The 72,089-nt window shown below is 33.7% G+C and overlaps 2 protein-coding genes and 1 non-coding gene across 3 annotated transcripts; all 3 read right to left on the bottom strand.

Annotated features, from left to right (window-relative positions):
• Positions 1–12,812: 12,812 nt before the first annotated feature.
• LOC139895069 (small nucleolar RNA R71) lies at positions 12,813–12,919 on the bottom strand. Its single transcript, XR_011775538.1, has one exon. It is a non-coding gene; the product is annotated as a small nucleolar RNA R71 (small nucleolar RNA).
• A 19,485-nt stretch (positions 12,920–32,404) lies between these two features.
• Positions 32,405–32,820, bottom strand: LOC139890354 (uncharacterized). The gene is made up of 2 exons (XM_071873241.1): positions 32,788–32,820; positions 32,405–32,713 (listed from the first exon to the last, which is right to left on the bottom strand). The coding sequence occupies exons 1-2, from the start codon at positions 32,818–32,820 to the stop codon at positions 32,405–32,407; spliced, it is 342 nt and encodes a 113-aa protein (XP_071729342.1).
• Positions 32,821–47,579: 14,759 nt separating this feature from the next.
• On the bottom strand, positions 47,580–47,996 carry LOC139890352 (uncharacterized). Its single transcript, XM_071873240.1, has 2 exons — positions 47,964–47,996; positions 47,580–47,888 (listed from the first exon to the last, which is right to left on the bottom strand). Exons 1-2 carry the CDS (start codon positions 47,994–47,996, stop codon positions 47,580–47,582), a joined length of 342 nt encoding a protein of 113 aa, XP_071729341.1.
• Positions 47,997–72,089: the final 24,093 nt, after the last annotated feature.

Here is a 72,089-nt window from a genome sequence, read left to right as displayed (position 1 = left end):
ACTTGGTCTCCGATTGATATCACGAACCTATCCATATATAATATATCAATACCTTTTCTTTTTAAACAATCGTCACATATATATACTTATAATACTTTTAATAATTCCTTAGTCCGTAGTTAGCAGTCCGATGTTAGTAATTCAATTTTAATGGTTCATATTTAGTTGTTTAATAAACCCCCAATGAAATAAATAAAACCCCCATCGTATATGTATTGGTCGAGATTAATCTTGACCCATGGTACCGGTGTTGTCAAATGACGTGTTGCGTACATAAAGTACCGGTGTTGTCAAATGACGTGTTGCGTACAATCATGGGATCTTATGATTAATCTTCTCGTATTGTTTACGGGTGATCCTGAACCATATAAAATTAAATTATGAGTACATATGTATAAAATATCATGTTACTTTAGGAAGATGTGATTTATTTAATTTTCTCCAATTATTTTCGTGGCTAAACTAGTCTTGGATATCCGATTTTGTTTTGGTCATAATTTCTTCGTTACAACTCCGTTTTCGTTGATTCAACTTTCCACTTCCTTGGATCGAGTCCCTCTTTAAGAATATGAACTGTAAATACCTTAGTTTGTATTCGAAATCATAGGTCATAGGTCAAATTTTGGTGAAACTTATGAAGTTAATCATTTTTGTTACAAAAACATCATTTAATGACCATTTTTCTAAAAATACTTATACTATGAATTAAATCACGAAATTTTTATGTGTTAACATATTCATAAGAAATATCATTTTTCCAGAATATAAACCTCCAATTCAAAGTTCAAGATGGTTTTTAATTATCCAACCCAAAACAGCCCCCGGTTGCACTCCGACGTCATAAAAACAGTTTTTTAAGGTATTCTTTGAAAAACCAAGTTATACCTTGTTAAATTAGCATATATTTAAGTTATATTACAGGTCTTGAAGTATTTTAAAAGTTAAGTTAGAAGGATCTATTTAGTTTGCAAACAAGTTTGAAATCATTCAAACTATGTTTTTGTTGTTAAAATTGTATACCATACAATAAGATAGCTATATATATATATGAATCGAATAAGGTTATGAACAAAGTTACTACCTCAAGTTACTTGGACAAGATTGCTGTAAAAGAGGAGTAAAAACCTAGAATCAAAAGAGTGATGAAATTGGATGAAAGATTGGAAGCAACTTAAGACATAAACTTGAATTGAAAGTTGTATTTTTGTAGTGTTTTTGTTGATCTTTTTATGGTGGTGTTTAAGGTGATTCTTGAGAGGATTTTTGCTGGAGTTCTTAGAGAGACATGAGGCTAGTAAGTGTGTGTGTTTAGCTAGAGAAATGATGTTCCAAAAATTGAAAATGGATGCATGTATTTATGGTGGTGTAAAAGGTGTATAAATTTGTAATTTTGTGAAAAGATCTTTTAATCATGTGAAATTGTCATACTAAATAACAAAAGTAGTTACCTTATACATAAGGCATGAACAAGGGCTGGTTGGTGGTGATTTGATGTGTATATACCAATAGTAAATATGTATAGAAGCTAGGTATGATACGAGTACATATACTCTAGATATACGTATAGAAATCTTGTGAAAAATGGAATGAGGATTCAAATATAGCTATCTTTTGTGAATATACTTATATTGTTTTATGTATTTAAGTCTTTAAAAGTGATTAAATACATTATATATACGATATATGTATAAACATTATAGGTCGTAAGTATTTATGTCAAATAACGTTACGTATAGTTATCGTTTTGAAAGCTTAAGTTAGTAGTTTCAAAATATACTTATAACTTATTGTTATTAATACAAAATGAGATATTTAAACATCCTTAAATCATGTTAAATATGTATATATACATATATATACACAAACGTATAATTAACATATATTGTATAGTTCGTGATATCATCGGTCAAACTAGACGGTTAAACGTTATGTAAAACTCTTTTCAAAATCATAAATCTCAACAATTTAGATTGCTTATCATGTTGGTAAGTTTTAATTTATGTAAATATTAATCTTATAAGTGTAAAACGATCGGAAAAATCCGGGTCGTTACAACTGTCCTTGGAACGATTTCGGAATTACCAATTTTATACTATTACACGATCGGGTACACTGCCCGTTATTGTGTAGTAATCTTTAAACCGGCATTTTCTAGAGATAAATTATATACTAGATTTCACACATCAGTACTTTCCTACAATATTGAATCACAATATTGATACGTGAGCATTCATATCTTATCTTTTATATATTAATAGTGTATCCTTGACTAGTGTTCGAGTATATATGTTTATGCATGCTTGTATGCTTAATTTCGTCGTTAAATAGTTTATGATAAATCACGAATTTGATACGTATGCTATTGAGATAAGGTATATGATATACATGTCGTTGGAAAGCTGACGAAAAATTAATAACTTTTCATTTAGAAAGTGTATGGTTTCGATGAACGGATTAAAAGATATAGTCAACTGAATTATCATTAATTTTAGTATTATTATTAAAATGATTATTATTTTTACTATCGTCGTTATTATCGTCGTTATTATTATTATTATTATTGTTATTATTATTATTATTATTATTATTATTATTATTATTATTATTATTATTATCATTATTAATATATGTATTATTATTTAAAATTGCTATTGTTATTATTAATACTATCGTTAATATCACTAAGGTTATTATTATTATTATTATTATTATTATTATTATTATTATTATTATTATTAGTATTATCATTATATTAATTATTAGTATTATAATTAGTATTATTATAATTATTATTATTAGTATCATTACCATTAAAATTAATATTAGTATCATCTAATTATTATGATTACTATTATTATCATTATTATGAATGCGATATAAAAGAGGACTAAAAGCTATTAAACAAATCGATTAGGAAATAATGAGTATGAGTATCATGATGAAATTAAAATATTGTAAGATATTGATTTAAGAGAAAAATATTGTTTTTGTTATTTTTATCATTATTAATATTATTATTAAAAGCATCATTTACATTAAAACTATCATTTTTGTTAAAATTATTATTTTTAATAGAAATATCATTGTTATTATAAAATATCATTTTTATTATCATTTTAGTATTATTATTATTAAAAATTATCATTTTGAATAGAATTATTATTATTATATAAGATATTATTATTATTATTACAGTTAATATTAAAAAGTATCGCTATTATTAGAATTATCATGATTAGAATTATTATTTTATTATAATTAATATCATCATTAGTAAACATAAATATTGTTATTACTATTATTAGTAGAATAGTAATAATTATTATTATTATCAATATTATTTTACCAAATAAATATGTGATACAAGGATATTTTTTCACAAGTAATATAATTACATTAATAATACATACCACTATATTTTTATGATATTAACTGAACTTTATAAATTTTATTAATTGAGATATATAAAAGTATATTTTTATCATATATAAATTTTAATATAAATTTTTATTTATTAATAAATGACTTGTATTATTTACTCTAAAAAAATCTGATAAATATATTTAAATATATAAAACGACTATATTTAAGTTATATAATAAACATGTATAGATATTGGAAGTCATTTTGGATCAAGTTGACTTTTGTTGACTTTTGCATATCGGTCTCGAGCATTAGGATTGTGATACACTACGATTTGACCAAAATTGTTAGACAGATATTGACCAACGTATATATATATATATATATATATATATATATATATATATACTTAATATAGGTTCGTGAATCCGAGGCCAACCCTACACTTGTTCAATGCCGTCATATGTATTTTTACTACAAAATACAGTATCGTGAGTTTCATTTGCTCCCTTTTTAAATGCTTTTGCAATATATATTTTTGAGACTGAGAATACATGCGCTGCTTTTATAAATGTTTTACGAGATAGACACAAGTAATCGAAACTACATTCTATGGTTGGATTATCGAAATCGAATATCTCCCCTTTTAGCTTGGTAGCCTAAGAATTAGGGAACAGTACCCCTAATTGACGCGAATCCTAAAGATAGATCTATGGGCCTAACAAACCCCATTATGGAATTTGGAATGCTTTAGTACATCGAGTTATTATCATATCTGATGAGAGTCCCGGAATGATGGGGATATTCTATATGCATCCTTGTTAGTCGGTTACCAGGTGTTCACCATATGAATGATTGTATCTCTATGCAGTTTAAGAAATGCCTGATATGAGATGTATATTTATGGAAAAATGAAATCTTGTGGTCTATTAAAACTATGGAAATGAATGATTATGATAAACTAATGAACTCACCAACCTTTTGGTTGACACTTTAAAGCATGTTTCTTCTCAGGTATAAACGAAATCTTCCGCTGTGCATTTGCTCATTTTAAAGATATTACTTGGAGTCATTCATGGTATATTTCAAAAGACGTTGCATTCGAGTCGTTGAAGTCAATAACATTATTATTAAGTCATTTATAATTTGGATATATTATGAAATGGTATGCATGCCTGTCAACTTTCGATGAAATGAAAGTTGTCTTTTAAAAGCGAATGCAATGTTTGTAAAACTTATCATATAGAGGTCAAATACCTCGCAATGTAACCATATGTTATTGTATTCGTCCTTATGGATTAGGACGGGTCGTCTCATGTGGTATCAGAGCGGTGGTCTTAGCGAACCAGGTCTTGCATTAGTGTGTCTAACTGATAGATATTAAGATGCATTAGTGAGCCGGGACTTCGTCCGTGTCTGCATGTCAAAAAGTTTTGCTTATCATTTCTTGTCAAAAATTACCTGCTTATCATCCAGAAAATTACCTGCTTATCATTCTTAGTCTAGACACATCTTACTGCATTGATTGCATGAATAGTGTATAGACAAAATTCATATCTAAGCGTATCTGCTAATTCATATCTTAGCGTATCTGTTACTGTAAACTTTGCCTGACATATTCCGTAAATTCCTCCGTAATCTACGAAATCTTTTGTTCTAGATATATAGATATTCTATGTAATTAGAATACCATCCGATAGCCGGAAATCATTTCATATCAAAAAATTCTTTATTCAATCGTACGAAATGGAACTCGCCACTAGTTCAAGTCCCTCGGATTCCGATATGGAGTTTCACTCGAACTCAGAAAGCAGTGTGACCGGAATGGATCAACCGATTAGCCATCATCTATTCTGGATGAATTGGGTATGGGTTCGTAGCCTACTTAATCATTGGAGACAAGAAGAAGGTGATTCCTTCCATCCACCACATTTCCCTCTTGGCGAAGAACCTGAAGCACTTACCGGCGAACCTGTTCGAAACACCATTTTCTCTCTCATTTCCAGAGTATCTCGTCACGATTATATACTATCTCAAATTCTAGATCTTATTCGTCCGCTCGTTCGACCCGACTATCATCCCGGTGTAATAGAAGAAGTCAACGAGCTTCGCGCTCGAGTAGTGGATTTGGAGAATATGGTGCAAAGGTTACAAGCACCAGCAGCATCACCGGCATCAATGGTACCACCATCATCAACACCAACAGTACCATTACCACCACCAACAACAATATCCGCATCCCACACCTCGACATTACAAACTGTCCCACGAGCATCAACGGTATACGCACCATAGATACCAAGGAGTACCAACTACAATAACCAATTAACTATTAATTTATAACTTCATTGGAGAAATATTCTGTGGCGATTATGTAATCTCTAAAGTCTTAGAGATTATCTATTCTAGCCTTAACCATAAATCAGATGAGTTGACCAAAATGATAGAAGGAATAGTAGAAACCCTGACAAGGATGGTGCGTGATTTACAAGCTAGACTTGTTATACGAGCGCCACTGGTAGTACCACCAGCATCACCATCAGTATCACCAACACCGGCAAAACTTGTAGCACTACAAACTCCGCCAATTCCATAGTCACCAACATCATCACAAATCAACAACACGTATATTGTATCAACGAGTTATGAAGTATTAACTCATTCCCTCTGAAGAAATTTTATGTATATTTTATATATATATATAAATTTTGAGATCAAAATAAATCTTTTTGTACTAAGCTATTATGTATGAATTGAAAAAGGGTAGATACTACTCGGTTAAATTCAAATTACTAATATGCTATAATGTACATTCTTCGTTAACAACTTAACCATCGTTAACTACAATCTCTGTTTCAATTCAATGAATTCCGTTTCATAATAAACCAAGTGTATTATTCAATTATATGTTTGATTTTACACTTTCATCTTCGATATACTCGAAACTTTATGAGAAAACATCATTCGTACCTGGCGAAGTTCACAAGAATTCCACGAACACCAATATCATTCACCGAGGAATATCATTAAGAATAAATAATGAAGTATTGATCACATTAGTGTAATACTCCGCGAAGATTATGTAATCTCTAATGTTTTAGTGATTATTCATTTCTAGTTCTAACCAAAAATCAAATGAGTTTAATTTAATATTAACTCATTAAATTTGTATTACATCTGAAGAAATATACATATATTTTCATAAAGACTGTAATAAAATTCTCTGGTACAAAATATTACATGTGAAACTTTTAACGGGTAGGTAATACCCGAGAGATATATAAATTCACAATTAATATGTTACATTTTTCGATTCTGATTCAACAAATCATCAACTATACTCACTACTTTCAAAACAAGATACATTCTTTCATAAGAATCAAAACAACCATACTCATTCAAATTCAATTACATATTCTGATTTTAACCTATCAGAATATAAGTCGAGATATAATCGATATCACCACTCTTAGATCTCTACAGTTTTCAAAGCTATACTTTGACTTCAAAACTGTGCTAGAACATCATTTCTATTCATAAAACCTAGAAAAATATTCATGTCGTTCAAAATTCTAGAACATCATATGTATATTAAAGATTACAATTTGCATTCAAACTCTTCATGACTCTTGAAAACACCTCAATTAAGAAACAATCAAGAGGATGATCCAACCACATGTTATCTACAGTCATGCACCTGAAAAACTCCCGGAACCTAAGTAGAAGTTTAACACAAACCCGTGATCCATTGGCGTTGTTATTACCGAAAATAACTTTACAATCCCTTTCCAAAATAGCCAATTTTGTCACACCTCCAGCAAAATCAATTTCGAATTTTCATTCGGATTAGCCTCATTATAACCTTGATATATACGTTTGCCTCTTTTCGTCGTCGTTACCGGGGAACCGTTTATATCTCACCACATTAGCAGTAAACTTACCAACAATTTTGTTAATCTTTGACCTTCAGAAATATCATTATATTCATTGAAACCCTATCATATACTCATCCGCACCTTGTAACGAGAATTGCTATACCAATTACTGAGAATCAGCAATCAGTATTTTGAAATCTCACAGCATGTCTACATCAACAGTTATATGTATACATATAACATTTATCTCTTAGAATTATGATCTTCCATTCTGAAATTCGAAAAAGCACCCAGTCTATGAACCGATACTCTGAATGTTGAAAAAGTTGAATGAAGCAGCAAAAACTGTAATCGACCTTAACAGTCGAAAGTTTGATGATAAATAATAGTGGCTGAAGAAGCTCAGAAAAAGAGAACGTTTGGAACTGGAAAACGGATTGAGCAAACCATGAAGGAGGCTATAGAAAAATAACAAAGACTAAACCTGCCTTCAAAGAATCCAAATGATTCAGTGTCTGCTGAAGTCATTAACGAATACCTTGCTCCTGACTCTAAACCCTTACGGATAAATCTTCTTCATCATCCTTTGATATTATAAATTCTAAGATATCATCATATCTTTCATTATAAATATCCTCAATATTTCTGAAAATACCTCCATAATTATTCTTGTATGAAATCACTTATCTCCTCGTGCTATCTATATTACATCATAAAGGAAACTGTTTAGTTTCTATATTCTGTAAACCCTCGAGTTTAAATTATGAATGTTTTTGAAGTAGTGTTGGGAACTGAAGCATGAGTTAGTATAGTATAATGACACTTGATCAACGTGATTATATTACAGTAAGTCATGCTGAGTTTCTAATGGAACGTGATGATTCACAGACCATAATATCATCATGTGCCATGTTACACGACTCTTACATTCTACCTAATCTCCAAACATATCAAGAATATATCTTCCTAATAGTTCTATCTTTTTCTCGTAACTTCTGGTAATTTGACAAGTCAGATCGAGCTATCACAATTTCTTTCTTAGAATATTAGCTATGTTCATTTCAAATTTCATATCTATGAATTCTGGACCATTATTCGCTTGACTCGAAGTCGAGAAGAGGAGACAAAAGCATGGAGCTCTTAAAAGGAAAATATAAATCCGACAACAACACATAAATTACAAACCGTACATATCAATACGTATTGCAACGTAAAGGCACAGGAGAATTAAGAACACTATAACCCTAAGGTAATAATAGAAGAAAATAAATTCTTTCGGTGGTAGATAAAAAAGAAGAATGACAAATATGAAAGTTAGGAGTATATCAAGAATCAGAACTGGATGGAGCATATTGACAAATGCTTTAATGTAGGAATTGAAGGAGGAAGAATAGAAGGTATGAGCTGTGGAAATAAGAGAGTGGATTTATAGTGAAATATTTGACAGAACAATCGAAATAGATTATTACATTTAACCAAAGAAGATCCTAATTTCCTTAATTACCGAAGAACCAAATCTTATTACGAAGATTTTCTCTAAGACGAACCTTCATTTACTCATTTCACTCTTTTGTGATAGCTTCACTCGTACTCTTCACATAAACGAATTGTTTTATCCATATTACTCACTGATGATAAAAATTCTAATATCTAGCTCGTATGCATCATGAAAACATACTTATTGTCAACCATGACGATTCAAATAAAATTTCGGGATGAAATTTCTTTAACGGGTAGGTACTGTGACGACCCGGAAATTTCTGACTAAATTTAAACTTAATCTTTATATGTTTCCAACACGATAAGCAAAGTTTGTAAAGTTGAATCTCCAAAATTTTGGAACTACATTCATGTAATCAGTTACTCTTTGACCGTGCTCGGCGATTCACGAACATTTATGTGTATAAATATGTATATATAATATATAGTTATATTAATTGAAAACGTTAACAAAGTATTAGGTGTATAATACTTTACATGAACGTATTTGTTTCAATATAACTTTATTATATTTATCGACGAGATTAAAAGATAATATCAAATGATTAAATTATCAGATACACTGTGATATGATTACGAGTATCTGTTGTGAGGTCCACTGTGATTTGAGAAATCTATTCTTTTTATCAATATTCAGGAAATTGTAAAGTGATTTACAAGTAAGAACAAATGTGTCAATTAACAAGAGTTAGACAAATATTAGTGGAGATTCCTATTTGATTTCCAATTCATGCTTTACAATAATTTTCTCGTGATTCTTGATAAGTAAATTATTTAACTCTCATAATATTTAATGAGAAAGTGAAAACATGTAGTATAAATAACTTAGATAATGAATGTGGATCAGATAGACAAATTATTGTGTTACATTAATATGATGTCATACGACTTTACCCTTAAATTCACGAACAACCATTTATTAATGGACATGTGTACAAATATATATATACAATAAATGGGAATATTAATTTTTAGAATTAAATATATAAATAACTTGCGTCGTATATTTAAAACGTGTCTATGAATATTGAATAAATATATATGATTTCAAATTAATTAAGTAAACGATAGTAACACTAGTTTATTGATTCAATTGATATTTACTTATGTTAATTAGAACGTTTAAGAAGTTAAAATAAACGCTAGTACATAAATGAACTATATCTATTCAAGTTTTAAAATGAAAACGTTATATGATATAATATTTTCCGTTATGTAAATGATTTTAAATTATACTTTGAAATATAATTAGTTTTGAAAAACTAAATATTATATTATTAAATGAGTATTTTAATTATATATAATATGTACAAATTTATATATTTAAATGAAGATATATATGTGTGTGTGTGTGTGTGTGTGTATATATATATATATATATTACAAGGTGATTAAATATAATATTAACTAGATACAAAACGTTTTGATTTAAATTAATATTATCATATATATAAATAACGAGAAGTTGAATTAAAGAAGCAAATGACCAAAACACTCGAACGTTAAAGTTACATTTCGAGTGATATAGTTTATTGATAATTTAAGTCTATATTTTGACAGGGGTACGAGTCACTGATATTGCTCAATTACATTATATATCTCTCTCACAATATCGTGTGAAATACTCTAGAATCAAGGATAATGAAGGCGTTTCTACAAGTAATAGACAAAGATATGCAAATTTGTATCGGAAAGTGATTTGTGAAGAGTTTTGATGAATTATGACCATTCGATAAGTTGTGATATCATCATAGTTGATCCCGATACAAGTTATGGTCAAATTAGCGCTCTAAAATGGTAAAACAAGGCTTCAGATATGTTGGACGTCGTCCAAAATGATTGGGACTCCGTCCAAATGAAGGGAGATTACGAAAAAACAGGACAGTGAAATTCAGCACATCTGGACGCCGTCCAGAATTCTGGACGCCGTCCAACCCTTTACAACTGGACGCCGTCCAGTATTCTGGACGCCATCCAGTCCTTCTTTACTGGACGCCGTCCAGTTCCTTGGACGCCGTCCAAAAGAAGGTTTCAGCCTACTTTTGACTTTTGGGCCACTTTAACTACTTTAAAACCAGATGATTGAGAGAGATACGATCAGATACGAACCAGAGGCTTTAGAAGACGATTTTAGGAGCATTTTTGTAGAACTATAAGCTCTTTCAAGTGGTCTAACATCCAAGAATCAAGAAACCAATCCTTCTCCATCCAAGATTCATTCTCCTAATAGGTTGTTTTCTTGTTCTCAAACAATGAATTCTACTTATCATTTGATTGTTATTTTGCTTGTTATCATGATTGTTGGCTAAACTCTATAATGTTTGTCTAGATTAATAACCAAAGTATTGGATGTAAACTTATTGATTGAATGTATTATGTGTGATAGATTAAATCTTGAATTAAAGAACCATGCTTATTGATGTTAAATCATTTGTATCTAGTTAATTGATATGTTGTTGATAAAGAGAACTCTTGTTGATGTATCATATTGATTTACAATCAACTTGTCTTAGATTGATTGTTTACTAAACCGGACCAAGGGGTAAATTAGATCAAAACGATTAGACGATATAGTGATGAATTGTGTAGAGCGAACGTAAAAGACAATTGGTATTCAAGTCTTTGATCTAGCTAATCAATTAGTCACAAACGAAAAGGTCTAGGTGATAGGGAACCCTCCACTTAGTAATTCTAGTTTGAGTACTTGCTAAAGAGAACTCTTGGCAAGTCGATTTGGGTGATTAGCATATATATCATAGTCATTTGGTTACAAACACGAGAACTATAGAGAAAATGGAACCCTTGATCTTGTAATCGAGTTTGCGTGTTACTAAAGAGAACTCTTGGTAAATCTATTTGGTAACTTACACACATATTCATTCAATCGGGTCTTAACAATATAACTTACATCCAATACCGAGGGTAAAATATCTAGACGAACATTTCGTCTCTTTGATCTAAATCGAACTATCTTATTTGGTTTCTTTGCACTTGTTTTCATTATATAAACTTAAAAGACCAAAAATATTGTTTTTACTTTTAATCTTCTCTGATTTGGCTAAATCGTTAAATAGCCACAAAAACATAATATCTTGTACCTTTAAGTTTCATTTACTTAGTTAATCATAATATAGTTTCTAATTCTAGTTTGACTAATACAACTGTCCTTGGAACGATACACGGAACTAACCCATTATTTATACTATTACACGATCAGATACACTGCCCGTTAGTGTGTAACAATCTTTAATCGGTATTTTTCCATACTATTTCATACAACAATTCATATACCACGTTTCGCACATCAAGTTTTTGGCGCCGCTGTCGGGGACATTTTTGTGTCAAAATAGAATTGTTAACTAATTTGTGATTAAGTAGTTTCTTAATTATTTTAAATTATTAATAGTCTTTGATTTTAATTTTGTAGAATCGGTGCGTTTAATAGTTTTGTTAGTAGTGTGATTGACAGATTTTAGGTTGCATATGCCACATACCCGAAGTTCAGATTTTCCATTACTTACACCACTTACAGAACCTGATAGAAAGCTTGGTAGGATCCCAAAAGAAGTACTTGAACTTTTTGAATCTTCATCAAAGCAAGAAACCTTTGATTCAGAATCAAGTACAACCAAGCCAGGATATTCTGAATTTGAAACAGTTCATCCTCCAAATTTTGAATTGGAAGGAGAGGCAAGGCAGGTGGTACCAAGACAATCAATGGCGGCCATGATGAAAGCAACCCGAACCGGAAAAGGTAGTGCCATTACTCCACCCACATGTAAAGAAAAATTTGAAATAAAAGGACCTATTCTCCAAATGATTAACAACAGATGTCAATTTGGTGGTGGTCCGAATGAAAATGCAAACGAACATATTCGTCTTTTTCAAGAGATATGTCTTCTATTCAAACTTAAACCAGACACTGATCAGGCCATATTTTTAAGACTTTTTCCATGGACACTCCACAGGGAAGCACGAAGTTGGTTAGATTCATTGGCCGAGGCTACGATAGAAACTTGGGATGGTATGATGGAAAAATTTCTTAAGAAATATTTTCCAGCTTCTAAGTCCGCGAGACTCCAACAAGAAATTACCCAATTCTGTCAAAAGCCGATGGAAACCTTATATGAAGCATGGAATCGGTTTTCCAAAATGCTAAGAGGTTGTCCAAACCATGGTTTGGATACCTTCCAACAACTTCAAATTTTTTACAAGGGTTGTGATGTTGCAACCGGAATTTTCATTGATCAAGCGGCTGGAGGTTCACTCATGGACAAAACCAAGCAAGAGGCTTATGAGATAATCGAGAAGCAAGCCGATTATTCTCATGAGTAGCATCAAGAACGACCAATTACTCGTAATGCTCAAGTCCAAAGCGCCGATGCTTATGATGACCTTAGTTCCCTAAGTGTAAAAATAGACGGTGTTGCTCGAAACATGGACAAAATCACCAAGGAAATTCATAGTATGAAGGTAGGTTATGAATACTGTGGTGGTCTCCATTTAGGAAAAGATTGTGATGCCGGTTTAACAATGGCTCAAAAAGAAGAAGTGGCTTTCATAAGCCAAAGAAAAAATAATCAATTTCAAGAAAGAGCCCAATTTAACCGAAATTTCAACAACCCCTACAACCCTCAAGGTCAAAATTCCAATTACCAACAAGGGTCAAGTAGTGGGTTCCAACAACAAACTTCGAGTTTTTATCAAAAACCCTAACAAGAAGAGAAAAAGTCAAATATGGAGAGTTTGTTGGAGAAGTTAATTGCATCTCAGACCCAGCTTGTCACCAATATAAGCCAAACAAACGAGAAGAACGAACACCAATTTAAAAACCAACAAGCTGCAATTCAGAATCTGGAGAAGCAAATGAGTGGTTTAGCTAGTTTACTTAGTGAAAGAAAACCAAGGAGTTTACCAGGCGATACTAATAAGAACCCTCGAAATGAACACGCCAATGTTATCACCACACGGAGTGGTCTAGCATACGAAGCTCCAAAAATGCCCGAAGATTCTAATTTCAGTGTTCTGTTGAACAAAAATGACGAACCGGTTAAGGAGCCAGAACAGGTAAGGCTCGAAGCCGAAAGGTTAAAATTTCTAGATATGTTTAAACAAATTAACATAAATATGTCTTTTATTGATGTGATTTCAGGTATGCCCAAGTATGCTAAGTTCTTAAAAGACTTACTTACTAACCGCAAGAAGATGGAAAGCGTTTCATCAGTCACTTTAAATGCTAGATGTTCAGCGCTGGTGTCCAACACACTTCCTGAAAAGCTTCGGGATCCAGGTTGTTTTACTATTTCATGTCTAATGGGTGACCTCGACTGTATGAGGGCATTGGGCGATTTGGGGGCTAGTATCAATTTAATGCCCTATTCGATTTACCTTAAATTAGCCCACGAGGAACTCAAGATCACACGAATGGCTATTCAACTAGCTAATCGCTCTATAAAATTCCCTCGAGGAATAATAGAGAATTTGTTAGTTAAGACCGAGAATCTGATTTTTCCGGCAGACTTTGTGGTTTTAGACATGGAAGTTGATGAAAGAATACCAATTATTTTGGGTCGACCATTTTTGAATACTGCTAGATGTGTCATTGATGTTTATGACCAGCAGTTGACCCTTAGAATTGGTGAAGCTAGTGCGACTTTTGCAATTGACAAGTCATTAAAATATCCTAAATCTTCAGATGATACTTGTTATTTTATGCAAAGCATAGATTCGCATTATGAGTTCTTGCAGGAATTTCCCGAATCGGATGAAACAGGTGTATACGATTTGGCGAGTGGAGATGAAGAATTTTCCGTTGAAGAAATGGATGTGATGGCCACTTTGATGGCAAATGGGTATGAACCAACTGAGAAGGAGATAGAACAACTGAACAAGGATAGCGAGTACTGGAGTAAACCCTCAATTGAGGAACCTCCAATTTTGGAGCTTAAGCACCTCCCTGATCATCTTGAGTACGCTTTCCTTCAGGAAGATTCGAAGCTTCCGATAATTATTTCCTCACTTCTTTCTAAACATGAAAAAGAACGCCTTGTTTCCTTGTTACAGGCCCACAAACCGGCCATTGCATGGAAAATCCATGATATAAAAGGAATTAGTCCTTCTTATTGCACGCACAAGATCTTGATGGAAGAAAATTCCAAACCAGTGGTGCAACTTCAAAGGAAACTAAATCCTCATATGCAAGATGGTGTCAAGTAGGAAATCATTAAATTGCTAGATGCAGGTCTAATCTACCCAATCTCAGACAGTCCGTGGATAAGCCCGGTCCAGTGTTCCTAAAAAGGGTGGTATAACTGTTATCACCAATAATAAAGACGAGCTTATCACAACACGAACTGTCACGGGGTGGCGAGTTTGTATAGATTATCGTAAGCTAAACGATGCCACGAGAAAAGACCATTTTCTGCTACCATTTATTGATCAAATGTTAGAGAGACTAGCAGGAAATAGCTTTTATTGATTCCTAGATGGTTTTTCGGGGTACTTTCAAATTCCCATCTCCCCCGAGGATCAAGAAAAGACTACCTTCATGTGTCTCTATGGCATCTTTTCATACCGCCGAATGTCCTTTGGTCTATGTAATGCTCCCACAACATTCCAAAGGTGCATGATGGCCATTTTCCACGATATGATTGAAGAATGCATGGAAGTGTTCATGGATGACTTTTCAGTCTTCGGTGACACGTTCGATTCATGCCTTCTAAATTTGGAAAAAATGCTAATTAGGTGTGAGAAATTAAACTTAGTGCTAAATTGAGAGAAATGCTACTTTGTGGTTAAAGAAGGCATTTTCTTGGGGCACAAAATTTCAAGTGTTGGTATTCAGGCGGATCCAGCAAAGGTCGACGTCATTGCCAACCTTCCACCTCCTTCAAATGTGAAGGGTGTGAGAAGTTTTCTTGGGCTTGGAGGGTTTTACCGGCGATTTATTAAAGATTTTTCAAAAATTGCAACACCATTGAATAAACTTCTCGAAAAAGATGCACCCTTTGTTTTCACAAGTGAATGCACTAAGGCATTCAATGTTTTAAAACAAAAACTTATCAACGCACCAATAATCATAGCTCCAAATTGGTCACTACCATTCGAGCTAATGTGCGATGCATTGGATTTTGCAGTTGGTTCAGTTTTGGGCCACGGGTTGAGAAACGTTTTCAACCCATTTATTATGCAAGTAAGACTTTACAAGGAGCTCAATTGAACTACACAACCACGGAAAAAGAGCTCCTTGCTATCGTCTTTTCTTTTGACAAATTCCGATCATATCTTGTCCTATCGAAGACAATTGTCTTCACCGATCATTCGGCATTGAAATACCTTTTCTCTAAGCCGGATGCAAAACCTCGATTGCTAAGATGGGTCTTGCTTTTGCAAGAATTTGATATCGAGATTAAGGACAAGAAAGGTGTCAAAAATCTTGCGGCTGACCATCTTTCTAGACTTGAAAATCCCAATCTTGAAGTACTCTATGAATCGAGTATTAAAGATGATTTTCCCGGTGAATACCTCATGCGAGTAGAGAAGGTGGAAGACCCGTGGTATGTTGAATTCGCCAATTACATTGTTGGGGGATACCTAGAAACTGGTTGGTCACATCAGAAAAGAAAGAAATTTTTTAGTGACCAAAAATACTATTTTTGGGAAGATCCTTATCTATTTAGGCGATGTGCGAATGGAGTTATTCGCAGGTGTGTTTTGGGGAAGGAATGCACCGAAATTCTGCTTGATTGTCACCTTGGTTCAACAGGTGGGCAATTTGGTCCCCAAATCATGGGGATGAAAGTTTACGAGGCCGGTTTCTATTGGCCTACAATATTCAAAGATGCCTACACTATTTGTAAGGCTTGTGACGCGTGTCAACGGGCCGGTCAAATCACTAAACGGGATGAAATGCCTCAACAAAGCATCTAAGTATGCGAGGTGTTCGATGTTTGGGGAATTGACTTTATGGGGCCCTTTCCAAAGTCTCATTCTTACCTCTACATACTTGTTGCCATAGACTATGTTTCCAAATGGGCGGAGGCAAAACCTCTACCAACAAATGATGGCCGAGTTGTAGTAACCTTTTTTATGGAACTTTTCTCAAGGTTTGGCACACCAAAAGCCCTTATCAGTGACCTGGGCACCCACTTTTGCAATAAGCAATTAGAAAAGGTGTTGAAAAGATATGGAGTGATCCATAAAATTTCAACATCCTATCATCCCCAAACAAGTGGGCAAGTGGAGAATACCAATCGGTCGTTAAAACGCATACTTGAAAAGACCATTGGTATGAATCCAAAAGAGTGGTCAGTTAAGTTAAACGATGCATTTTGGGCCTTTCGCACGACCTACAAAACACCTATTGGAACCACTCCTTTCCGTATGGTATACGGAAAAGCATGCCATCTCCCTTTGGAGATTGAACACAAAGCGTATTGGGCGCTAAGGGCATGTAATTTGGATTGCCAAGAGGCGGGTCAGTTACGTTTGACCAAGTTAAATGAATTAGACGAGTTGAGGCTTGAAGCCTATGACAACTCTCTAATTTATAAAGAAAAAACCAAAACAATGGCACGACAAGAGATTGAAAAATCCAAAGGAATTCATGGAAGGAGATCGTGTCCTTGTTTACAATGCCCGTTTCAAGTTATCACCAGAAAAACTTAAGTCTCGATGGTCGGGACCATTTGTTCTTAGAAGGGTGTACCCTTATGGTACAATTGAAGTGGTGAACTGGAAGGGCGATATTTTTAAAGATATATATATATATATATATATATATATATATATATATATATATATATATATATATATATATATATATATATATATATATATATCTTAATATAGGTTCGTGAATCCGAGGCCAACCCTACACTTGTTCAATGCCGTCATATGTATTTTTACTACAAAATACAGTATCGTGAGTTTCATTTGCTCCATTTTTAAATGCTTTTGCAATATATATTTTTGGGACTGAGAATACATGCGCTGCTTTTATAAATGTTTTACGAAATAGACACAAGTAATCGAAACTACATTCTATGATTGGATTATCGAAATCGAATATCGCCCCTTTTAGTTTGGTAGCCTAAGAATTAGGGAACAGTACCCCTAATTGACGCGAATCCTAAAGATAGATCTATGGGCCTAACAAACCCCATTCTGGAATTTGAAATGCTTTAGTACTTCGAGTTATTATCATATCCGATGAGAGTCCCGGAATGATAGGGATATTCTATATGCTTCCTTATTAGTCGGTTACCAGGTGTTCACCATATGAATGATTTTTATCTCTATGCAGTTTGCGAAATGCCTGATATGAGATGTATATTTATGGATAAATGAAATCTTGTGGTCTATTAAAATTATGGAAATGAATGATTATGATAAACTAATGAACTCACCAACCTTTTGGTTGACACTTTAAAGCATGTTTATTTTCGGGTATAAAAGAAATCTTCCGTTGTACATATGCTCATTTTAAAGATATTACTTGGAGTCATTCATGACATATTTCAAAAGACGTTGCATTCGAGTCGTTGAAGTCAACAAGATTATTATTAAGTCATTTATAGTTTGGATATATTATGAAATAGTTTGTAACAAGGACTCGTTTTAATTGTTCCTATGTCTTCTTACGTCATTAAAGATGGTTTTGCTAATTAATGTCTATCCGCGTCCTTTTAATAAAACCTGTGTGTCTAAAATCTAAATTTGTCTTAAAATTGGTGAGGTTTCAAGTAGCCATATTGAGCTAGACTGGTTAGCTACACCAAACATGATAACGTCGTAATTGTCAATTTATTTGATTTGAATTTAACTTTATGTTTTGAAAGTACGATGATCGGTTTTTAATTGTTATATAGTTAAAATTTGATACGTTACATTTAAATGGTTTTAATCGTGAGTGCAAAAGCTAAGGTGAATGAGAGAAAGTGAGCACTCTTTTAATTATTTGTTTAAACTATTTTATATTACTTACAATTAGGCTAGCCTAATTGTATGCCGCCAGTATTCTGTGTTAGACCAATTATAATCCTGACTGAGATGTCGAAGGCAGATGATGTACTTTTTAATGATGTGGCAATGTCATTAAGTTAATGTTAAATAATGGGGAATGTTAAGTTTAAGTGTTAAATTTGTGATGAGTGATGTGGTAAAATATTATTGGTAGTTGGGTATAAAATATATTAATTAATAATATATAAATATTAATGCTGAAATCTGATTGGTCCATACATTCCTGACGCCTACTTTTTTCGTCGGATTCTTGACTAACGCCCCTTAAGCGTCAGGGGTGACGCCCTATTAGGGGCGTCAGGGGCGTCAAATGTGTGCCAAATGGGATTCCATGTCATCTGACGAAAATTGGTGATGCCCCATTAAAATTGGTCTTAGAGGGTGCGGTTCTGAGAACAGGTAAGTAACCCTACAGTCAGAATCACCATTGGCTTAAAAAATTACCAGTGACATCTTTAATTGGAATCGGAACAATTAAGGAGAACTTTAAGTTTACAACAAGTTTAGTAACTAATTTTTAAATTAAACTCCGATTGACCAAACGAAACTTCTAAAAATATTCACAATAAAAGTTTGATATATATATATATATATATATATATATATATATATATATATATATATATATATATATATATATATATATATATATTAACTTGAATTCTAATAAAGGACAACCTCGTTTTTCTCGTCCAACTGTTGAGTCTTGTGACGAACTTAGGTTATACTTACGCTATCTACCCATTAGATAACTGTGAGTACAAGCCAATGCCCTAGAATTTATAAATATTAATACCTCTGATGCACTCGTGCGACATGTCTCGCTATATAAAAAGCTAAAAGGCCCAACTCTTCAAACCACTAGAGAGACGCAAGAGGGATTGATATCGGCTAAAAAGTCACGTTTTCACCCTGGTATTAAGGCCTAAAAACAAGAAAGATTCGAACTTTATCGGAAAAATACCCACTTCGTCGGTTAGAATTGAAGAACAATTAATTATGAAGACGGTGCAAAAAGAATCAAGAGAATCGGAGCTAAAACGAAAATTCTAGAGCGAAAACAGTGAAAGACAAGAAATCAAATTACGATCCAGGGAACCAGGCAAGCCAAACGGCCTGCCAAACGGCTCAGATAAACGGCCCCTGTAAACGGGCTGGCCTGGCAAACAGCCCCTACAAACGGCCTGCCAGCAGTTTGCAGGCAAAATCCAAGCTTATTTAAAGGGTCTTTGTCATTCATTCCAACACACACTTCAATTCACTTCTTTCTCTCTTGTACAATATTAGTCATACTATCAATGTCTTCGACTCCGTGTGGGAAACCTAGAACCCGGAGAAGAACGTCGAAGATTGTATTAGGAGCGGTCTGGAGTTTGAAGTTGTCACTTTTGTATTCGGAACTCGTTTAATCTACTGGTACTTCTATCCCTTATCTTTATATAATGTCTTCTATCATTATGTTCTGTGATATTGTTGCCATGATTAGCGAGTAGTTATCTTTAGTGTATGCTATGATGTAAGCAGTTATAATGCCGAAATAATGTTACGGTTTGTGTATGTTGTTGAAATGCTTTCCGATTATGCTTTGAACTCAATCGCTTTTCCAACTAATAGAACGTAGTTATTGGCTCTGTTATTGGGAAGTCGCTAACTCCGATTTAGAGTACACTATATGTATCACCCTTTGGTAAGAGAAGTCTATCGGATACAACGTAAGATCGACTAAGGCACACCGGTTGTAGTAAGTCTATCAAGCATTGGATTTCGACAGAGGACTCTTTCGTAGTGAAACATCTGACTAGAACCTTAGTACATTGTCGGTCCCAGACCATGCTAGTGTAGTCACTATGCATATAAACTTCGTACATGTATGCTGAAGCACAACGGTTGTTGTAAGCTGTACCTCTGCTAAGTAAGGCCATGGAACACGGCCAGTGCTGATTAGTACACTGCACCATAACGCGGTCTCAAGCATTGCACCCCGCTTGAGGGATTCTTAGTTAATTAAGGAACTGTTTGTTTAAACACATAAAGGATTGGACCGTTAGGATAACCGAACGTGTTCATGAAAGTCAACCTGACTTGGCCATGGTGTTCTCTATGGTTGAACTCTTTTTAAGGGCCTAACTATCTTTTAAAACCAATCATTAACGAAAGCATTGAAACACATCACGTCTCTCGGATATGGTAAACCCTGTATTCTATTATGCTTAAGAAAGTTTAGACCTTTGTGGAATGTAATTTCGTCACCCAACCGAGTCGCTCAATTGGATGAGCCATCTGAACGTGTATGCCTGTAGTTAGACTGCACGGGCGTCGGGGGTAAGGGACGTCGCTGTCTATTCAGAATCTTCAAGCCTATCGCATTACCCAGTGACATGTCTTACGACAGGGGCGTTTAGGACCAGTATAATGAATACAAGACTTCTGCCTATTCATGAGCCAGCATTCCATAATCTCGGCAGAATAATTGATGAAATCATAGTATGCACTTGTTTTAACTTTATCTGAATTACGAATTTTATCGCATTTACTTTATCTGTCTTATAAACTAGAAAAGCCCAAAAATTAGGTAACCACTACTCCTTCATAACTATCTTAAGCTTTGATATAGGTTCAATTCTACTGATATCTTAAAAATACGACTCTAGGTCATACTTCCCTTACTCATAACAAGGAGTAGTACGATTTAGGCCCCGCTAAATATAAATTTAAAACAGTACCCCCTCTTGGTGATTGATTCTGACGTGTTGCGACCTAATGACACCGCACAAATACAACCACCCGTTTCGGCCATATCAGGGATCGACCATCGCGAGTAAAAGCTCAGGAGCATTCGCCTTACTCACCCCATAAACCACCTTTCATCCACCATTAAAAGAAAAAGGCGATCGCTCCGTGTGCGTCAGTGGCATTACATGATTGCTTGATCGCATGCCTGGCGATATTGATGTTATATGTATGATTTATGTTTATATGTATATGATTAATGCATTCACTAAGCCTTAGCTTACTCTTTATTTTTTAAATCTTTTATATATTCGGGTGCGGAAAGGTAAAGGTAAGCTTCGCGATAGCTTACATGTTTGAAGGATTTCTTTGGGGATTAAAAGACTACGCTTTTACGGGTTGCTTTAGTTTGGGTAGTTAGTCTCGATCGTCATGCTCATACCATGTGCCTTTAGGTTGATAGTAATTTGGGTCAAAATTACTCACTTGGTTGTGTAATGGTTCGTCAACGACCCAAGAGGTGTTAATGTGTTATGATTTACTTACATTGCATTGCATCTAACTGTTTCTCTACTGTTTTGTGAAGTTGCAACGAGAAAAAGGCAGGAAATTAGCAAAATTGAAGATGATTCACCAAAATTGGGATCAAAGGGATATCGTGGCAATGAACCAATATGGACAACAGAGGGAAAATAAGCAAAAACGTCAACAATACTTCATAAGATTCCATGTCGGCGTGCATGAAATTACTTATTAGGATGTACTCCGTTGGAAGATGGGGTCAGGAAATTAACACCTGAAGTTGAGGAAAAAGTTAAAAAACTTGTAAGATTACGTTTGGCGTTTATAATAGATTCATTTAGAAATATGTTTAATTATAAATGATGCTTTTACATTTTATGTTAGGAAAAAAAATTTATGTAGTACCATTAAGACCCATTAAACTTTATAGATTTTATTTTTATTTTAATGTACATTATCGATTATTATTGAATTTGTAGCTAACATTCTTTTTTTATGATTCAGTTTTAATAGGCTAATATACTTCATGCATTAATTTACAGACAGAATTGTATCAAAGTAATTCGGAATATGCTCCGTGAACAGATTTACTAACCTTGGTAGAAGGAAAGGAGCATGGTGGGTATAAGGTTGGTTTGAAGAAGGGTATACCGGGGTACGACAAGAAGCAAATGAAGAAACGCCAGTCTTCAAAAGAGATACTAAAAGTAATAGAACAGCTACTAGAAAAAATCAACGATTGGAAGCAAAAGTAGCTGCATTGGAGTCTAAGAAACAAGGATCATATTTTATGGAAGATGATGTACCTGACATTGATTTGAAACGTAGTAGAAGCAATTCTGACCATGATTCTTCGCATCTCGATCATTTACCCAAAACAGCGGTAATTCTACTTTAAATATTTGATAAACTGTTAAATGTTTTTTTAGAAGGTGGACTAATTATACTACATGGTACATATGTTTTGTAGGAGCCTACTAATTCGAAATGTACACAAGAAGAACTGTTAGATGTACCCGTTGTCAAAGAGAAATCTAACAAAATATCGGATGTACCTGTTACCAAAGCGAAACCTAATAAATTATCTGATGTATTTGGCGTCACAGTGATACCTAAAAAAGTATCAGATGTACCTGTTGTCAAACCGATACTAAAAAAAGTAGATTCTGCCTACTTATGTGGAACGGCTGGATAAGTTAAATGTAGTATATCTGATTTCATTATTAAGATAATACATACATGTTTTTTTTACAAATGCATACTAAGTATATCATCTGTTATGTTATATATGTTATTTAGGAGCCCACCCAATGTGCTTTGATTGTCCTCAATATTCCAAAGTAGATCACTTGTGCTATTGCAAGAGTACATCCAGTTTCTAGTCCTAGTGGTCGCTTAATTCATGGAAAGCCATTGTCACCGGGTTATATCAAGGTACAAGTTGAAGTTGTGATTAAAGAGTATGAAGATTTAGAACTTCCGTCTCCAACGGAAGAGATTTAAAAGCTTATTGACGCTAAAAATAGTTTCATTCAATGGCCAAAAGCTAGAATCTAATTTTTTAAGGTATGTTGTTTTAAAGCATTTATTTCAGTTAGTACTTTACTAACAAGTACTCACGTGAAACTCACAAAATTCGTTGTTAGGGATCTGCTTTTGGAACAGCACCAACAAAGTTAACATCGCCAAACGAGGGAACATCTACTAAGCCAACATCAATGAATGGGGGAACGTCCCATAAGCCAACATCGGTAAACGGGTGAACAACCACTAAGCCAACATCGTTAAACAGGGGAACAACCACTATGTCAACATTGTTAAACGAGGGAACGTCTACTAAGCCAACTTCGGTAAACGAGGGAACATCTAATAAGCCGTCTAAAGAGCTTAAAAACATTGCACCTAAGTCTTACCCGGTAAACTCTAAAAATATTACTTACTATGTAAACATTTATGTGTTAATATGCCATTTGTATGCATATACCTAATTATTTATTATGCAATGAATAGATACTAGTATAGTACTTATCGCTTAGTTTATCTCACATATACAGGAGTTGGAAAATTATAGAAATATGATACACAAAAAGAAACCTCGATTTATTCGTGATTTCTATGACAACTGGATGAAACGACCGGATCCTAGATTTGGTGGTGTGCTTTTTCTTGAGGAGGTCTTCGGACCTAGTGTATGTAAACAAACTGTTGTTACCTCTGATGATCTTATGTCTCTGCAAACAAATGGTTGGCTCGATGTGTCGATAATAAATTATTTTACCATGTAAGTGCATTCTTATATATATGTATGTGTATATATATATATATATATATATATATATATATATATATATATATATATATATATATATATATATATATATATATATATATATATATATATATTGGTAGGATCTATGGGTAAGTAACCAATCGGGGGAAGCAAAAAAAAAAAATTTCGTTTATTGAAAAAACTTTGTTCACGAACATTATAGATTTGATGAAAATATGAACATTTAATAAAGACACTTTGTGATAAATGTTTTTATGTTGGCAGGAAAACGCTCGAAGAAGTAATATATAACAATTATCGTGTTTTTCGAGCGTATGTTGAGGTTTTAGATATTAGGGTTTAGATATTCGGTTTAGAAATTTAGGGTTTAGGCTTTAGATTTAGGTATTACATTTAGGATTTAGATTGAGTTTTTAACACGAACGTTTAGAGTTTAGGGTTTAGGGTTTGGTGTTTTGGGTTTATGGAATAAACCCAAAACACCAAACCCTTAACCCTAAACCCTAAAATCTAAATCGGGCTAAATTTTACTTTACAAAACATGAAAAAAAAAAACGTTCACATTCTTCACGAACAATATTATCTTCAATGTTATTTTTGTCGATCGTTTTCCCGCCTAAATAATAACATTCTTCACGAAGTATCTTTTCTAAATGTTCATATTTTCGTGTGATCTTGATGCCGGAAAAAATAATTCCAAAAAAAAAAACGGAAAAAACGGGTTCAAGAACCGGTCTCTAAAGTGCATAACAACCCATTTCTAAATACATTTTCTGTAGTAGTGAATATGTTTCTTCTTTTAAGTGTTTAAAGCTACTACAATTATAAAGTGTTTAACTTTTTTAAATTTTATCAAACAATGTTACTCCATATTTTTGAAATTGACAGTTTATCAAATTTAGTAAATTGTATAATTTATAAAAAAAAATCTCTTATATACTAATTAACAAAGTCACTACTTTCCCCTCTAACATTACTAGTTATTTAGAATTTCACCATTTTATTTTTTATTTTTATTTTCTAAACCAACCAAACTAAAGCACATCTACTTATTATCTGAGAAATTTACGTTTATATCCTGTTATATTTTAATGTAAAGCAACAACTAAGAAACTTGAAAAATTGTCAAACCTCACCCATTTGTTTTCTTCTTTTAAGTGTTTAAAGTTACTCAAATTATAAAGTGTTTAACTTTTTCAAATTTTATCAAACAATGTTACTCCATATTTTTGAAATTGATAGTTTAGCAAATTTAGTAAATTGTATAATTTATAAAAATAAAATAAAAAATAGCAATCCCTTATATACTAATTAACAAAGTTACTAGTTCCACCTCTATCATTACTATTTCCTTTGGAGTGATTTGGGATTTCCCCATTTTGTTTTTTCTTTTTATTATATAAACCAACCAAACTAAAGCACATCTACTTATCATCTGAGAAATTTACGTTTATATCCTCTTATATTTTAGACAAAATTTCATTCTTCGTCTCTGAAATTTATATCAAATTTGACTCCATGTCCTTTTTCTTTTTTTTTTTGTGTGCATTCCTCGTCCCTAATATATCAAAAATCTACATCTCTCGTCCTCCCATCTACTTTCTGTCAAAACCAACCGTTACCTCTTATCACGTGCATATCATGTGTTGTCTTCTTCTATAATATAAATCTCCAATTCTTCACAATTGTTTTGTCTACATCTGGGCTACTATTGAAACCCTAAATCAAACAACACACAGCTACACCAATCATCAAATAAATTAAAAGTCAGTTACAATTTAATTCTCCTTCTACAAATCAATCCCAACATCACGGCAACAACGGCACCTTCCGACAGAGTTAGAGCGACGATGGTAGTGGGTGACGATATTCAAAATTAAATTAAACCTTAAATTAAATTACGATGGTAATGGGTGCCGGCGGTGGATGTATGTGTGGATTTAGATTATGTTTTATCTGGTAACCACGCTATTTCACGATGATGTCGACGATGTTGATTTCTTCATGTGTAGGTAGTTTGCTTCAAAGAATGTGTAGGTCAGAGGTTAATTTCTTTACATCTACAACTACCAAATTTTGTTAATTACTTTTAAAACAACATGTGGGCTTTCTTTGATTTTAGTGAGATCAAGAAATAGATTTTTATAGAGTTTTTTTATATCTGCTTATGTATCTTAAGTTTTTGGATCTCAAATTAAAGTTTATTATTTTGGAGATGAGGAAAATTGTGGTGAATAAAGAAAAAGAAAGTTTTGAATCTCAAAATTTCAGATTATTGAAGATAGAGATTGAGGTGAAGAAATTAAGTTTTTGGATTTCAGGTTTTTAGATCAATTTAGACGATGAAGGATTATGAAAGAAAGGTAAATGTCTCTATTAAAGGGAGACAGAGGAAGACTGACAGTGCTCGATTTAAGGGGGAGAAAACCCTAAATTGATCTTGAGTTCAATTGTGAAAATAATGATGAAGATGATGATGAATCTAGTGAAAAAAATGATGACATGGTGGATTACGGTGTGTAGATGAGACGATGATAAGTTTATATATACATTTATAATTTGATTTGTTGATTTTTTAAAAGTATAAAACTAAGGGTATGTTTCAGAGATTTTGTGTAGAAGAAATGAAATGAGATGAAGGGGAAGGGGAAGGATTGTGAATCCTTCACATTTGGAAGGAAGAGATGATGGGAAAAATACACTGAATTCTCCTTCCCTTTCATTTCCTTTCTCTCTCAAACTAAACTCTGAAACATCAATTTCATTTAGCTTCTTTCCCTTTCATCTCCCTTCTCTCCAAAATTACACTCTGGAGCAGACCCTAAGGTTTTTAACTTGAGAATGATGAACATGAAATGATGAGGATGAGGGTGAAAAATAAGTTAAATAATAAAGAAAAAAAATAAAATAAAATAAAAAGACGAAAGTACTCTCACATGCTTTGCACATGACCGAACAAACGGCTAAAATTGACAGAAAATAGACGGGAGGACGATGGATGTAGAATTGTAATATATTAGGGACGAGGGTTGCAAAAAAAAGGACGATGAGTCAAATTTGTTGTAAAGTTTAGAAACGAGGAATGAAATTTTGTCTATATTTTAATGTAAAACAACAAGAAGGAAACTTGAAAAATTGTTTGACTTCACCCATTTGTTTTCTTTTTAAGTGTTTAAAGCTACTCCAATTATAAAGTGTTTAACTTTTTCAAATTTTATCAAACAATGTTACACCATATTTTTGAAACTGATAGTTTATCAAATTTAGTAAATTGTATAATTTATATAAAAAAAATAAAAATTACATTCCGCCGCAACGCGAGGGTTTCAAAACTAGTTAATAACCATTGCTAGTAATAAAGCTTATTATAGTCGATAAATTAGTCACAAAGACACGGTCGCGAGCTTCACTTCCCGATCGCGAAGAAGGGAGCAGCAGATTTAACTCGATTCATACTCCAACAATCTCCTACTCGAAGAGACGTTAAACAACACTCATCTTTAGCCCCGCAGACCCGGTTCACGACCTAGGAGTTGTGGGGTGGCTTTATCAATCTTCCGGAACCAGGATATGAGCTGGTCCGTTTAGCATTATGTGTTTGAACGGTTCAGTTCTAGTTTGTTAACATATTCGTGTGAGGTGTAAATATATGTACTTTTTTATCATCAATTGACTTTACATAATGTTCTAAGTTGCGTCGCTATCAATTTTGGTAACGTTATTAATGATATTGAATTAAATTACATATTACATACTCTACATAATAATACTGTTATGAACAAGTAGGTGAGCCTTAACAAGACTTGATAACGCAAGGCTAGTAAACGCACTAATAATAAACGGATAAAATGTGATGAACACAAAGAAACTAGCAAAAAACGTAAAAAAAAATATGAGAATATAACGAGGTTATATGTAATCAAAGTGATTACTTTAATCCTCGGTCAACCAAAGAGTGTTCTTTATTGATAAAATTCGTAGGTACAATTTATAGGTTACATATACATGGGGGTTATTTATATCATAAAACGAGTTAAAATCGCGATACAATGAGGCGTCCAAAGTCGAATCAATTCTGCCCGCCCAGTGCCTTTTTCGCGTGGTCAGGTCCTCCATGCTTCTTCATTCGCGTTTGCGAACATGACATCGAGAATTTGTCGCGACGTGAGCTTGATTTTCCAGTTCGCGAGCTTGGTAGCTCACGGTCGCGAGCTTCACTTCCCGATTGTGAAGAACGGAGTAACAGCAACATTGACCTAATTTAACTATATTTATAACAATCTCCCACTCGAAGAGACGTTAAACAACACCCATCTTTAACCTAACTTCATCCCACAACAACAACTCAACCCGCTAATTACACCTCTAATATTGCTAAAAATGAACACATATTTAGAAGCAATATCTATCCGAAATAATAGGTTTTTAAATGTAATTGTTATATTTTCTACTTGTAATCGTCTAAATAAATAAAAGTGAAGAGGGAGTGCGAAAATCAAGATTTAATCAAGAAAACAGTCAAAATGCTCAATATAGAAATTATACTCCAAGAGATACAAGTTTATAAGCACAAATTACAAAACACGAAGCAAAAATTCTAGACTTTGAAGACCTCCCCTTATGGAATAGAAAGTGTCGGCAAAATTATTATCACCAAAGAGTAAATGCAGTAGTTGAGGTAGTACATGCAAGACCTCAAAACAAGGAGCTTGTTTTGTGGAAATTCACATCAAGTTTACGGAGTAAAATTTGGCAATGCAAGATTTTTATTCTATATATAGTACTCCGTAAATGAACTCAAAAGTGGCAGCCAATTCATTTCACATTACCATTTCATATTCTCTATTTCCATTTTAATTTCCAAGTTTTGTAGTAATATTGTACCGTAATCAAGTATTGTACAGATATTTTATTTCAAGTTTCAACCATTTGAAGATTATGAAAATAAAAATGTTTGTAAGTTGTATCTATTTTATTATTCCTATGTCTCGTAGTTAAATTTATACTATGTTTATCTAATCTAAATAATCGTAATGTTTGATTAAAAATAACGGTTTGGGTTAATTAAATTCATACTTCTATTTAACGTTTACATAAAAGAACGATTCTTGTAAAACTGTAATATTAATTATTAATGGAGTAAGTATTTGTTTAGTAGAATGGCAATTCATTAATTTAATACATATATTTACAATTGGAGATATATATAAATAGCCATATACGTTTGATCGGACACGGTGAACGGGTTGTTTATATGTATTAATAATTGTGCGCTTATCCTGACACGGGATCGAATTTTTTAAATAAACTAAGTTGATACAAGGGTGGATTATATACAGTGTCAACTTGTGTAATTGTTGACAGAAGTGAAAACCGCGTCACCGTGTAAGTCATTATTTATAGAAATATTTATGTATCGTCATTAGGACCCTGGCGTCAAGGACACTTGCGTTTGGTAGTTTTGACTATATATTCGCGCTATAGAACTCTAGGTGGAGTCATTAAATATTTCTGGTATAAAGGAAATTAACCCATTATTTAATAAGAAAAATATCAAACATTACGTATTATAATGACTAGATAAACATAGTTCTTTTTTTTTTTTTTTATTATTTTTATATCTCTTTAGCCGTAATATTGTATTTATTTGCTAGCTTCATATTGGAAAACCAAACCGACGAATCGGTCATTAAACGGTAAAACCCCCCAAAACTAATAAGTAACTTAGTAATTAACTATTAAAATTAACTATAAAAATCTAGTTTGACACCTAACGAGTCCTTGGAACGATATCCTGGAATTTACTCTCGCTATATTACTATAAGATAGGTATACTTGCCTATTGTTTTAGTGTAAATTTAAGTAATTTTCCAGAGTAATTAGTGTAAAATTAATAACCGTTTCATATACCCTCTAGAATACAATCAACCTCCTTTTGATACCCCCGGAATTGCACTCGAATTATGCCGCACTTCACTCGTTAACCCACGAGCAAGTGAAGACTTTCGACACCAAAAAATACCGTTGAGCTATAATTCGACCTTTATGTTACTAGCTTGGAACAAAGAACTACCCTTTAAATACGGCACCTATCTGCTTAGTTTAGGAGATATCGGGTCCAAGAACTACCCAAAAAGGCATCTGCTTTCTTCGATTGGGTTGTTAAAAATTGAAAGTTTCAACCAAATTAATCGATTTATAGCATCATGCTTCGAGCTTATGCGAATAAAGATTCGATGAAACAGTTTTGCTATACAGTTAATAAGATGAAAAAAACAAGGTTATTACATTGATGATCAAGCTTATTTATTACAGTAATTCCTAGGAATTTTTGGTATTCAAATATGACCCATGAGTGTCCGTTTGGCTAAATATCATAATGCATTGGTGAAACATAATTCAGTTAATAATGTTATGGAAATATTCATGTTGTCATTGAATCGGATTTTCAAAATATGGTTAAGAAACTGTTGAATGGGATGAAATTTTACTTCGATGTGTAAATAATTTCGTGCTTAGGGTTTTGTATGATTCAAGAAAATACCCTTAGACTATTTTAAATGGGTTAGTACCGATATGTGTTAGAATAAAAAAGCCATAAAGTCAACAAGAGTCAAATTACCTTTTTAGGTAATTTGACTTTGGGATCAGAAGTGGTCAACTTCATCATCTCCCGTTTTAGAAGATCACATGCCTGCCCAAGTACAAACAAGTAAACGGCTAATAGGCAGGCTGCTTAGGCACATATTTCTTTTTAGTGATGGTGGTTCCAAAAGTTAAATGGAGCCTAACCATCTTAAGAAATAGCCGTTGTAAAGTGTAGTGTATAAAAGAACACTCATCAGATTGTAAGAATTAATTCAAGCTTGTATCAAATAATCAATAAATCCATACAAACGATCAGTTTATTTTAATTATTAACATGGTATCAGAGCTAACGGTGTAGATCGAGGGATCAATACATCCGTTTTAGCTTCAATCATTTACCAGAAAAATCTTTTCAAGTTGCCATGTCAAGAATTGACGGTAACTCAATAAGCATAGCTGCCATGTCAAATAATGACGGTAGCTCAATTAATCAAAAAAGCTACAACGATTTGAGCATACAAAGTATTAAACAAAGTTACCTGGGTGCTCTCTTCCAGCCATTAAAACAGAAACCACCTACTTCCATTACCAAAACGGAAATAATCACTGCAAACCACCATCAACCACCACAAGAGCTGAGTTGTGTTTATTGTGGAATGTCACAACACACAATAATTCAGTGTTTCAAGTTAATTGGTTATCCTGAATGGTGGAGCAACCGGAAACGTAGCAGGGTGGTGAACAAGATTGCAACAACAGTAGCGGCGGCCGGCGGCAACCATACGGCTACCTGCAACGGCACCACAATAGGTAAAACCTTACCTTCGATTTCTTGTTCATTGCAAAAAGCGACCAAATGGGTGAGGGTTAAACCCTCAAACCCTCGTTCCCCATCTCAGCAATCGACCAAATGTAAAAGGGATAAACTCAAATTGGTCGAAGAGAACTATAATCAATTTGATTGCCTTCATACAATCGAAGAAGATGAAGGATTAGATCCTTATCTTCAATCGAAATCACCAGAAATTGATAAAAAGAAGAAAAAGATGTCGAACCCTAAATGGGTGATTGATACTGATCGGTCTTGTGATTTCTCTTTTAAGTTACATAAAATAGCCAAAGAGCTGTTAAAATCCTCAAACCCTGTGGTTTCTTCTCGATTGTACACACCCACTGAAAGGGTGAGGAAGCAACCCCACCACCACCACATGACGGCTGAATGTAAAAAAGGGATCGGGGTTATAAGTTGTAATAATAAAGAAAGAAACAATTTTCAAAAGTATTATTTAAATGACCCTTTAAGTAATGACAAGTCAAAAAGGTGGTCAAATGGCTTTTCGAGAAGTCTGACAAATCAATCTCAGGAATCAAAAAGTCTTTTTGAAAGGGAAATTCTTAGAGGACACCCTCCCTAGCCTCTGCAATTCTGACTCCTGACACAAAAGTCCTTTTTATTTCCTTTTTATTATTAAATTAAATTATATTAATAGGAAATAGAAAATATAAATACTACCTAATAAGCATGACCTTCCATATACATTATACGTTCATGGTTATGTACTGAATTTTTCATTTTTATCGACCAAACACCAGTTGTCTTTGAAAACTTTGCTACCATTTTAAATTTACAGTCAATTTTTTTACACGGTTTACTTTTTTCCGGGGTTGATTTACTTCTGGATACACTGCCACGCTCACACGCATATTCAATCTTGACTACGTAACCCTTTTTTTCTTTTGATCTTCTGATGACAATAACTTGGCTATGAGAACGTGCTTCATTTTTGACCCATTCGGTCAACTCTTCACGACTATTGAACACCTGAAAATGCAAGTTATTTAGTTTCAATTTAATATTAAAATATGTTTAATGTGCCATTAAATGAAATATTATACCTGATCAGTTGAAAAATCTGATACACTTGACATAACTATTCCTTATAATGTTATAAATCGATACAAATTGTGAATGTTATATAAACGATTAATTATAAATATTTCTTATATGAACCAATACAATATGTATGTGTTTCTTATATTTTTTTTTGGAGAAAGATGTATTCCTTATATAGACTATAGCTATATGGGTGAAAGATAATGTAATGAGTAATTAAGCAGTACATTATTGTTTTGTTATGGGTTAAAGCAAGATAAGATACAACATTATTATTTTAGTATGGGTTAAAGTATGATAAGTTAGTATAAAAAACAAAGTAAAAAAGGTGTGATTTTAGTATGGGTAAAAATTAAGATAAGTTAGTATGGGTTAAAAGTGTTAAATTATTGTCTAAATTATTATTCATATTATTGTTATGTGTGATAGTATAGTAGATTGTGCATGTACCTGTATGATGGTAGTATCCATGATAAGTGAAGTAGGAGTGAAGATAATATTAATTAAAATATGAAAAGTAAGTACTCTCTATTTGTATTTGTATGACTTTGAAAATCTACACGTAAATATGTAATTGTATTAGAAAACAATAAAAAAAAATTCAATATAAAGTTCTACTTGCATAACTTTTGGAATACGTAGTATCAAAATAGGATGGAAAATATAAATGGTGGGATGGGACTATTTAATCAGTGAAATGACATGCATGCTAGCTAAAAAGTTGAATAGGGGTGTCCTGGTAGCCGGACCCTTTTTGAAAATATTTTGACAAATTCTTTTTTAAAACCAACGAATTTTGTTAACTTTCAAAATAAACCTTCACATTTTAAAACCTTTCATGACAATTACAAATCTGACCAAGTTTTTAAATTTCAAAATTATGACAAAAAAACTCCTATTGGAAAAGCAAATATGATTACAAATATTACAAAAACTAATGAATGGATTTTTGACTGTGGTGCTACTCACACCATGACTTTCGAAAAAAACGATTTTTGTTCTGAATCAAAACCTCGGGTTAATAAAATTCAAACAGCTAACGGAGGTGTTGTACAAGTAGAAGGGGGTGGGGGAATTGAAATTACTCCGACCATGAAATTATCTAATTGTTTATACATTCCAACCTTGTCTCATAAATTGTTATCTGTTAGCCACGTTACCAAAGAACTAAATTGTTCCGTTCTATTACACCCCACGTTCTGTATTCTACAAGATATCAGAACTGGGGTGATTATTGGGCGTGGTACCGAACGGGGTGGGTTATACTATGTGGACGAGGTAACCCAAAAAGGTACCGTGATGCTTTCTCACGGAACACCTACGAGGGAAGCTTGGTTGTGGCATAGGAGATTGGGTCACCCTTCTGCTGGATACTTACATGCTTTGTTTCCTAGCCTTTTTCCATCCAATGTTAATTTGAACTGTGAAACTTGTATTTTGGCCAAAAGTCACCGAAGTACATTTAAACCTAGTAATACAAGGAAAGATGTACCCTTTGCTTTAATTCATTCGAATGTATGGGGTCCTGCACCGGTTATTGGGGGGAAACATTTTCGATATTTTGTCTTATTTATTGACGATCATGCCCGAATGACTTGGATTTATTTTCTAACTCACAAATCTGAAGTTTTTGAGAAATTTTCTCACTTTTATAAAAGTTTGATATATATATATATATATGTATATATATATATATGTATATATATATATATATATATGTATATATATATATATATATATATATATATATATATATATATATATATATATATATATATATATATATATATATATATATTAACTTGAATTCTAATAAAGGACAACCTCGTTTTTCTCGTCCAACTGTTGAGTCTTGTGACGAACTTAGGTTATACTTACGCTATCTACCCATTAGATAACTGTGAGTACAAGCCAATGCCCTAGCAATTATAAATATTAATACCTCTGATGCACTCGTGCGACATGTCTCGCTATATAAAAAGCTAAAAGGCCCAACTCTTCAAACCACTAGAGAGACGCAAGAGGGATTGATATCGGCTAAAAAGTCACGTTTTCACCCTAGTATTAAGGCCTAAAAACAAGAAAGATTCGAACTTTATCGGCAAAATACCCACTTCGTCGGTTAGAATTGAAGAACAATTAATTATGAAGACGGTACAAAAAGAATCAAGAGAATCGGAGCTAAAACGAAGATTCTAGAGCGAAAACAGTGAAAGACAAGAAATCAAGTTACGATCCAGGGAACCAGGCAAGCCAAACGACCTGCCAAACGGCTCAGATAAACGGCCCCTGTAAACGGGCTGGCCTGGCAAACGGCCCCTACAAACGGCCTGCCAGCAGTTTGCAGGCAAAATCCAAGCTTATTTAAAGGGTCTTTGTCATTCATTCCAACACACACTTCAATTCACTTCTTTCTCTCTTGTACAATATTAGTCATACTCTCAATGTCTTCGACTCCGTGTGGGAAACCTAGAACCCGGAGAAGAACGTCGAAGATTGTATTAGGAGCGGTCTGGAGTTTGAAGTTGTCACTTTTGTATTCAGAACTCGTTTAATCTACTGGTACTTCTATCCCTTATCTTTATATAATGTCTTCTATCATTATGTTCTGTGATATTGTTGCCATGATTAGCGAGTAGTTATCTTTAGTGTATGCTATGATGTAAGCAGTTATAATGCCGAAATAATGTTACGGTTTGTGTATGTTGTTGAAATGCTTTCCGATTATGCTTTGAACTCAATCGCTTTTCCAACTAATAGAACGTAGTTATTGGCTCTGTTATTGGGAAGTCGCTAACTCCGATTTAGAGTACACTATATGTGTCACCCTTTGGTAAGAGAAGTCTATCGGATACAACGTAAGATCGACTAAGGCACACCGGTTGTAGTAAGTCTATCAAGCTTTGGATTTCGACTGAGGACTCTTTCGTAGTGAAACATCTGACTAGAACCTTAGTACATTGTCGGTCCCAGACCATGCTAGTGTAGTCACTATGCATATAAACTTCGTACATGTATGCTGAAGCACAACGGTTGTTGTAAGCTGTACCTCTGCTAAGTAAGGCCATGGAACACGGCCAGTGCTGATTAGTACACTGCACCATAACGCGGTCTCAAGCATTGCACCCCGCTTGAGGGATTCTTAGTTAATTAAGGAACTGTTTGTTTAAACACATAAAGGATTGGACCGTTAGGATAACCGAACGTGTTCATGAAAGTCAACCTGACTTGGCCATGGTGTTCTCTATGGTTGAACTCTTTTTAAGGGCCTAACTATCTTTTAAAACCAATCATTAACGAAAGCATTGAAACACATCACGTCTCTCGGATATGGTAAACCCTGTATTCTATTATGCTTAAGAAAGTTTAGACCTTTGTGGAATGTTATTTCGTCACCCAACCGAGTCGCTCAATTGGATGAGCCATCTGAACGTGTATGTCTGTAGTTAGACTGCACGGGCGTCGGGGGTAAGGGACGTCGCTGTCTATTCAGAATCTTCAAGCCTATCGCATTACCCAGTGACATGTCTTACGACAGGGGCGTTTAGGACCAGTATAATGAATACAAGACTTCTGCCTATTCATGAGCCAGCATTCCATAATCTCGGCAGAATAATTGATGAAATCCTAGTATGCACTTGTTTTAACTTTATCTGAATTACGAATTTTATCGCATTTACTTTATCTGTCTTATAAACTAGAAAAGCCCAAAAATTAGGTAACCACTACTCCTTCATAACTATCTTAAGCTTTGATATAGGTTCAATTCTACTGATATCTTAAAAATACGACTCTAGGTCATACTTCCCTTACTCATAACAAGGAGTAGTACGATTTAGGCCCCGCTAAATATAAATTTAAAACAGTACCCCCTCTTGGTGATTGATTCTGACGTGTTGCGACCTAATGACACCGCACAAATACAACCACCCGTTTCGGCCATATCAGGGATCGACCATCGCGAGTAAAAGCTCAGGAGCATTCGCCTTACTCACCCCATAAACCACCTTTCATCCACCATTAAAAGAAAAAGGCGATCGCTCCGTGTGCGTCAGTGGAATTACATGATTGCTTGATCGCATGCCTGGCGATATTGATGTTATATGTATGATTTATGTTTATATGTATATGATTAATGCATTCACTAAGCCTTAGCTTACTCTTTATTTTTTAAATCTTTTATATATTCGGGTGCGGAAAGGTAAAGGTAAGCTTGGCGATAGCTTACATGTTTGAAGGATTTCTTTGGGGATTAAAAGACTACGCTTTTACGGGTTGCTTTAGTTTGGGTAGTTAGTCTCGATCGTCATGCTCATACCATGTGCCTTTAGGTTGATAGTAATTTGGGTCAAAATTACTCACTTGGTTGTGTAATGGTTCGTCAACGACCCAAGAGGTGTTAATGTGTTATGATTTACTTACATTGCATTGCATCTAACTGTTTCTCTACTGTTTTGTGAAGTTGCAACGAGAAAAAGGCAGGAAATTAGCAAAATTGAAGATGATTCACCAAAATTGGGATCAAAGGGATATCGTGGCAATGAACCAATATGGACAACAGAGGGAAAATAAGCAAAAACGTCAACAATACTTCATAAGATTCCATGTCGGCGTGCATGAAATTACTTATTAGGATGTACTCCGTTGGAAGATGGGGTCAGGAAATTAACACCTGAAGTTGAGGAAAAAGTTAAAAAACTTGTAAGATTACGTTTGGCGTTTATAATAGATTCATTTAGAAATATGTTTAATTATAAATGATGCTTTTACATTTTATGTTAGAAAAAAAAAATTATGTAGTACCATTAAGACCCATTAAACTTTATAGATTTTATTTTTATTTTAATGTACATTATCGATTATTATTGAATTTGTAGCTAACATTCTTTTTTTATGATTAAGTTTTAATAGGCTAATATACTTCATGCATTAATTTACAGACAGAATTGTATCAAAGTAATTCGGAATATGCTCCGTGAACAGATTTACTAACCTTGGTAGAAGGAAAGGAGCATGGTGGGCGCACAAGAGGAGTTGGGTATAAGGTTGGTTTGAAGAAGGGTATACCGGGGTACGACAAGAAGCAAATGAAGAAACGCCAGTCTTCAAAAGAGATACTAAAAGTAATAGAACAGCTACTAGAAAAAATCAACGATTGGAAGCAAAAGTAGCTGCATTGGAGTCTAAGAAACAAGGATCATATTTTATGGAAGATGATGTACCTGACATTGATTTGAAACGTAGTAGAAGCAATTCTGACCATGATTCTTCGCATCTCGATCATTTACCCAAAACAGCGGTAATTCTACTTTAAATATTTGATAAACTGTTAAATGTTTTTTTAGAAGGTGGACTAATTATACTACATGGTACATATGTTTTGTAGGAGCCTACTAATTCGAAATGTACACAAGAAGAACTGTTAGATGTACCCGTTGTCAAAGAGAAATCTAACAAAATATCGGATGTACCTGTTACCAAAGCGAAACCTAATAAATTATCTGATGTATTTGGCGTCACAGTGATACCTAAAAAAGTATCAGATGTACCTGTTGTCAAACCGATACTAAAAAAAGTAGATTCTGCTTCAGCTACTTATGTGGAACGGCTGGATAAGTTAAATGTAGTATATCTGATTTCATTATTAAGATAATACATACATGTTTTTTTTACAAATGCATACTAAGTATATCATCTGTTATGTTATATATGTTATTTAGGAGCCCACCCAATGTGCTTTGATTGTCCTCAATATTCCAAAGTAGATCACTTGTGCTATTGCAAGAGTACATCCAGTTTCTAGTCCTAGTGGTCGCTTAATTCATGGAAAGCCATTGTCACCGGGTTATATCAAGGTACAAGTTGAAGTTGTGATTAAAGAGTATGAAGATTTAGAACTTCCGTCTCCAACGGAAGAGATTTAAAAGCTTATTGACGCTAAAAATAGTTTCATTCAATGGCCAAAAGCTAGAATCTAATTTTTTAAGGTATGTTGTTTTAAAGCATTTATTTCAGTTAGTACTTTACTAACAAGTACTCACGTGAAACTCACAAAATTCGTTGTTAGGGATCTGCTTTTGGAACAGCACCAACAAAGTTAACATCGCCAAACGAGGGAACATCTACTAAGCCAACATCAATGAATGGGGGAACGTCCCATAAGCCAACATCGGTAAACGGGTGAACAACCACTAAGCCAACATCGTTAAACAGGGGAACAACCACTATGTCAACATTGTTAAACGAGGGAACGTCTACTAAGCCAACTTCGGTAAACGAGGGAACATCTAATAAGCCGTCTAAAGAGCTTAAAAACATTGCACCTAAGTCTTACCCGGTAAACTCTAAAAATATTACTTACTATGTAAACATTTATGTGTTAATATGCCATTTGTATGCATATACCTAATTATTTATTATGCAATGAATAGATACTAGTATAGTACTTATCGCTTAGTTTATCTCACATATACAGGAGTTGGAAAATTATAGAAATATGATACACAAAAAGAAACCTCGATTTATTCGTGATTTCTATGACAACTGGATGAAACGACCGGATCCTAGATTTGGTGGTGTGCTTTTTCTTGAGGAGGTCTTCGGACCTAGTGTATGTAAACAAACTGTTGTTACCTCTGATGATCTTATGTCTCTGCAAACAAATGGTTGGCTCGATGTGTCGATAATAAATTATTTTACCATGTAAGTGCATTCTTATATATATGTATGTGTATATATATATATATATATATATATATATATATATATATATATATATATATATATATATATATATATATATATATATATTGGTAGGATCTATGGGTAAGTAACCAATCGGGGGAAGCAAAAAAAAAAAATTTCGTTTATTGAAAAAACTTTGTTCACGAACATTATAGATTTGATGAAAATATGAACATTTAATAAAGACACTTTGTGATAAATGTTTTTATGTTGGCAGGAAAACGCTCGAAGAAGTAATATATAACAATTATCGTGTTTTTCGAGCGTATGTTGAGGTTTTAGATATTAGGGTTTAGATATTCGGTTTAGAAATTTAGGGTTTAGGCTTTAGATTTAGGTATTACATTTAGGATTTAGATTGAGTTTTTAACACGAACGTTTAGAGTTTAGGGTTTAGGGTTTGGTGTTTTGGGTTTATGGAATAAACCCAAAACACCAAACCCTTAACCCTAAACCCTAAAATCTAAATCGGGCTAAATTTTACTTTACAAAACATGAAAAAAAAAAACGTTCACATTCTTCACGAACAATATTATCTTCAATGTTATTTTTGTCGATCGTTTTCCCGCCTAAATAATAACATTCTTCACGAAGTATCTTTTCTAAATGTTCATATTTTCGTGTGATCTTGATGCCGGAAAAAATAATTCCAAAAAAAAAAACGGAAAAAACGGGTTCAAGAACCGGTCTCTAAAGTGCATAACAACCCATTTCTAAATACATTTTCTGTAGTAGTGAATATGTTTCTTCTTTTAAGTGTTTAAAGCTACTACAATTATAAAGTGTTTAACTTTTTTAAATTTTATCAAACAATGTTACTCCATATTTTTGAAATTGACAGTTTATCAAATTTAGTAAATTGTATAATTTATAAAAAAAAATCTCTTATATACTAATTAACAAAGTCACTACTTTCCCCTCTAACATTACTAGTTATTTAGAATTTCACCATTTTATTTTTTATTTTTATTTTCTAAACCAACCAAACTAAAGCACATCTACTTATTATCTGAGAAATTTACGTTTATATCCTGTTATATTTTAATGTAAAGCAACAACTAAGAAACTTGAAAAATTGTCACACCTCACCCATTTGTTTTCTTCTTTTAAGTGTTTAAAGTTACTCAAATTATAAAGTGTTTAACTTTTTCAAATTTTATCAAACAATGTTACTCCATATTTTTGAAATTGATAGTTTAGCAAATTTAGTAAATTGTATAATTTATAAATATAAAATAAAAAATAGCAATCCCTTATATACTAATTAACTAAGTTACTAGTTCCACCTCTATCATTACTATTTCCTTTGGAGTGATTTGGGATTTCCCCATTTTGTTTTTTCTTTTTATTATATAAACCAACCAAACTAAAGCACATCTACTTATCATCTGAGAAATTTACGTTTATATCCTCTTATATTTTAGACAAAATTTCATTCTTCGTCTCTGAAATTTACATCAAATTTGACTCCATGTCCTTTTTCTTTTTTTTTTGTGCATTCCTCGTCCCTAATATATCAAAAATCTACATCTCTCGTCCTCCCATCTACTTTCTGTCAAAACCAACCGTTACCTCTTATCACGTGCATATCATGTGTTGTCTTCTTCTATAATATAAATCTCCAATTCTTCACAATTGTTTTGTCTACATCTGGGCTACTATTGAAACCCTAAATCAAACAACACACAGCTACACCAATCATCAAATAAATTAAAAGTCAGTTACAATTTAATTCTCCTTCTACAAATCAATCCCAACATCACGGCAACAACGGCACCTTCCGACAGAGTTAGAGCGACGATGGTAGTGGGTGACGATATTCAAAATTAAATTAAACCTTAAATTAAATTACGATGGTAATGGGTGCCGGCGGTGGATGTATGTGTGGATTTAGATTATGTTTTATCTGGTAACCACGCTATTTCACGATGATGTTGACGATGTTGATTTCTTCATGTGTAGGTAGTTTTCTTCAAAGAATGTGTAGGTCAGAGGTTAATTTCTTTACATCTACAACTACCAAATTTTGTTAATTACTTTTAAAACAACATGTGGGCTTTCTTTGATTTTAGTGAGATCAAGAAATAGATTTTTATAGAGTTTTTTTATATCTGCTTATGTATCTTAAGTTTTTGGATCTCAAATTAAAGTTTATTATTTTGGAGATGAGGAAAATTGTGGTGAATAAAGAAAAAGAAAGTTTTGAATCTCAAAATTTCAGATTATTGAAGATAGAGATTGAGGTGAAGAAATTAAGTTTTTGGATTTCAGGTTTTTAGATCAATTTAGACGATGAAGGATTATGAAAGAAAGGTAAATGTCTCTATTAAAGGGAGACAGAGGAAGACTGACAGTGCTCGATTTAAGGGGGAGAAAACCCTAAATTGATCTTGAGTTCAATTGTGAAAATAATGATGAAGATGATGATGAATCTAGTGAAAAAAATGATGACATGGTGGATTACGGTGTGTAGATGAGACGATGATAAGTTTATATATACATTTATAATTTGATTTGTTGATTTTTTAAAAGTATAAAACTAAGGGTATGTTTCAGAGATTTTGTGTAGAAGAAATGAAATGAGATGAAGGGGAAGGGGAAGGATTGTGAATCCTTCACATTTGGAAGGAAGAGATGATGGAAAAAATACACTGAATTCTCCTTCCCTTTCATTTCCTTTCTCTCTCAAACTAAACTCTGAAACATCAATTTCATTTAGCTTCTTTCCCTTTCATCTCCCTTCTCTCCAAAATTACACTCTGGAGCAGACCCTAAGGTTTTTAACTTGAGAATGATGAACATGAAATGATGAGGATGAGGGTGAAAAATAAGTTAAATAATAAAGAAAAAAAATAAAATAAAATAAAAAGACGAAAGTACTCTCACATGCTTTGCACATGACCGAACAAACGGCTAAAATTGACAGAAAATAGACGGGAGGACGATGGATGTAGAATTGTAATATATTAGGGACGAGGGTTGCAAAAAAAAGGACAATGAGTCAAATTTGATGTAAAGTTTAGAAACGAGGAATGAAATTTTGTCTATATTTTAATGTAAAACAACAAGAAGGAAACTTGAAAAATTGTTTGACTTCACCATTTGTTTTCTTTTTAAGTGTTTAAAGCTACTCCAATTATAAAGTGTTTAACTTTTTCAAATTTTATCAAACAATGTTACACCATATTTTTGAAACTGATAGTTTATCAAATTTAGTAAATTGTATAATTTATATAAAAAAAATAAAAATTACATTCCGCCGCAACGCGAGGGTTTCAAAGCTAGTTAATAACCATTGCTAGTAATAAAGCTTATTATAGTCGATAAATTAGTCACAAAGACACGGTCGCGAGCTTCACTTCCCGATCGCGAAGAAGGGAGCAGCAGATTTAACTCGATTCATACTCCAACAATCTCCTACTCGAAGAGACGTTAAACAACACTCATCTTTAGCCCCGCAGACCCGGTTCACGACCTAGGAGTTGTGGGGTGGCTTTATCAATCTTCCGGAACCAGGATATGAGCTGGTCCGTTTAGCATTATGTGTTTGAACGGTTCAGTTCTAGTTTGTTAACATATTCGTGTGAGGTGTAAATATATGTACTTTTTTATCATCGATTGACTTTACATAATGTTCTAAGTTGCGTCGCTATCAATTTTGGTAACGTTATTAATGATATTGAATTAAATTACATATTACATACTCTACATAATAATACTGTTATGAACAAGTAGGTGAGCCCTAACAAGACTTGATAACGCAAGGCTAGTAAACGCACTAATAATAAACGGATAAAATGTGATGAACACAAAGAAACTAGCAAAAAACGTAAAAAAAAATACGAGAATATAACGAGGTTATATGTAATCAAAGTGATTACTTTAATCCTCGGTCAACCAAAGAGTGTTCTTTATTGATAAAATTCGTAGGTACAATTTATAGGTTACATATACATGGGGGTTATTTATATCATAAAACGAGTTAAAATCGCGATACAATGAGGCGTCCAAAGTCGAATCAATTCTGCCCGCCCAGTGCCTTTTTCGCGTGGTCAGGTCCTCCATGCTTCTTCATTCGCGTTTGCGAACATGACATCGAGAATTTGTCGCGACGTGAGCTTGATTTTCCAGTTCGCGAGCTTGGTAGCTCACGGTCGCGAGCTTCACTTCCCGATTGTGAAGAACGGAGCAGCAGCAACATTGACCTAATTTAACTATATTTATAACAATCTCCCACTCGAAGAGACGTTAAACAACACCCATCTTTAACCTAACTTCATCCCACAACAACAACTCAACCCGCTAATTACACCTCTAATATTGCTAAAAATGAACACATATTTAGAAGCAATATCTATCCGAAATAATAGGTTTTTAAATGTAATTGTTATATTTTCTACTTGTAATCGTCTAAATAAATAAAAGTGAAGAGGGAGTGCGAAAATCAAGATTTAATCAAGAAAACAGTCAAAATGCTCAATATATAAATTATACTCCAAGAGATACAAGTTTATAAGCACAAATTACAAAACACGAAGCAAAAATTCTAGACTTTGAAGACCTCCCCTTAGGGAATAGAAAGTGTCGGCAAAATTATTATCACCAAAGAGTAAATGCAGTAGTTGAGGTAGTACATGCAAGACCTCAAAACAAGGAGCTTGTTTTGTGGAAATTCACATCAAGTTTACGGAGTAAAATTTGGCAATGCAAGATTTTTATTCTATATATAGTACTCCGTAAATGAACTCAAAAGTGGCAGCCAATTCATTTCACATTACCATTTCATATTCTCTATTTCCATTTTAATTTCCAAGTTTTGTAGTAATATTGTACCGTAATCAAGTATTGTACAGATATTTTATTTCAAGTTTCAACCATTTGAAGATTATGAAAATAAAAATGTTTGTAAGTTGTATCTATTTTATTATTCCTATGTCTCGTAGTTAAATTTATACTATGTTTATCTAATCTAAATAATCGTAATGTTTGATTAAAAATAACGGTTTGGGTTAATTAAATTCATACTTCTATTTAACGTTTACATAAAAGAACGATTCTTGTAAAACTGTAATATTAATTATTAATGGAGTAAGTATTTATTTAGTAGAATGGCAATTCATTAATTTAATACATATATTTACAATTGGAGATATATATAAATAGCCATATACGTTTGATCGGACACGGTGAACGGGTTGTTTATATGTATTAATAATTGTGCGCTTATCCTGACACGGGAGCGAATTTTTTAAATAAACTAAGTTGATACAAGGGTGGATTATATACAGTGTCAACTTGTGTAATTGTTGACAGAAGTGAAAACCGCGTCACCGTGTAAGTCATTATTTATAGAAATATTTATGTATCGTCATTAGGACCCTGGCGTCAAGGACACTTGCGTTTGGTAGTTTTGACTATATATTCGCGCTATAGAACTCTAGGTGGAGTCATTAAATATTTCTGGTATAAAGGAAATTAACCCATTATTTAATAAGAAAAATATCAAACATTACGTATTATAATGACTAGATAAACATAGTTCTTTTTTTTATTATTATTTTTATATCTCTTTAGCCGTAATATTGTATTTATTTGCTAGCTTCATATTGGAAAACCAAACCGACGAATCGGTCATTAAACGGTAAAACCCCCCAAAACTAATAAGTAACTTAGTAATTAACTATTAAAATTAACTATAAAAATCTAGTTTGACACCTAACGAGTCCTTGGAACGATATCCTGGAATTTACTCTCGCTATATTACTATAAGATAGGTATACTTGCCTATTGTTTTAGTGTAAATTTAAGTAATTTTCCAGAGTAATTAGTGTAAAATTAATAACCGTTTCATATACCCTCTAGAATACAATCAACCTCCTTTTGATACCGCCGGAATTGCACTCGAATTATGCCGCACTTCACTCGTTAACCCACGAGCAAGTGAAGACTTTCGACACCAAAAAATACCGTTGAGCTATAATTCGACCTTTATGTTACTAGCTTGGAACAAAGAACTACCCTTTAAATACGGCACCTATCTGCTTAGTTTAGGAGATATCGGGTCCAAGAACTACCCAAAAAGGCATCTGCTTTCTTCGATTGGGTTGTTAAAAATTGAAAGTTTCAACCAAATTAATCGATTTATAGCATCATGCTTCGAGCTTATGCGAATAAAGATTCGATGAAACAGTTTTGCTATACAGTTAATAAGATGAAAAAAACAAGGTTATTACATTGATGATCAAGCTTATTTATTACAGTAATTCCTAGGAATTTTTGGTATTCAAATATGACCCATGAGTGTCCGTTTGGCTAAATATCATAATGCATTGGTGAAACATAATTCAGTTAATAATGTTGTTATGGAAATATTCATGTTGTCATTGAATCGGATTTTCAAAATATGGTTAAGAAACTGTTGAATGGGATGAAATTTTACTTCGATGTGTAAATAATTTCGTGCTTAGGGTTTTGTATGATTCAAGAAAATACCCTTAGACTATTTTAAATGGGTTAGTACCGATATGTGTTAGAATAAAAAAGCCATAAAGTCAACAAGAGTCAAATTACCTTTTTAGGTAATTTGACTTTGGGATCAGAAGTGGTCAACTTCATCATCTCCCGTTTTAGAAGATCACATGCATGCCCAAGTACAAACAAGTAAACGGCTAATAGGCAGGCTGCTTAGGCACATATTTCTTTTTAGTGATGGTGGTTCCAAAAGTTAAATGGAGCCTAACCATCTTAAGAAATAGCCGTTGTAAAGTGTAGTGTATAAAAGAACACTCATCAGATTGTAAGAATTAATTCAAGCTTGTATCAAATAATCAATAAATCCATACAAACGATCAGTTTATTTTAATTATTAACATGGTATCAGAGCTAACGGTGTAGATCGAGGGATCAATACATCCGTTTTTAGCTTCAATCATTTACCAGAAAAATATTTTCAAGTTACCATGTCAAGAATTGACGGTAACTCAATAAGCATAGCTGCCATGTCAAATAATGACGGTAGCTCAATTAATCAAAAAAGCTACAACGATTTGAGCATACAAAGTATTAAACAAAGTTACCTGGGTGCTCTCTTCCAGCCATTAAAACAGAAACCACCTACTTCCATTACCAAAACGGAAATAATCACTGCAAACCACCATCAACCACCACAAGAGCTGAGTTGTGTTTATTGTGGAATGTCACAACACACAATAATTCAGTGTTTCAAGTTAATTGGTTATCCTGAATGGTGGAGCAACCGGAAACGTAGCAGGGTGGTGAACAAGATTGCAACAACAGTAGCGGCGGCCGGCGGCAACCATACGGCTACCTGCAACGGCACCACAATAGGTAAAACCTTACCTTCGATTTCTTGTTCATTGCAAAAAGCGACCAAATGGGTGAGGGTTAAACCCTCAAACCCTCGTTCCCCATCTCAGCAATCGACCAAATGTAAAAGGGATAAACTCAAATTGGTCGAAGAGAACTATAATCAATTTGATTGCCTTCATACAATCGAAGAAGATGAAGGATTAGATCCTTATCTTCAATCGAAATCACCAGAAATTGATAAAAAGAAGAAAAAGATGTCGAACCCTAAATGGGTGATTGATACTGATCGGTCTTGTGATTTCTCTTTTAAGTTACATAAAATAGCCAAAGAGCTGTTAAAATCCTCAAACCCTGTGGTTTCTTCTCGATTGTACACACCCACTGAAAGGGTGAGGAAGCAACCCCACCACCACCACATGACTGCTGAATGTAAAAAAGGGATCGGGGTTATAAGTTGTAATAATAAAGAAAGAAACAATTTTCAAAAGTATTATTTAAATGACCCTTTAAGTAATGACAAGTCAAAAAGGTGGTCAAATGGTTTTTCGAGAAGTCTGACAAATCAATCTCAGGAATCAAAAAGTCTTTTTGAAAGGGAAATTCTTAGAGGACACCCTCCCTAGCCTCTGCAATTCTGACTCCTGACACAAAAGTCCTTTTTATTTCCTTTTTATTATTAAATTAAATTATATTAATAGGAAATAGAAAATATAAATACTACCTAATAAGCATGACCTTCCATATACATTATACGTTCATGGTTATGTACTGAATTTTTCATTTTTATCGACCAAACACCAGTTGTCTTTGAAAACTTTGCTACCATTTTAAATTTACAGTCAATTTTTTTACACGGTTTACTTTTTTTCTGGGTTGATTTACTTCTGGATACACCGCCACGCTCACACGCATATTCAATCTTAACTACGTAACACTTTTTTTCTTTTGATCTTGTGATGACAATAACTTGGCTATGAGAACGTGCTTCATTTTTGACCCATTCGGTCAACTCTTCACGACTATTGAACACCTGAAAATGCAAGTTATTTAGTTTCAATTTAATATTAAAATATGGTTTAATGTGCCATTAAATGAAATATTATACCTGATCAGTTGAAAAATCTGATACACTTGACATAACTATTCCTTATAATGTTATAAATCGATACAAGTTGTGAATGTTATATAAACGATTAATTATAAATATTTCTTATATGAACCAATACAATATGTATGTGTTTCTTATATTTTTTTTGGAGAAAGATGTATTCCTTATATAGACTATAGCTATATGGGTGAAAGATAATGTAATGAGTAATTAAGCAGTACATTATTGTTTTGTTATGGGTTAATGCAAGATAAGATACAACATTATTATTTTAGTATGGGTTAAAGTATGATAAGTTAGTATAAAAAACAAAGTAAAAAAGGTGTGATTTTAGTATGGGTAAAAATTAAGATAAGTTAGTATGGGTTAAAAGTGTTAAATTATTGTCTAAATTATTATTCATATTATTGTTATGTGTGATAGTATAGTAGATTGTGCATGTACCTGTATGATGGTAGTATCCATGATAAGTGAAGTAGGAGTGAAGATAATATTAATTAAAATATGAAAAGTAAGTACTCTCTATTTGTATTTGTATGACTTTGAAAATCTACACGTAAATATGTAATTGTATTAGAAAACAATAAAAAAAAATTCAATATAAAGTTCTACTTGCATAACTTTTGGAATACGTAGTATCAAAATAGGATGGAAAATATAAATGGTGGGATGGGACTATTTAATCAGTGAAATGACATGCATGCTAGCTAAAAAGTTGAATAGGGGTGTCCTGGTAGCCGGACCCTTTTTGAAAATATTTTGACAAATTCTTTTTTAAAACCAACGAATTTTGTTAACTTTCAAAATAAACCTTCACATTTTAAAACCTTTCATGACAATTACAAATCTGACCAAGTTTTTAAATTTCAAAATTATGACAAAAAAACTCCTATTGGAAAAGCAAATATGATTACAAATATTACAAAAACTAATGAATGGATTTTTGACTGTGGTGCTACTCACACCATGACTTTCGAAAAAAACGATTTTTGTTCTGAATCAAAACCTCGGGTTAATAAAATTCAAACAGCTAACGGAGGTGTTGTACAAGTAGAAGGGGGTGGGGGAATTAAAATTACTCCGACCATGAAATTATCTAATTGTTTATACATTCCAACCTTGTCTCATAAATTGTTATCTGTTAGCCACGTTACCAAAGAACTAAATTGTTCCGTTCTATTACACCCCACGTTCTATATTCTACAAGATATCAGAACTGGGGTGATTATTGGGCGTGGTACCGAACGGGGTGGGTTATACTATGTGGACGAGGTAACCCAAAAAGGTACCGTGATGCTTTCTCACGGAACACCTACGAGGGAAGCTTGGTTGTGGCATAGGAGATTGGGTCACCCTTCTGCTGGATACTTACATGCTTTGTTTCCTAGCCTTTTTCCATCCAATGTTAATTTGAACTGTGAAACTTGTATTTTGGCCAAAAGTCACCGAAGTACATTTAAACCTAGTAATACAAGGAAAGATGTACCCTTTGCTTTAATTCATTCGAATGTATGGGGTCCTGCACCGGTTATTGGGGGGAAACATTTTCGATATTTTGTCTTATTTATTGACGATCATGCCCGAATGACTTGGATTTATTTTCTAACTCACAAATCTGAAGTTTTTGAGAAATTTTCTCACTTTTATAAAAGTTTGATATATATATACATATGTACATATATATATATATATATATATATATATATATATATATATATATATATATATATATATATATATATATATATATATATATATATATATATATATTAACTTGAATTCTAATAAAGGACAACCTCGTTTTTCTCGTCCAACTGTTGAGTCTTGTGACGAACTTAGGTTATACTTACGCTATCTACCCATTAGATAACTGTGAGTACAAGCCAATGCCCTAGCAATTATAAATATTAATACCTCTGATGCACTCGTGCGACATGTCTCGCTATATAAAAAGCTAAAAGGCCCAACTCTTCAAACCACTAGAGAGACGCAAGAGGGATTGATATCGGCTAAAAAGTCACGTTTTCACCCTGGTATTAAGGCCTAAAAACAAGAAAGATTCGAACTTTATCGGCAAAATACCCACTTCGTCGGTTAGAATTGAAGAACAATTAATTACGAAGACGGTGCAAAAAGAATCAAGAGAATCGGAGCTAAAACGAAGATTCTAGAGCGAAAACAGTGAAAGACAAGAAATCAAGTTACGATCCAGGGAACCAGGCAAGCCAAACGGCCTGCCAACGGCTCAGATAAACGGCCCCTTTAAACGGGCTGGCCTGGCAAACGGCCCCTACAAACGGCCTGCCAGCAGTTTGCAGGCAAAATCCAAGCTTATTTAAAGGGTCTTTGTCATTCATTCCAACACACACTTCAATTCACTTCTTTCTCTCTTGTACAATATTAGTCATACTCTCAATGTCTTCGACTCCGTGTGGGAAACCTAGAACCCGGAGAAGAACGTCGAAGATTGTATTAGGAGCGGTCTGGAGTTTGAAGTTGTCACTTTTGTATTCGGAACTCGTTTAATCTACTGGTACTTCTATCCCTTATCTTTATATAATGTCTTCTATCATTATGTTCTGTGATATTGTTGCCATGATTAGCGAGTAGTTATCTTTAGTGTATGCTATGATGTAAGCAGTTATAATGCCGAAATAATGTTACGGTTTGTGTATGTTGTTGAAATGCTTTCCGATTATGCTTTGAACTCAATCGCTTTTCCAACTAATAGAACGTAGTTATTGGCTCTGTTATTGAGAAGTCGCTAACTCCGATTTAGAGTACACTATATGTGTCACCCTTTGGTAAGAGAAGTCTATCGGATACAACGTAAGATCGACTAAGGCACACCGGTTGTAGTAAGTCTATCAAGCTTTGGATTTCGACTGAGGACTCTTTCGTAGTGAAACATCTGACTAGAACCTTAGTACATTGTCTGTCCCAGACCATGCTAGTGTAGTCACTATGCATATAAACTTCGTACATGTATGCTGAAGCACAACGGTTGTTGTAAGCTGTACCTCTGCTAAGTAAGCCCATGGAACACGGCCAGTGCTGATTAGTACACTGCACCATAACGCGGTCTCAAGCATTGCACCCCGCTTGAGGGATTCTTAGTTAATTAAGGAACTGTTTGTTTAAACACATAAAGGATTGGACCGTTAGGATAACCGAACGTGTTCATGAAAGTCAACCTGACTTGGCCATGGTGTTCTCTATGGTTGAACTCTTTTTAAGGGCCTAACTATCTTTTAAAACCAATCATTAACGAAAGCATTGAAACACATCACGTCTCTCGGATATGGTAAACCCTGTATTCTATTATGCTTAAGAAAGTTTAGACCTTTGTGGAATGTTATTTCGTCACCCAACCGAGTCGCTCAATTGGATGAGCCATCTGAACGTGTATGCCTGTAGTTAGACTGCACGGGCGTCGGGGGTAAGGGACGTCGCTGTCTATTCAGAATCTTCAAGCCTATCGCATTACCCAGTGACATGTCTTACGACAGGGGCGTTTAGGACCAGTATAATGAATACAAGACTTCTGCCTATTCATGAGCCAGCATTCCATAATCTTGGCAGAATAATTAATCTGAAGCTCGAGATTTATGAGATCGCGAGCTCGAGAAAGCTCGGGTGGGATGGACCCGTTCTTATTGATTAAAAATGTTCCATATTAATTGATTTCGTTGCGAGGTTTTGACCTCTATATGAGACGTTTTTCAAAGACTGCATTCATTTTAAAACAAACCACAACCTTTATTTCATCAATAAAGGTTTAAAAAGCTTTACGTAGATTATCAAATAATGATAATCTAAAATATCCTGTTTACACACGACCATTACATAATGGTTTACAATACAAATATGTTACAACAAAATAAGTTTCTTGAATGCAGTTTTTACACAATATCATACAAGCATGGACTCCAAATCTCGTCCTTATTTAAGTATGCGACAGCGGAAGCTCTTAATAATCACCTGAGAATAAACATGCTTAAAACGTCAACAAAAATGTTGGTGAGTTATAGGTTTAACCTATATATATCAAATCGTAACAATAGACCACAAGATTTCATATTTCAATACACATCCCATACATAGAGATAAAAATTATTCATATGGTGAACACCTGGTAACCGACATTAACAGGATGCATATATAAGAATATCCCCATCATTCCGGGACACCCTTCGGATATGATATAAATTTTGATGGGGTTTGTTAGGCCCAATAGATCTATCTTTAAGATTCGCGTCAATTAGGGTGTCTGTTCCCTAATTCTTAGATTACCAGACTTAATAAAAAGGGGCATATTCGATTTCGATAATTCAACCATAGAATGTAGTTTCACGTACTTGTGTCTATTTTGTAAATCATTTATAAAACATGCATGTATTCTCATCCCAAAAATATTAGATTTTAAAAGTGGGACTATAACTCACTTTCACAGATTTTTACTTCGTCGGAAAGTAAGACTTGGCCACTGGTTGATTCACGAACCTATAACAATATATACATATATATCAAAGTATGTTCAAAATATATTTACAACACTTTTAATATATTTTGATGTTTTAAGTTTATTAAGTCAGCTGTCCTCGTTAGTAACCTATAACTAGTTGTCCACAGTTAGATGTACAGAAATAAATCGATAAATATTATCTTGAATCAATCCACGACCCAGTGTATACGTATCTCAGTATTGATCACAACTCAAACTATATATATTTTGGAATCAACCTCAATCCTGTATAGCTAACTCCAACATTCACATATAGAGTGTCTATGGTTGTTCCGAAATATATATAGATGTGTCGACATGATAGGTCGAAACATTGTATACGTGTCTATGGTATCTCAAGATTACATAATATACAATACAAGTTGATTAAGTTATGGTTGGAATAGATTTGTTACCAATTTTCACGTAGCTAAAATGAGAAAAATTATCCAATCTTGTTTTACCCATAACTTCTTCATTTTAAATCCGTTTTGAGTGAATCAAATTGCTATGGTTTCATATTGAACTCTATTTTATGAATCTAAACAGAAAAAGTATAGGTTTATAGTCGGAAAAATAAGTTACAAGTCATTTTTGTAAAGGTAGTCATTTCAGTCGAAAGAACGACGTCTAGATGACCATTTTAGAAAACATACTTTCACTTTGAGTTTAACCATAATTTTTGGATATAGTTTCATGTTAATAATAAAAATCATTTTCTCAGAATAACAACTTTTAAATCAAAGTTTATCATAGTTTTTAATTAACTAACCCAAAACAGCCCGCGGTGTTACTACGACGGCGTAAATCCGGTTTTACGGTGTTTTTCGTGTCTCCAGGTTTTAAATCATTAAGTTAGCATATCATATAGATATAGAACCTGTGTTTAGTTGATTTTAAAAGTCAAGTTAGAAGGATTAACTTTTGTTTGCGAACAAGTTTAGAATTAACTAAACTATGTTCTAGTGATTACAAGTTTAAACCTTCGAATAAGATAGCTTTATATGTATGAATCGAATGATGTTATGAACATCATTACTACCTTAAGTTCCTTGGATAAACCTACTGGAAAAGAGAAAAATGGATCTAGCTTCAACGGATCCTTGGATGGCTCGAAGTTCTTGAAGCAGAATCATGACACGAAAACAAGTTCAAGTAAGATCATCACTTGAAATAAGATTGTTATAGTTATAGAAATTGAACCAAAGTTTGAATATGATTATTAACTTGTATTAGAATGATAACCTACTGTAAGAAACAAAGATTTCTTGAGGTTGGATGATCACCTTACAAGATTGGAAGTGAGCTAGCAAACTTGAAAGTATTCTTGATTTTATGTAACTAGAACTTGTAGAATTTATGAAGAACACTTAGAACTTGAAGATAGAACTTGAGAGAGATCAATTAGATGAAGAAAATTGAAGAATGAAAGTGTTTGTAGGTGTTTTTGGTCGTTAGTGTATGGATTAGATATATAGGATATGTAATTTTATTTTTCATGTAAATAAGTCATGAATGATTACTCATATTTTTGTAATTTTTTGAGATATTTCATGATAGTTGCCAAATGATGGTTCCCACATGTGTTAGGTGACTCACATGGGCTGCTAAGAGCTGATCATTAGAGTGTATATACCAATAGTACATACATCTAAAAGCAGTGTATTGTACGAGTACGAATACGGGTGCATACGAGTAGAATTGTTGATGAAACTGAACGAGTATGTAATTGTAAGCATTTTTGTTAAGTAGAAGTATTTTGATAAGTGTATTGAAGTCTTTCAAAAGTGTATAAATACATATTAAAACATTACATGTATATACATTTTAACTGAGTCGTTAAGTCATCGTTAGTCGTTACATGTAAGTGTTGTTTTGAAACCTTTAGGTTAACGATCTTGTTAAATGTTGTTAACCCAATGTTTATAATATCAAATGAGATTTTAAATTAATATATTATCATGATATTATCATGTATTAATATCTCTTAATATGATATATATACATTAAATGTCTTTACAACGATAATCGTTACATATATGTCTCGTTTAAAAATCATTAAGTTAGTAGTCTTGTTTTTACATATGTAGTTCATTGTTAATATACTTAATGATATGTTTACTTATCATAGTATCATGTTAACTATATATATATATCCATATATATGTCATCATATAGTTTTTACAAGTTTTAACGTTCGTGAATCACCGGTCAACTTGGGTGGTCAATTGTCTATATGAAACATATTTCAATTAATCAAGTCTTAACAAGTTTGATTGCTTAACATGTTGGAAACATTTAATTATGTAAATATCAATCTCAATTAATATATATAAACATGGAAAAGTTCGTCCCGAAATTTTAAGCTGTTGAAGGTGTTGACGAATCTTCTGGAAATAGATGCGGGTATTTCTTCTTCATCTGATCTTCACGCTCCCAGGTGAACTCGGGTCCTCTACGAGCATTCCATCGAACCTTAACAATTGGTATCTTGTTTTGCTTAAGTCTTTTAACCTCACGATCCATTATTTCGACGGGTTTTTCGATGAATTGAAGTTTTTCGTTGATTTGGATTTCATCTAACGGAATAGTGAGATCTTCTTTAGCAAAACATTTCTTTAAATTCGAGACGTGGAAAGTGTTATGTACAGCCGCGAGTTGTTGAGGTAACTCAAGTCGGTAAGCTACTGGTCCGACACGATCAATAATCTTGAATGGTCCAATATACCTTGAATTTAATTTCCCTCATTTACCAAATCGAACAACGCCTTTCCAAGGTGCAACTTTAAGCATGACCATCTCTCCAATTTCAAATTCCATATCTTTTCTTTTAATGTCAGCGTAGCTCTTTTGTCGACTTTGGGCGGTTTTCAACCGTTGTTGAATTTGGATGATCTTCTCGGTAGTTTCTTGTATAATCTCCGGACCCGTAATCTGTCTATCCCCCACTTCACTCTAACAAATCGGAGACCTGCACTTTCTACCATAAAGTGCTTCAAACGGCGCCATCTCAATGCTTGAATGGTAGCTGTTGTTGTAGGAAAATTCTGCTAACGGTAGATGTCGATCCCAACTGTTTCCGAAATCAATAACACATGCTCGTAGCTTGTCTTCAAGCGTTTGTATCGTCCTTTCGCTCTGCCCATCAGTTTGTGGATGATAGGCAGTACTCATGTCTAGACGAGTTCCTAATGCTTGCTGTAATGTCTGCCAGAATCTTGAAATAAATCTGCCATCCCTATCAGAGATAATAGAGATTGGTATTCCATGTCTGGAGATGACTTCCTTCAAATACAGTCGTGCTAACTTCTCTATCTTGTCATCTTCTCTTATTGGTAGGAAGTGTGCTGATTTGGTGAGACGATCAACTATTACCCAAATAGTATCAAAACCACTTGCAGTCCTTGGCAATTTAGTGATGAAATCCATGGTAATATTTTCCCATTTCCATTCCGGGATTTCGGGTTGTTGAAGTAGACCTGATGGTTTCTGATGCTCAGCTTTGACCTTAGAACACGTCAAACATTCTCCTACGTATTTAGCAACATCGGCTTTCATACCCGGCCACCAAAAATGTTTCTTGAGATCCTTGTACATCTTCCCCGTTCCAGGATGTATTGAGTATCTGGTTTTATGAGCTTCTCTAAGTACCATTTCTCTCATATCTCTAAATTTTGGTACCCAAATCCTTTCAGCCCTATACCGGGTTCCGTCTTCCCGAATATTAAGATGCTTCTCCGATCCTTTGGGTATTTCATCCTTTAAATTTCCCTCTTTTAAAACTCCTTGTTGCGCCTCCTTTATTTGAGTAGTAAGGTTATTATGAATCATTATATTCATAGATTTTACTCGAATGGGTTCTCTGTCCTTCCTGCTCAAGGCATCGGCTACCACATTTGCCTTCCCCGGGTGGTAACGAATCTCAAAGTCGTAATCATTCAATAATTCAATCCACCTACGCTGCCTCATATTCAGTTGTTTCTGATTAAATATGTGTTGAAGACTTTTGTGGTCGGTATATATAATACTTTTGACCCCATATAAGTAGTGCCTCCAAGTCTTTAATGCAAAAACAACCGCGCCTAATTCCAAATCATGCGTCGTATAATTTTGTTCGTGAATCTTCAATTGTCAGCAATCACCTTTGTTCGTTGAATTAATACACAACCGAGACCTTGCTTTGATGCGTCACAATAAATCACAAAATCATCATTCCCTTCAGGCAATGACAATATAGGTGCCGTAGTTAGCTTTTTCTTCAATAACTGAAACGCTTTCTCTTGTTCATTATTCCATTCAAATTTCTTCCCTTTATGCGTTAATGCAGTCAAGGGTTTTGCTATTCTGGAAAAGTCTTGGATGAACCTTCTGTAGTAACCAGCTAGTCCTAAAAACTGGCGTATGTGTTTCGGAGTTTTCGGGGTTTCCCACTTTTCAACAGTTTCTATCTTTACCGGATCCACCTTAATACCTTCTTTGTTCACTATGTGACCGAGGAATTGAACTTCTTCCAACCAAAATGCACACTTTGAAAACTTAGCGTACAATTCTTCCTTTCTCAATACTTCTAACACCTTTCTCAAATGTTCACCGTGTTCTTGGTCATTCTTTGAGTAAATAAGTATGTCATCAATGAAAACAATGACAAACTTGTCAAGGTATGGTCCACATACTCGGTTCATAAGGTCCATGAACATAGCTGGTGCATTAGTTAAACCAAACGGCATGACCATAAACTCGTAATGACCGTAACGTGTTCTGAAAGCAGTCTTTGGAATATCATCTTCTTTCACCCGCATTTGATGATACCCGGAACGTAAGTCAATCTTTGAATAAACAGACGAGCCTTGTAGTTGATCAAATAAGTCGTCAATTCTCGGTAGTGGGTAGCGGTTCTTGATGGTAAGTTTGTTCAACTCTCGGTAGTCGATACACAACCTGAATGTACCATCTTTCTTCTTGACAAACAAAACAGGAGCTCCCCACGGTGATGTGCTTGGTCGAATGAAACCACACTCTAAAAGTTCTTGTAATTGGCTTTGTAGTTCTTTCATCTCGCTGGGTGCGAGTCTGTAAGGAGCACGAGCTATTGGTGCAGCTCCTGGTACAAGATCTATTTAAAATTCAACGGATCGATGTGGGGGTAATCCCGGTAATTCTTTCGGAAATACATCGGGAAATTCTTTTGCAATGGGAACATCATTGATGCTCTTTTCTTCAGTTTGCACTTTCTCGACGTGTGCTAGAACAGCATAGCATCCTTTTCTTATTAGTTTTTGTGCCTTCAAATTACTAATAAGATGTAGCTTCGTGTTGCCCTTTTCTCCGTACACCATTAAGGGTTTTCCTTTTTCTCGTATAATGTGAATTGCATTTTTGTAACAAACGATCTCTGCTTTCACTTCTTTCAACCAGTCCATACCGATTATCACATCAAAACTCCCTAACTCTACTGGTATCAAATCAATCTTAAATGTTTCGCTAACCAGTTTAATTTCTCGATTCCGACATATATTATCTGCTGAAATTAATTTACCATTTGCTAATTCGAGTAAAAATTTACTATTCAAAGGCGTCAATGGACAACTTAATTTAGCACAAAAATCTCTACTCATATAGCTTCTATCCGCACCCGAATCAAATAAAACGTAAGCAGATTTATTGTCAATAAGAAACGTACCCGTAACAAGCTCCGGGTCTTCCTGTGCCTCTGCCGCATTAATATTGAAAACTCTTCCGCGGCCTTGTCCATTCGTGTTCTCCTGGTTCAGGCAATTTCTAATAATGTGGCCTGATTTTCCACATTTATAACAAACTGCATTGGCATAACTTGCTCCGATACTACTTGCTCCGCCATTACTCGTTCCGACACCATTTGTTCCTTTCGTTCTATTAACCCCTGGTCCGTAGACCTCACACTTCACCGCGCTATGACCATTTCTTTTACACTTGTTGCAAAATTTGGTGCAGAACCCCGAGTGATACTTTTCACATCTTTGGCATAGCTGCTTCTGATTGTTGTTGTTGTTGCGGTTATTATTGTTGTTGGGATGATTGTTGTAGTTGCTGTTGTTGTTGTTGTTGTTGTTGGGCCGTTTGTTGTAGTTGCGATTGATGTTGCGATTGTTGGGATAATTATTGCGATTATTGTTGTAATTGCTGTTGTTGTTGTATTGGTGATTCTTATCACCGTTTTCCTCCCACTTTCTTTTGACTTGCTTCACATTGGCCTCTTCAGCAGTCTGTTCTTTAATTCTTTCTTCAATCTGGTTCACTAGTTTGTGAGCCATTCTACATGCCTGTTGTATGGAGGCGGGCTCGTGTGAACTTATATCTTCTTGGATTCTTTCCGGTAATCCTTTCACAAACGCGTCGATCTTCTCTTCCTCATCTTCGAATGCTCCCGGACACAATAGGCACAATTCTGTAAATCGTCTTTCGTACGTGGTAATATCAAATCCTTGGGTTCGTAACCCTCTAAGTTCTGTCTTGAGCTTATTGACCTCGGTTCTGGGACGGTACTTCTCGTTCATCAAGTGCTTGAATGCTGATCACGGTAGTGCGTACGCATCGTCTTGTCCCACTTGCTCTAGATAGGTATTCCACCATGTTAATGTAGAACCTGTGAAGGTATGCGTAGCGTACTTCACTTTGTCCTCTTCAGTACACTTACTTATGGCAAACACCGATTCGACCTTCTCGGTCCACCGTTTCAATCCGATCGGTCCTTCTGTTCCATCAAATTCCAAAGGTTTGCAGGCAGTGAATTCTTTGTAGGTGCATCCTACACGATTTCCTGTATTGCTAGATCCAAGGTTATTGTTGGTATGTAGCGCAGCCTGTACTGCGGCTATGTTTGAAGCTAGAAAAGTACGGAATTCCTCTTCATTCATATTCACGGTGTGTCGAGTAGTCGGTGCCATTTCCTTCAAAATAGTCAAATGGAACAAGTTAATCATACATAATATTAAGAGTAGTTAATAGTATTTCATAGCATAATATGAACTCATTTATAAAAGCTTTTTCTTCATATTAGCGTTTTATAAGTTTAAATTCGGGTAGTACCTACCCGTTAAGTTCATACTTAGTAGCTAATATACAATTCAACTACTACAATTCTATATGAAAAACTGATTATAATAATATTTCGCGTTCAAACTTTTACACAATATTTTACAAACTTACAATACTGCTTATTTTACATATAGCATGAAATATAGCACACAATAAATTTGATACAAGATGGTTGTGAAGATAATTCTAGCTAGTACACAAATCGTTCAGCAAAGGCAATAAAGACACGTAATTCATACGTCCAGAAACAAGTCATGCATTCTGGTTTTACTAGGATTACTTCCCATCCTTGGTCTTGTGGAACATAACCGTTATGGCCGTTGATAAGACAGCGTGTTGTAACGTCGTCAAAGGGACGAGGGTTACGTAATGTCCAACAGTCCCGTAACAATCTAAAAACCTCATTTCTTACACCAATTACCGACTCCGTCACTTGTGGGAATGTTTTGTTTAATAGTTGTAGCCCGATGTTCTTGTTCTCACTTTGGTGAGAAGCGAACATTACTAATCCGTAAGCATAACATGCTTCTTTATGTTGCATGTTAACCGCTTTTTCTAAATCACGAAGTCCAATATTCGGATATATTGAGTCAAAATAATTTTTTAACCCATTGCGTAAATTAGCATTTGGGTTCCCCGCAATATATGCGTCAAAGTAAACACATCGTAACTTATGGATTTCCCAATGTGATATCCCCCCATCTTTTGAACGAAAGCCTTTTATAAATCAAGGCATTCTTGGAACGTTCTTCGAATGTCTTACAAACTGATCTCGCCTTAAATAGTTGTGCCGAAGAATTCTGACCGACTCTAGACAAGATTTCATCAATCATGTCTCCGGGTAGGTATCTTAAAATATTGGGTTGTCTATCCATTTTGTGTTTTTATACTGTAAAATAGAACAAGAGTTAGATTCATAAAAAAAATACTTATTAATACAAGCAATTTTTACATATATCATAAAGCATAAGCACACTATATTACATATATTACACCACACGAATACAACTATCTTATTCCGACTCGCTTGTTTCTTCTTCTTCGGTTTTGGTTCGTTTTGCCAAGTTTCTAGGGATATATGATGTTCCCCTAATACGAGCCGTCGTTTTCCACATTGGTTTAGAAAAACCTGGTGGTTTAGAAAAACCCTAATACGAGCCGTCGTTTTCCACATTGGATTGCTCGGCTTCAAGTTTCTCTTTCTTCATTTTACTCGGGTAAGGAAGTGGTGGTTGGTATGGTTTAACATAAGGTTTATCCTTAACTGTGTTATCTTCATTAACCTTTTCAACTACCGGTTTTTTTTCTTTATCTTGATCAGGTTGTGGTTCTTATGGAGTAGGAATAGCTTCATCAGAAGTTACAGGTATTTCAGGTGGTTTAAGCGTTGTACCACTTCTTGTGGTAATGGCTTTAGCTGTTTCATTCCGGGGGTTAGCATTTGTATCACTAGGTAGATTTCCCGGTTTTCTTTCACCTATTAACCTTGCTAGGTTACTTACTTCTTGTTCCAGATTTTGAATAGAAGCTTGTTGATTTCTAAATGCTTGAGCATTTTGTTCATTGGTTTGTTTCTGAGAGGTGAAAAACTGCGTTTGAGTTTCAACTAGCTTCGTCATCATATCTTCTAAATTCGGCTTTTTATCATCTGTTTGTTGTGGTGGTTTGTTTTGAAAATTAGGTCTTTGCTGATTGTAATTATTATTAGATACTTGTTGATTGGTAGGACCTTGTTGGTTGTTGTATGGAATATTTCTGTTATAATTCTGGTTTTGATTGTAAATCGGTCTTGGCGGTTGATAATTATTCTGATAATTATTTCCAGGCCTTTGGTTTATGTATGAAATATTCTCTCTTTGTTCCATTGTTAATTCAATACTGAGACAATCTTTTGTCAAATGTGGTCCTCCACACTGCTCACAACTAATTCGTATTGAGTGAATATCTTTAGTCATCTTTTCCATTCGTCTCTCCACAACATCTATCTTTGCGGAAATGGAATCTAAGTCATGGCTAGAATCGGCTCTAGCTGCTTTAGATGATCTAATGATATCTTTTTCTTGGTGCCACTCATGTGAGTGGGAAGCAGTGTTATCAATAATTTTGTAAGCATCAGTTTCGGTTTTCTTCATAATAGAACCACCAGCTGCTATATCTATGTCTTTCCTTGTAGTGATGTCGCATCCTTGGTAGAATATTTGTACTATTTGACAGGTGTCTAAACCATGTTGCGGACATCCTCTTAACAACTTTCCATATCTTGTCCATGCCTCATATAGAGTTTCATTTGGCTTCTGTGTAAACGTAACAATTTCTGCTTGAAGTCTTACGGCTTTAGATGCAGGAAAGAATTGTTTAAGAAATTTGTCAACTAAAACATCCCATGTATCAATCGCCCCTTCACGTAACGATTCCAACCAATCTTTGGCTTCTCCCTTTAAAGTCCAGGGAAATAACATGAGATATATCTGTTCATCCTCCACTTCTCGGATTTTAAATAGTGTGCAGATCCTATTAGAGGTACGTAGATGTTCATTTGGATCTTCCTTCGGCGCACCACTAAATTGGCATTGATTAGTCACCATGTGTAGAATTTGTCCTTTGATTTCATAATCTGGCGCATTAATGTCTGGATGAGTAATTGCGTGACCTTGGCCAGTGCGTTTAGCCCTCATTCGGTCTTCCATACTTAAAGGTTCCAGATTCTCCATAATTGAATTTGTTGAATCGGAATCACTAGAGGATTCTGATTTAATGGTTCGTTCCTCAACAATCTCTGTTTGAATGATTGGTGGTTCCGGAGGAAAGTTTAATGGTTCAGGATCTACGAACCGTTCCTGAATATTCTCCGGATTCTCAATTGTGAGGTCGGGTTCAAAAAAATGGATTATCGGAAATTTGAACTGAAGTACTTGGTCGACTGGATGACGATTCTAAAGAGAAATCAACGGCGGTTATATTTGCTAAATGTCTTGATCTAGTTACAGGTGGTGAACGTACAAAAGGTGGTGAACGTCTTGCTCGGTGCATTCACTGAATATCCTATTAGTTTTAAAAGGAAAGAAAAATTATAATAAGTTATCCAATCAATAGACTTTTTTGATTTTGCCCACGTTTCGAATAGCCAAAAGATGCAGCAGAGGGGCAGGATTCGTTTGGTCTCAATATAATTGAGGACTGTTTGGCTCCAATAACCCGGTCCACGTACAAATCCAACTATTACTACGAACCAGAAAATTTTGATGTCTATTAATTTAACCACTCAAAATAAATTTTCGTAATTTTAAGAAATTTAGATAAGGAGTAGAACAAAAATCTATGTCCTAAAACTAGAATAACGAGAAATAAGAAAGAAAAAGAGTTCGTCGGAAAAAGGTCGAGAAAGAAAAATGGTTGAAAAATAAAAGGTGACGGAAAAATAAAAGAAACTTATAGAACTTAAAAATACTTGACTAACCTAACCTTATTACTACAACTAACTTAAAATTATAATCGCAAATTGAGATTACTAATTGGAATGATAATTGATACATAGGTAAAAGTCGTCTAAAAATATTAAAGCTTACAAGAAAAACTAAATCTCAAATGGAAATAACTTAAAAAGAAACTAAAACTTAAAAAGGCGTCGCAAAATTCTAAAGCACTTAAATCTTAGTCTAAAGAAAAAGCACTTAAGGAATTCTACGGCAAATCCTAAAAATCTAGAAATAAAAATAAATATGGCAAAAACTATGACTTAAAACTAAATACGAGCGAAAAATACAAAAATTACGCTAAAAGAGTACAAAATATAAAAATATACTAAAAATTGTAAAAAGTATAATTTTTATAAAAATATTATTTTTATATTATTTATTTTATAAAAATATTAATTTTAAAATTTAATTAAACTAAATAAACTAAATATATAAATTAAATAATAAAACTAAACTTAATTAATATTAAATATAAAACTAAATAGGGTTTTATAATTATAATAATAAATAATACCCGTAATTAATGCTGATTCAGGGCTACAGTTGGCGTGTCAGCAGGGCTCATGCGATCGCATTAGTCCTCAGTTGCCCAGCCATGCGATCGCATGGGCTAGGGTTTCGGGCCACAGAGTGGGCTGCTACAGTACAGGCCGAAATTTTTTTTTTCTTTGCTGTAAAATATAAAATATATTTATAAATTAAATAAAACTTAAATTTTTACAAACTAAAAAAAAATAGAAATAAAGAAACTTTATAAAACTTAAATATTTACCAAACTCTTAAAAAAAATATTTATATTTTTGTTTTTCTTTTAATATTTTTGAATATTTAAAACGTATTTTTACAAAAGCGTACTAAAAATAAAAATCTTTTTTTTTATATTAGCGTTGCGCTTCCAGCTTTTAAGCTAGAATGATGTCCCCGGCAGCGGCGCCAAAAATACTTGATGTTTTAGCAGAGTGGTATAAAATAGTTATTAATTTTTAGCAGAAAATACTATTAAATACGATACAATTTTACACAAGATATTTATTTATTTATAGAATGGATATACTTAAACCTTGCTACATCACTTATAGGCAGTGTACCTAATCGTACAGTAGTGTAGTTTTTAGTAAGTCCGGTTCGTTCCACAGGGAAATCTTTAAACAAAGCTTAACGCTATATTAGTTTACTTTTATAAAAATACAAATATATATATAAGTAATATTATTATTATAAAGGGGGGTTTTTACCGTTTAATGACCGGTTTGTCGATTTTAAAACTTTAGTCGCAGTTAAAACCAAATGTAAAATAATAAAAATAAATACAAGACTTAAATTAAAGCGTAAAGTAAATAACGATAATGAAATTGCGAATAATAAAAGTGCGATAAAATAAACTTGCGATAATTAAAAAGTACGATAATTAAAAGTGCAATTAAATAAAATAACAATAAAAATGCGATAATTATAAGTGCAATTAAATATAAAATAAAGGAAATTAAGTATGAAATAAAAGAATTATGCTTATTTAAACTTCCGTAATCATGATGTTTGACGTGTTGATTTTAGTTTTATGCCCATGGGTTAATTGTCCTTTGTCCTGGATTATTTAATATGTCCGTCTGGTTTTTGTCCATAACAGTCCATCAGTCATAAATATAAAGTGCGAGTGTCGTCGTCAAATTATTCTTATACCCGAAGTTAAATATTCCAACTAATTGGGGACTTAAACTGTAACAAGATTTTAATACTTTGTTTAATAATTACACCAGGATGTCGACTGAGTGTAACCCAAGGTTTTAATATTTTGTTATCAATTATACCAAGTGTCCTTGTACATAATTTCACCCCTGTTTTAATTATTCTAGTGGCTATTAATCCATTCCCGTGTCCGGTTAAATGAACGATTATTCGTACATATAAATACCCCGCCCATCGTGTCCGATCGAGTGTATATGGTAATTTATAGGGACGCCCAATTGTAAATCTTTATATTAACATTAACAAACTATCATTTAGTTAAACAAATATAAAGCCCATTAATAGCCCATAGTCTAATTTCTACAAGTGTCGTTCTTTTGTCCAAACCCTAATTATGGTACAAAGCCCAATTACCCAATTTTAGTAATTAGCCCAACATCATGATTACTTCGGATTAAATAAGCATAATAATAACTTAGCTACGAGACATTAATGTAAAAAGGTTGAACATAACTTACAATGATTAAAAATAGCGTAGCGTTACACGGACAGAATTTCGACTTACACCCTTACAATATTCGCTAACATACCCTTATTATTAGAATTATAATTAAAATTAAAATTAAAATATAAATTATAAATATATATTTTACGTATATATGGAGAGAAGAGAAAGATAGATTATGATTTTTGGTGCACCAAAGCTCGATTTTTATAGGCATGTGGGCTGGAACTGGGGCTCATGCGATCGCATGGATTTATGCCTTCCAGGCCATGCGATCGCATGGCCAGCTGGGGAGGCTCATTTTTGGTTGTTTTCTTCTGCCGACAGTTTTATAAATAATATAATATATTAAATAATTATAAGAATTATTTAAATATTATATTATATTTATGTGCATAGTTGACTTGTAATTTTTAGTCCGTTGCGTCGAGCGTTGAGAGTTGACTCTGGTCCCGGTTCCGAATTTTCGAACGTCCTTGCGTACAATTTAATATCTTGTACTTTGCGTTTTGAATCTTGTACTCTTGTAATTTCGAGACGTTTCTTATCAATAATTGGAACCTCTTTAATTGTATTTTGTACTTTTGAGCTTTTTGGTCGTTTGCGTCTTCAATTCGTCGAATCTGTCTTTTGTCTTCACCTTTTATTATTTAAACGAATATCACTTGTAAATAGAACAATTGCAACTAAAAGCTTGTCTTTCTTGAGGAATAATGCTATGAAATATATGTTCGTTTTTAGCATTATCAAATATTCCCACACTTGAGCGTTGCTTGTCCTCAAGCAATATCGTCTTGAAATACTAGAATCACTTCTTTATTCTTCACACTTTGTACATCAGTGATTTCTATACGGCGGTATAAACAATGATAGTAACGATAGAACCATGGTTAAAGGTGGGTGTGTCATCCACAGTTGCCTCGGGTTTAGGTCAACGACACTTTCAATCAAATAGCCGATTTACTTTCGGTTTCTAAAGCAAAGTGCACATTTGAAAGGTGGTTTACAGTCCCACATGACTATGAAAATGTAGATCCTTAAGGAAATTGGATCTTTATGAAAATATTTGATCTTTTAAAAATTCAATCTAGCTTTTACCCTAGATAAGTTTTCCGGAATAACCCTTCACCGGTGTTTGCAAAATATTTTTGTGGTTTTGGTGGGTTTCAGATTTGAAAATTTTAGCTCAAAACTTGCGGTTTTGTGTCACCCACTTGCTAACCTTGTATTTGGAAAGCAACACGTCCAGTTTACTTGTCCCGTATATTACCTTTCGATAAACTACCGTCCGGTTGTAAAGGAAAGCGTTGAACAAGCAACTGTTAAGGCAATGTCCCCTGACATGCTTTTAATTATGGTCTATAACGTGTCGGATGCAATTACTATCCTTGGTAGGAGCAATAGTAAAGCTCACCCTTATGATTTTTCGGTCTGGCACAAGGTCCTGTCTTTGACCACTATGCAACCACCGTTCTTACGGTTGACACCCGATTTGGTTCAGGTGACCTAATGAATTCCAGGTGAATTCCTAGGATTTTACGTTCAATGGTAATGAACGCATTGAAAATGGGTTTTCAGAAAACAAATCGGTTTTAATTTGATCAAAATATTTTCTCGTTCAAGCTCGAGTTTAGATATCATCGAATTCCATGAGTTTGTAATTCTCAATCTTTAAAGTCAATCTCAAGGATTGAGTAATATCAGTCTTAAAAGCTGATTTTTGATCTTTTAAGGAGATTATCCTTTCTGGAGATCTGATTCATTAGTCTTATCCAGCTAATTTGCATGGTGCCCCCCATTGTACGAGATAAATTCTTCTCATGGTTAGGATAAATCTGACCACTTGGTGACCCTGTTTAATGCTGAGGTCCGTGGATTTCCTGCTGATTTTAGTGATGACTTTTCTAGATTTTTTTGTCAACCTACAGCTGGTCTGGACGACAACTTCATGACCTAAATCAAGAAGCGCGTTTCTTTTTCGGAAGACTTTACTTCCTTTTAATGATGGAATTGATTCATCGTGTAGATCCATCTCTTCTTTTCTTTCATCGGGTAAAACAGTTTAGTTTAGTCCAAAGCAAAAGTATTTTCAGTTATTTGTTACAGATATATGTGACATATGTTTAAGATAACTTGGTAAATTTTCCCACACTTGGCTTTTATTTTCCTTTTTATCGTCCTCTATTCCATTTTAAATGAATTTCAACATTTTGGGTTGTTTCTCAATTTATGTCCTTTCCGAGGTTACAATAATTTCGGTGTTAACACCTAGTTTTATCGTTCAAAAATATGTATAAACATGATTTTGAGTTCATTTAATTGAAAATTTTGAAAAATTTTACTAGAATTGGGTAGTCAGTATATAAGACTAGGGCTGTTCTTTATTATCAGAGAGCACTAGATTCTAATACAACTACTGCTTTACTAGTATTTTTAATGGTAACCAAGTGTATAAAGATAAAAATTTTAAAAATCCGCAAGAATTTAACCCCTTCCCACACTTAAGATCTTGCAATGCCCTCATTTGCAAGAAATCAGTACAATTTAAATTATTGAGGGTGATTAGCGTAGAAATGATTAAATTTTACTAAAGTTTCCAAATATATTGGCGTTTGTTTGCTGAATGATAAATGGTGCATAGCATTTGTTCATTTCGTCTGTTGTTACATCACATTTATTTGTCATCTTGTCGTCAAAATTAGTAGCTTTTGCTGAACTTAATGCCAGTCTTTGAAAATGCGCTGTTTTACCCTGTTTTGAACAATCGACAATATACATACATACAAGTATAATCATGCATGGCAATTTGAAATGGGACTTAATATCCCACTTTCAAATTCTAAATATGAAATATTAGTACACAATAATAATAAAATAATAAAAATTACACAAATTTATCCAATAACATAAGTTTAAACATGAAAAAGTCAAAAGATAAAAACATAATAATCATAAAAATAACCAAATGGAACTAAATCAGTCTGGATAGGGGTTCCAGTTCATCTCATCGGGTGGGTTCCATTGTTGGTTATAGGTGTTCTGATAGGCTTGGTTATAGTCATACCGGTTAAAGGGTGGTCGGATATCGGGTGTATGTGGCGGAAAATGAGCAGGTCGAGTAGGTACATAGTTATTTGGTACCTGATATGATAGCTGGCTCATGATTTGGTGCTGATGAACTAACCAGCTATCGTGTTGGCGTCGCCTATAATCCTCGTATACTCGCTCGGAGTTCCACTGCTCATACATACTATGTCTTGCCGCGTTCGTCATTGCTTCCTCATCTATACGAACGTGGACGTCAAGAATAGCATCTCGAAAGACATCCCTAATGTCTTCCGCCTCCTCCATTTCCTCGTCTGAGCCTCTCTCTACCTGAGGATGAGATCCCTCATAGGGTACTGCCTGGTTACGTCTACTTTTCAATACCTTAGCACCCACATAAACTTTCAATCCTAAGGGCTCAACCTGTTCTCTACAAATCTGTAATGGACCCCCTTGGTTCCTATCAACACCTAAATACTCTCCAATGAGAGTAACAAAAATACCTCCTCCTATTATACTCCCGTCCTGCATTCCCTCTACCATTTTAGATAAATAAAAAGCAACACAGTAAGGGATATTGACAAAGCTTCTAGGATCCCGAATACACTTTAGGTAGAATAAATCATATAAGGTAATTTTTTCTTTATTATGACCTCTTTGTGTAATCGAGTTAGCCAAAAATCTATGAATAATACGAAGCTCGGCTCTGTCAATATGTGTATAGGAGTGTCCTCCTGCTCGTGTAAAAACATCAAAATGTGACATACGCCTCCAAATGGCGTCAGCGTCAAAGTTACTATCTACCCATTCACCATAATGAATCAAGTTTGTACAATCGGGTAATAGCAACTCACCAGGAGTATATATCTGTAAGGCCCTGGCCATGTCCAGCATGGACATTCTGTACATCCTACCGCCAAGGATAAACCTAAGAAATCTTCTATCATCTATCCTAACTATATTTGTATCAAGTGATACAGTACTCATCAACTCAACACACCATTCCTTATATACAGGTCTACGAATGGTGAAAAGACGTTCCCAATCTGTAAAAGAAGAACTGCCATACCTTTGAACTAAAAGCTGTCTAACATGGTCAGCTAGATGGACCGTTTCCAAAGGGGCCCAATCAATTACCCTTGGCACCTCTACATTTTTTGTTACCAATTTGAATTTATTCCTTTGATATGTCTCGTAATCTCTCCATCTTCTATCAAATCTCAGATTAGGATGTAGAGTGTGCTCAGGAATCGTTGGGAATTCTACTGGCGGCCTCATTGGGAATACTATGAATTCATCAACAAACTGTACCGGATCATAATAAGGTATGTGCTGATCAGGCTGTTGTTGTTCCTGTTGCGGTTCTTGTTCGTGTTGCATTTCTGGTTCTGGTTCTGGTGCTGGTGCTGGTCGTCTAGATGATGATGCTCCTGAACCTCCAGTATCGGCTTTCTGTAAAACACATTAAACACAAAAATTGTGCATCCAAATATGCATTAGTGTTAGCAAAATAACAACTTAAAACAATCACTATAACATGTTAAATCAAAATTAAACTTATACACATTTTCACAATTTTTCACAATTCTACACTTTTCAAATAAGCACATATGAAAATGTATACAAAATTCATAAGCATTTAATGCAAATAACATGTCAAAATATTCATTATTAATAATTAAACAAGTCTCAAATGGCAAATATATCAAATTAATCAAGTTCATGAATTTTGGACTTAAAAAGTCCACTTTAATCTCCAAAAATCATGTTTAGGATCATTGTTTGGATCATTTAACTATCTAAACATGTTACACTACTCAATTTAGCAATAATTCATGACAAAAATCGGCCATAACCTGTTTATATCAAAAAGCCTCAAATTGCTCAAGAACACAAACCCTAGATTTCTAAAAATTTTGAAGTATTTGTCTTCAAATCATGTTAAATAGCATCAATCTAGGTTATATATGCATAAAATACTAACAATTTAACACTAATTACACTAGAAATTAACAAAATTGCATTAGGTAAAAAATTGGTAATTATCACAAAAAATAGGAATTTATAGAGTTTAGGGGTGTAATTTTTACCAATTTGCTGAAGAATGAGAATCTAGGCATGATTAGAGCAAGAAAAATGACGAATTACGGTGGAAAAATGGCGAAAATTGGTGAATTTTTGGGTGAGTTTCGTGAATGTGTGTGTGTTGTGGTGAGGAAGACAGACCCGCTGCTGTTATTTGTTTCTGACCTGCATTTGGTCCCCATGCGATCGCATGGGTTCCAAGTGCAAACCCCATGCTATCGCATGGGGTGCCGGCTACAGTGTTTTCAGCTTTTTTTTTTTAAATAAAACCTTATGCTTTATAAAACTTATAATTAATTAAATTTTAAAAATTTTGTTTTTCTTTAGGAGCGAGGGCGTTTCGGATCGTTGTCCTAGTCTTTCCCTCGACAAAATTTTAAAATTTGTCAAATCAAAGCGCGGTTTTTGAAAGTAAAGATTTTTGGGTTTTTTTTTATAATGTTTTTGGCATACTTTAATTCAATAAGATTAAAAATAATGATAATAAAAGTTCTCGTCCCTTCCTCGGGTAAAGCAATTTCGGTTCAAAGACCTAGTCTTCAACTTACGAAGAATTTTAAAAATCATATTTTTAACTTAATGAGATAAAGTAAATTTTTGTTTTTAAATTCACACAACTTAAATATAAAATTCAAAATTAATATTAAAAATTCATACCAAACTTAAAATTTGAAATGCATAAAATTAAAAATTCATATTTTTTTTAAAAATTAAAAATTCACACCAAACTTAATTAAAAAATTCAAATATTTACAATTTTTAAAAATATTGTTTTTACAAAGTTTACAATATTAATTTAAGATTTAAATATTAATTTTAAAAACATGGTAAAAATAAAATTAAAAATCTTTTTGGCTTTTTATCCCACTTTCATCAATCAAATATTATCAAGAATATGCGCCCCTCTTTTCGGTAAAGTAATTTCGGTTCCAAGACCTAATTTAACTCATGACGAATTTTTGAAATATTTTGGGTTGATTGATTAAAGATATTTATACCTTAAGAATAAACGTTAAATTTCGCAGTGATGTAATAAATTTTTGAATGATATCAATAATTTCGGTCGCCAAACCTAATTTTATTCAATACCAATTTAATACTTTTTAGCGAACAAATTAGCGTTTATTATCAAAAGGTTAAAAATAAAAATAAAAATAAAAACTGTACAGACATACCTGTGAAATAGATTTCTTAGTTATATGATCTATCCCATTCATAAGATAGTCGGTTTAATTGGTTTTCCATGGCTACATAGGCGTAACCTCGAGCATTCAGTGTCTTTTCTTCTAAACATATGAACGGTCCGTCTCTGCATAAAGTAACAAATTCGGTATTTGAATAGGTTTGATTATTTGAACATTTACCTCCATGTGACCATTTTCCGCATTTGTGACATCTTTCTAGGTGTCGTGCTCTTCTTTTCGCTGCGGATTTTGATTTTCCTTTACCAAATTGTAATTTATTATCTTCGCATCTGGCTTCTTTTCTAACTCCGTCCATTCTTTCTCTGATTACTGATACTAATTCACTCGGTAGTATGTCATTATTACGTTTAGTGATCAAAGCGTGTAGCATTAGACCATGGTTTAGTTCACAGGCAGTCTTCATTTTGTAAAAACCTAAAAAAATAAAAATTCAGAATGTGGGGAGTAGACTAGTTCTTTAGGGTCTGCTAGGGAAAGACCATTCAGGTTCCATTTTCGAGAACTACACGAAAACAGACAATCTAACTCTAACAGAAATACATA

Source organism: Rutidosis leptorrhynchoides, chromosome 2 (genome assembly GCF_046630445.1).
Source record: "Rutidosis leptorrhynchoides isolate AG116_Rl617_1_P2 chromosome 2, CSIRO_AGI_Rlap_v1, whole genome shotgun sequence".
Taxonomy (NCBI): Eukaryota; Viridiplantae; Streptophyta; class Magnoliopsida; order Asterales; family Asteraceae; genus Rutidosis; species Rutidosis leptorrhynchoides.
Note: the sequence above shows the minus strand (reverse complement) of the source record. Positions and strands in the feature narration are given on the sequence as shown.

Bases quoted from the DNA above. Each gene is read 5' to 3' on its own strand.
- LOC139890352 (XM_071873240.1), bottom strand. From the start codon at position 47,996: ATGTCAAGTGTATCAGATTTTTCAACTGATCAG. The intron at 47,889-47,963 runs GTATAATATTTC...TTGCATTTTCAG, and splicing joins CAGATTTTTCAACTGATCAG to GTGTTCAATAGTCGTGAAGA.
- LOC139890354 (XM_071873241.1), bottom strand. From the start codon at position 32,820: ATGTCAAGTGTATCAGATTTTTCAACTGATCAG. The intron at 32,714-32,787 runs GTATAATATTTC...TTGCATTTTCAG, and splicing joins CAGATTTTTCAACTGATCAG to GTGTTCAATAGTCGTGAAGA.